General features: G+C 42.2%; 2 protein-coding genes across 6 annotated transcripts; one reads left to right on the top strand and one right to left on the bottom strand.

The window, feature by feature from the left end:
• The first annotated feature begins 32,762 nt into the window (after positions 1 to 32,762).
• On the top strand, positions 32,763 to 53,705 carry PTER (phosphotriesterase related). 5 transcript variants are annotated; one of them, XM_055707441.1, is made up of 8 exons: positions 32,763 to 32,879; positions 38,596 to 38,673; positions 39,408 to 39,469; positions 41,094 to 41,192; positions 42,968 to 43,444; positions 45,656 to 45,921; positions 49,364 to 49,504; positions 52,855 to 53,705. In XM_055707441.1, exons 5-8 carry the CDS (start codon positions 43,013 to 43,015, stop codon positions 53,063 to 53,065), a joined length of 1,050 nt encoding a protein of 349 aa, XP_055563416.1. In that variant the 5' UTR covers positions 32,763 to 32,879; positions 38,596 to 38,673; positions 39,408 to 39,469; positions 41,094 to 41,192; positions 42,968 to 43,012; the 3' UTR covers positions 53,066 to 53,705. The 5 variants fall into 5 exon arrangements, with proteins under 5 accessions (XP_055563416.1, XP_055563414.1, XP_055563417.1 ...); XM_055707439.1 differs by lacking the exon at positions 41,094 to 41,192; XM_055707442.1 differs by lacking the exon at positions 41,094 to 41,192 and having other exon boundaries at positions 39,408 to 39,512.
• Positions 53,706 to 55,948: 2,243 nt separating this feature from the next.
• C1QL3 (complement C1q like 3) lies at positions 55,949 to 63,240 on the bottom strand. Its single transcript, XM_055707444.1, has 2 exons — positions 61,282 to 63,240; positions 55,949 to 56,625 (listed from the first exon to the last, which is right to left on the bottom strand). The coding sequence occupies exons 1-2, from the start codon at positions 61,867 to 61,869 to the stop codon at positions 56,446 to 56,448; spliced, it is 768 nt and encodes a 255-aa protein (XP_055563419.1). The 5' UTR covers positions 61,870 to 63,240; the 3' UTR covers positions 55,949 to 56,445.
• Positions 63,241 to 71,837: the final 8,597 nt, after the last annotated feature.

Below are 71,837 nucleotides of genomic sequence, written 5' to 3'. Positions count from 1 at the left end.
ACATCATTAAATGCCAAATTCTAAAAATCCCAGACCTTCTACCAAGTGCAAAATCTTTATTCCATGGCTGTATTTGCATATGCAGTTTTCTATTACTGTAGGCACAAAATTAGCAGTACAGTTGAGTATATCTTTTGTATCTTATTCCTAAAGATAACTCAGTCTAGCCTGAGGCTAAGGTTTTTGAAACAGTAAAATCACTTCCCATTAAACTAATGTACTTTTCAGCTGTGATTAAGCAGTATAGCAACAAGCAAACAAGAATCTGATGTAAATACAAATATACTTAGTGCAAAATATTAAAAAAAAAACATATGTATAACTTAGGATCTTAAGAATTTATTGGGTTTTTTTATTTGTTTGTTAAGTACTTTAGGTGCCCAAGTCTCTGGAAAATTACATCTAGCTATTGTTTTTTGGGGTTTTTTTTTTGTAATGTTTAAATGTTTAGAAGTGAAGCACAGGGAAATGAGAAGAAAGGGAGGAGTTCAGATAGCCTGGTGGTGAGAGCCTTGTAAACACTTGGGAAGATTTCTTTTACGTTTTGCTGCTAAGCTACCAAATTACTCCTGTCACACCAGGAGTATGGGCAGCACTGTGAGGGTGTAGCGAGTGTATGAGGATTGCACATTAAGGATGGTATTTCTGCCTACATGCACTGTATGTAACCATAACCCTGCTGCTGCTTTCAGTCCCAACCTCTTCATTGTATGAGAGCTGGTGGCCAGGAACCTCAAGCACGGGAGAGAACCTATGTCTCAAAGCTCAGCTCTCATTAGAGCTTCCCTTTCGCCCAGCTGCAACAAGCCTGGAGCCCCTTCTGCTCATCACACAGGGATGCCCTGAGACATCAAGGCCACTGCCAGTGGTTGCTACAGGGCCTGGTCGTACAACACTTTTGCTTGGGACCAGCCTTGTACATTTTTTTATAAATACTTTTATTCCTAGAGGCTAAGCTTCCATCATTTGCCCTGGACTGAATAGTAAAACTGTAGCATATCATAAGATAAGTGTTTCATTCTTCAGCAGATGCAGAAATGGCACAGATTTCTCAGATGAGATTGGAGAAATTCTTTGATACTTTAAAATAATTAAAATGGTCTGGCATGCAAATGTCAAAATGGAAGAAATTTAGCAGAAAATGGAGGAGAAATGGCCAGATCTTCCTATTATCACTTGCTGTACATCTCAAAAGACAGCTGATTCCCGGCTCTGTATGGGTTCCAGCATTCAGTGATTTATTGGGTAATTCAGCATTTGCCAGTATGTCTTGTGCTAATTAAATGCATCGCACTCTATTCAGAAATGTCACAATTGATTTGTCTTCTGCAAGCACTGACTTTATTTCAATCTTCTAAAAAAGATTTTATGAGCCCCAGATAACTTATCCTGGCACATTCATCTCCCAGGGCAGCTTCTGCATCTGAGGGCAGTATGGGAAGAAACCAATGGTGAACATCCAATACAAATGTCTCCTTTGGACAGCTTATTTATCTGATATGTGCTGTATATCCAGGAGCAGGTAGCCTATATGGTGAAATCACAAGCTGCTCCCTTAATGTATAAAAACACTCAAACATGACAGAAGTTAATATACAATATTGGCAGATTTTATTGGTTGACAGACTGAGCCAAAGAGCCATGCAGACTGAGAATGCTGTAATCTGTAAAAAGGTGTTTATTTACAAGTGGGTTTGTGACTGAATCCAGCTATTAACTAAATTGCATCAAGAGGAAATGAGCATAAAATAGCTCACTCTAAATATGAGATGCCAAGCCATGCTTAGTATAATATTCAGAGTCTGAGGACTACTCTGTCATTGTAATTCAGTGGTTTCCCCCACACATTATGCATAACTGAATGCTGAGGGTATTTGCTGTATTTGCTGCTCAGTCATGGAGAATACTGTTACAACGTACAGCAGAAAAATGCTTTGTTCTGAGGAAGTGCAATTCATGACACAAAATTGTGGTTGAAATTCAATCAGAATTGAAAGTCTGTGATGTAGGACAAGAAAGAGTGCTTTTCTTGTGGCACAGGAAGAAAACAACCACCTGTTTTTAATGATTATTCAGAGAGCCAGCAGAAGGGTCAACACCACAAATATTTTGAGTATTTTACTAGAGAACAATAGTTTTCTATTACTATTACCTCTGTCCCAGACCCTTTGTTGCTTAGACTCTTCTGTGACAGGAATTGTTGCAGAGAGGACTTGCTGCCTTGATGAGAAACTTTCTGGAATAGGCTCAAATCAGTTGAGCACAGTTTGAGTTTGTCATTTGTCACATTAGCAACTGAATGTTGCATTTGTAGCAGTTTGGTGTGTATAGCAGAGGGAGGACCCTGTGTCTATTTTTGCTGCACAGGCTTCTGCTGCTGGGCCCCAACCAAGGATACCTACTATAAGTGGCTGTCTGAGATACTGCAGCGATGATGACATTTAACTGGAAGACAGTGATTCACACAGTTTACTCCCTGGTGTCAGACAGTGACTCTTTACATGTTTCCTGAAGAAAAGGCAGTGCAATGGCCATGAACATGATCATTTGGCCACAGCTGTTCATCTTGCCAAAATATGGATTGTGTTGAGTAGAACCGGACTTTTGGTTCAAGGTTCCTGTCCATTTGTAAGCCTTTGTTTTCTCTTCTTCACTGGCTTGTGTGGGAAAGTGAGGGAACATGATGTATGAACTGGAATAGTAAGGGAAGCCTTGGGTCCTTTATTTTGCAACTCCAGACAGTCACACTATACACTTCTCCTAAACTCATCATGCTTAGACTGTTGAAACTATGTGAGGCTTTTCCAGAATTTCACACACAGTTGTAAATGTTTTTCTGCTAATTCCCATCTTAAAATACATATTTGTTTCTTCTGTGCTTGTTTGATTATTTTGCTTAAATAGCTCTTCTACATTCTGGCTACATATGCATTTATAGAGAACAATCCCATGCACTCCCAGTTTCCACCCAGCCAGTCTGCTAAGCTGTACCAATCAAACGTTTTAATCTCCTTTCCTCTGGTCATCCTGACTCCCTGCACTAATTCTAATTTTAATTCATCTTTTTAACACAAAGATAGCCATTTATTTCCAATATTCAATATTGTATGATGACTATGGGGCCAGATGGGATACACCCAAGGGTACTGAGGTTGCTGGCAGAGGAGCTTGCTGGCTAGCTGAGGAGGTCCCAGAAGACTGGAGGTCAGCCAATGTGACGCCCAGCTACAAAAGGGCAGGGAGGACCCAGGGAACTACAGGCCTGGCAGCCTGACCTCGGTGCCGGGGAAGGCTGTGGAGCAGGTCATCCTTAGCACCATCACACAGCATGGGCAGGACAACTGGGGGATCAGGCCCAGCCAGTGTGTGGTTATGAAAGGCAGGTCCTGCTTGACAAACCTGATCTTCTACAACAAGGTGACTCACCTAGTGGGTGAGGGGGAGGCTGTGGATGTTGTCTGCCTGGACCTCAGTAAAGCCTTTGGCACTCTCCCCCACAGCATTCTCCTGGAGAAACTGGCTGCTCAAGGCTTGGATGGGTGTGCTTTTCTCTGGGTTAAAATCTGGCTGGATGGCTGAGCCCAAAGGGTGGTGGTGGTGAATGGTGTTATATCCAGCTGGTGGCTGGTCACAAGTGGTGTCCCGCAGGGCTCAGTATTGGGGCCAGTTCTGTTTAATAACTTTATTGACAATCTGGTTGAGGGGATCGAGTGCCCCCTCAGCCAGTTTGCAGAGGACACCAAGCGGGGGGAGCGTTGATCCGCCTGAGGGCAGGAGGCTCTGCAGGGGAATCTGGGCAGGCCAGGCCCATGGCCGAGGCCAGTTGTAGGAGGTTCAACAGGGAGAAGTGCTGGGTCCTGCACTGGGGGCACAACAGCCCCACGCAGCGCTACGGGCTGGGGAAGGGTGGCTGGGAAGTGCCTGGTGGGAAGTGATCGGGGGGGCGGGCTGGTTGACATGTGCTGGCTGAACATGAGCCAGCAGTGTGCCCAGGTGGCCAGGAAGGCCTATAGGATCTTGGCTTGTATCAGAAAGAGTATGGCCAGCAGGGCTGGGGAAATGACTGTCCCCCTGTACTCAGCACTGGTGAGGCCCCACTTTGAATATTGTGTTCCATTTGGGCCCTTCACTTCAGAGGGGACCTTGAGGTGCTGGAGCGTGTCCAGAGAAGGGCAACGAAGCTGGTGAAGGGTCTGGAGCACAAGGCTTATGAGGAGTGGCTGAGGGAACTGGGGGTGTTTAGTCTGGAGAGGAGGAGACTCGGGGGGGGGGCGCTTACTGCTCTCTACAGCTGCCCGAAAGGAGGCTGTAGGCAGGTGAGGGTCGGTCTCTTCTCCCAGATAACAAGTGACAGGACAAGAGAAGATGGCCCCAAGTTGCGCCAGGGGAGGTTTAGATTGGCTATTAGGAAAATTTTTCTTCACTGGAAAGGCAGTCAAGGATTGGAACAGGCTGCCCAGGAAGGTGGTGGAATCACCATCCCTGGACGTGTTTAAAAAGCACATAGATGTGGTGATTAGCAACATGGACACGTCAGTCCTGGTTTAACAGTTGGACTTGATGATCTCAAAGGTCTTTTGTAACCTAAATGATTCTATGATTCTATGACTTTGATACTTTCCTCCTTGTTACTGAAAATGCTTCGTATGCTACATTAGGAAAAAATCTGAGGTTTTCATAACTGTATGATAATTATTGCTTACAACCACCCTGTCATTGAGTAACACACCCCAGTTTTCTTCTCTGTTTTTATTTCAAGCCAATGAATTCCCCGTTTACCTGAAAAGATTGTGTTACTTTCCCTAAAGTTCAATTACATTTTACTCAATTTCCTAACAGCTATTCTGTTTTAGTCCTCTGGTTGCACAGTTCCTCATGATATTCTGATCTCTTGCTTTACACCGTTTTCTGGTAGAACAATGGTCTCACTTTTTAGGGCAACATCATACATAATGGGAAAAGTTACAAGTTAGGAATATTGCCTACTTACTAACATTAAGCCATTTGTTAGTAGAGAAAGCAAGTTCTACCAAGGGATTCCTTTTTCTCTATTCAGAAAAACCACAAATATGCCTTTTACATGAAAGAGAGGAAAATTACATATACCAGAAGACATCTTTGCTGCAACCATATTTTAGTATTGATTTATTTTTCCATGTTGCTGATAAAGAAGGGTGCCATGTAAGTAAATGTCCATTTACTACTGAAAGGAGCATTTGCTTCTGCAATAAAGGGTAAACATTTGTCTCCAGAAGTATTTTGAGATATCACTACTGCAAAAGGCTGAGACTGCTCACAGAAGGGCAATATTTTCAAAACCACAGTTTTTCATAACTGACTGTTGGAAAGTAAGAATTAGTTTGGCAAAGCCTTAAAAGCTGGTATTTTAGAGCACTGAGATGAAGGAACAAATCTGGCTAATGAAGAGAATCACATCACATATGGAGACTTAGCTGATTAGTAGAGTCATGGAATATGCTTCTATTGCATGAGGAAAACTGTCTGTCAGTTATGGGGTTATGTTGATCCAGAAAGCTCAAATCTAACAGTATCTGGTGTTCTGATAAGTTTTGCTTTCAGCCGCAATTGACAAGCCACTCTTTCAAGTGACCAGTTTTAAGTCATGCAGGGAATCGGTGCTCCAGAGTAAACCCCAGAGCACTTGGTGCTCTTTTGCCAACCCAAGAAATCATGGACTATTTCCACTTACACTACTGTCTCTTTCAACACAAATTTTTACCACCAGGGATCATGCTTTCATAAGGGGCCTCCAAATTTGCAAATTAAGTTTAATGTCCCACCCGTTGTGCTTGGTAAGTCTTCTGCTTTCACAAACTCGTAATGGCAAAGATGTGGTTGAGTGAAATGGCTGAGTTGGTACTCGTCACCTATTGTACATGCAGTAATGAAGGTCATGTGTAAATGTGACCTCACTGCATGTTTAGCTGGAGACACTGACAACAGTGACAGTTCTTGGTCTGCCCATGGCACAGGTCAGCACTTATGAGGGAGGGACTGCTGGCATCTCAGTCTCTGAAGAAAGAATATCCTCATACACCCTGCTGTATCAGATTTCTCTCATTTGATTTGAACTTAACTTCTTGCTTGAGCCTGTTACATTGCATACAGGGGGGAAAAATGGAGCTTAGTCCAATTAAACGTTCTAATCAGAAGTTAGAGTCCAAATGTACAGTTAATGCCTGGAAGATAGAAGCAATGAATCTTGAATTCCCTGAGCACCTTCTAATGGGACGGTTGCTAATGTAGCTGCTTTTTCTTCTATGAATGCAAAGCTGATGCACTTCTTTACAAATATTTCCCATTCTCTTTCCTGCCAATTCATTCCCATTGGTGTCATTGGCAAAACTCCCATTGATCACAGAGGCAGCACGATCAATGCCTCCTGAACCTGGATGTTTTTCTTCCTTTTTAGGAGATATTTGACAGAGTTTCTTCTTATTAGCACACTTCTTCTGCCTACTTGAAGGTCTTCCCTTCATGGTACTGTCACAAATTAGGGTGGCCATTTAACAGAGGTGAGCAAAAGCTAGCCTCTGAATCTTTCCAGGTGGTAAGTCTAAAGAAAGAGGTAGCTAGACAGGTGATAGTGTGCATATCAACTGGTATTCAGACAAAAAACTGTGTAGAAAGATCTTGGTAGGGAGGAAAGCCTAGCTGCTGACTAGCAGGGCACATGCATCAAAGAAAAGCCTTTTCTTAGACCCCTAGGATACACATGCAGCACAGAGGAGCTGTATGTTAGAGCACTCCAGAGGTCCACATACACAGCACTGCTAGCTCAAGTCCTGGGAGAAGTCTGTCCTTCCTTCCTATTTATGGGATTGCTTTCCTCTGGCTTGGAGAGGGTGTAACATGCTGCTGTGGGCAGTCCAGATATGTTTCTCTTCTCTTCCTTCCCAAACCACTTGCCCTTCTTAGCCAGAAAACAAAGGAAATACCCTTTCTGCATTTCTGCATCTTCTTTTTGTACTCCCTCCCTCTTTGGCAGACCCCAGTAGCTCTGGTCCTGAGTGCAGTTCCCCAGGGCAGGCTGCAGTGTGCCATCTCAACTACGTTTCTTTCCAAGAATTTCCAAGTGAATTTTCACTGGGTGAGAGAAAAACACTGAAGGCAGAGGAGGATTCTCTGTAGGACTATGCAGGGCTGCTCTGCCCTTATTTTTATTTGGACGTCTGTCAAATAAAAGCAAGCATTTGCTGTCTGAGCTGGGTCCTCTCACTATGGCAACAAATGCAGAGTTTAGGGAGCTGGAGCACCTGGAAGGGAAAACAGGTTATGGAGGAATCATGTACTCAGGGCAGTGATCCTGAGCCTGCATTTAATGACTCCTTGACACCCCCCAGCTCAGAGGAGCTGTTGCAGGATCCCACGCGGCGCAGTGCTCTCCCAGCCTCCTCTCCAGCCACCCACGCAGCCACGGTGCCTGTGCCAGGGAGCCTCCTGCGCCGGCTGAGTCAGCACGCTCAGCGCCTAATGGAGAAGCCCGTTTGCCCCAGCCACCACCCAGCTCCTCCAGGCTCTGGATCTTCCCCAGGGTTTCTGAGGAGAAAGGCAAAAGACCCTTCTCCTCAGTCACTCTTGGAAGGCAGGCATTTGTCCCACGGAAACAAGAAGACTACGTTTCTTTAATTTGCAATTAAAATACAGTTTTTCAACACCACATTTTAACACAGAAGTAAAATAAACAATACATTAACAAAAACGTTGTTTGTTAGTTGAAAGAAAACTGCTAAATTCTGCCTTTGCTTCTCGCTTTCTGGAATATGACAGAATCCAGTCAGTCCCTGGGTGCCAAGGATTCAAATAAAAAATATATACATAAAAACAGACAGTTACTTCTAGCAGAAAGCCAGGATTTGTGCATGATAGACTCTAGAATAGATATTACTCAGTAGCTGCATCTGCTGAAAGTCTGGATCTTTCCCTGGAATCCATCATCTTACTTTCAAGCCACAAGCTGAACCGAGGGGTTCCTTAGGGACCATGAGCTCCTATCTGCTGTGAGGGTAAAGGTGACCACAGGTGCTCAGGACAACTGAGACAGCCATGTGCATCTAAAACACTGAAAAAATATTAGCCCTATTGCCAGAAAACTGCCAGAAATAGAATAATTTGTGCTTCTGGCGCATGGACGACCTGCTTCACTGAGTTTATTTAAATTGGCTGTACACATCTAAATGCGCTGCACTTGGCTGCATCTGGCTTCCTGATCAGTTTGCAGCATGAGATATTACATACGGAAAACTGCAAGTGGGTGGCTTGTCCTGGTCAAGGGCCTGGGTTGTTGGAAGTGACCTCAAAAGGCATTGAGGAAACTTGCCATTTCCCTGAACCCTACATGTGTTTCCGCCTTCAGTTCTTCCTCTGTCTGTTGTTCCTTTGCTGGTGGAAATGCTCCATACCAAATTTCTGCACCTGTTACTTTCATAAAATGCCAGAAATGCATTCCCTTGGTGTGAGCGTGACTATGCATGGTGACAGGAGTCTGCACAGTCCTAACCCATGTTGAGAAGACACCCACTGTAGTTGATGGATGAGGTGATTACCACCAGAAGCACTACCCCAAGGAAGGGAAAAAAGCAGCTGAGAGCTGACAACATCCTGCAGTCAAGTGGCAGCCAAGTTGCACAGTATCAGTCTCCCTTGTTAATTACTGTGATTTGGTTCTGAGACAGCTGGAGGTCGGCAAGAAAGCAATTGGGTTTGGTGGAAAATAAAAGCACTTCTGGGGTGTTATCCAGAAAATTCTTTTGAGTACTTACCTGGGCAAGGTCAGGGCCTAAACTCCACCGTTGTATTTGGGAAAGAGTTTAAATGGAGGACGGGTGTTATGGTGAGTGCAAAAAAATCCCTCTTTAGTGTTGCCTGTGACTGAAGTTTGAAAGAGAATTCACCCATGCAGCCTGGACAGCAGAAAGTGGAAAACACATTGGCAAGCTAGACATTTGTTTCTCTCTGACTTACTGTGCTGACTCTGGCAGGGAGTATGGTGACAAGCAGGAAGGACAGAAGAGATGATCAGATGTTGCCTAGAAATAAAAACAAAATGCTTTTTTTCAGGAAGCACAGAGAAATGAGTCAAACAGGGAATTAAGAGGAAGATTCAGAAAACAGATCACACACAAACAAAAGGGAAAAAAAACCAGAAGCCATTGATGCTTCAGGAGGAAGAGGGGGGAAACAAACAAGGTGGGGGAAAGGACTTAAATTTTATTGTGGTCCAAAAGAAGAAAATAACTGGCCCTTTGGTAGAAACTGATCACTCAAACCATCCATAGGTAAAAGTGATTGCAAGACGTATCTTGCCACATCCTCAGCTGCCTTCAGGAAATCAGTACATGTCAACTGAAATGACACCAGTGGAGTTTCTGGCTCAAAGATTTCAAATGGTTGTGATTAGCTGGCTGTCAATAGCAGATGTGTAACTGAAGTAAAATCCTTTCTAAAGGGAAGCTGCGAGTGTGTCATCAAAACCAAATCACAATAAAACCCAAAAGGTGGAGGAATCACTCGCATTGACTCAGTGATGTTTGGGAGATCCAACTCAGACCTGAAGACTTGGTTTTTCAAACTGGAAGGAAAAAGATTTAGACCCAGATCCTGGGAAGCCTCATAGTTTTGGGTGTGAGCAACACTTGCATGAAGCTGGACTAGCTGATCACATCCCACTAGAACAGTGGGACTATAGTAACAGTCACATCAGCGAAGTCCCTTGTTTCTGGTATCACACTGCTATCACTACGCATGCTCAAATGCCTTTCAGCAATTAAAATGTAACTTTACATTTGAAATGCCTTGTTAGAAGGAAATGAAGATGGCATGTGGGAGGTCAACCAACATATCCAGCAAAGGAAACCTCCTGCTGTTGTTGGAGAGCAAATGGTGAAATATCACAAAAACCAAAAAAAGCTGCAGCAAGCAAGGTGAGGGTTGATCAAGCACACTGATTTTGGGGACACTTAGAAACAAATCTGGCCACCATGGCAAGCTCCTATAAAGAGTCTGACAAAGCAGAGTCACTAAATGTGACTTCAGCACCATTCCTTGCTGCCTAGAATGGCCCTAGTGAAGATGGCTACTCCAGTTTGGGCTTCCAGAGCACAGCAGCAACAAATTCACTTCACCTTGTACTGCTCAGTCAGTATTTCTCACAGTGTTAGCAATGATTACTTTTCCTCAGTACAGAAAGTCTAACAGAATTCTGCTAATGACAATGACAAGAGACAAACAATTTCTTCTCTCGTTGCTAGTTCACTCCTCTTGGACAGCAGATGGACCTACATGTTGGTGAGAAGAACATGGGCTAGGGGGCTGACCACGTCACATGGGAACTTCATGCAATCAGCTCTGCATGGAGGGATAGTCCCTTACAGGACTCTGAAAAGTCTTAAGAAGAATTTCACTGAACCTAAGCACCAAGCAAATGAAATCAAAAGTGGGAAATAGTTGTTCTTTCCTATTTTGTCATCTTTTTATTTTGCCTTTATGAAGTCCTTCCTACTCTTTTAAATAGTCTTGCTTTAGAGTATTTGCAATAGTTTCAGACCAGATGGAGTCATTCATTGACAAGCAATACTGTATAACAAGTGTCCAATAATTAATAATTAACTTGGCATTTCATAATTTGTTATAAGAATCACCATACACTAATTTACTGCAATTATAAATCCAACAGGCAATTCCAGATGTCTGCTATAGCTTGGCATCAGCTCATGTTCTTAATGTACTTATGGTACAGCATTTTCATTTTAAAAAAGAGCTTTAGCAAAACTTCACAACCAAAAGAAAAGAAAAAATCACCAGTTCTTTTCCCCAAAACCAAATGTATGATAGCTTTTCTGTGTCAGTAGAGAGTGTAGAACTTCTCTTGAGAAATGTGATTGAAGTTTTGTGCCTTTCTGATGGAAACCTTGCCACCACTTCTAGAGCCACAAAAATTTCACTGTGCAACGGCAGTAGGCTCAAGTTTTACTGTCTTAAAGACAAATCGAAATTTCTGGTCCATGGTCCATTTTTTCCATTACAAGAAAAGCCCCCTAAGGATTTTTACTACTCAGGTACAAAGCTTTTGAGCTACGTTGCACAGAACGTACACGTGTGGGCTATTTTCATTGTATTTGGTGAGGTCTTGGAGTCACAGCAGAAGCTCTTTTGAAAGGAGCAATGAGAAATCTGTTCACATAACTACCATGGGGCCCTCATGCTATGTTAGTATGATACCACTTCTTAGGCTATTTTGTAATCAACACATGAACCCACATTTGCACCAGGTTCATGGCCCCTCTTTCAATGGCCCCTCCATGAAGGGGCCCCTCCTAGAAGTAGGACCAGAGTGCATTTGCAAAGGTAATCAACACATATCAGCAAGTAAAGTGGCCAGGGCCTCCTTCCCTTTGCTCTCACAGGAGCATAACTAAGGGAGCTTCTGAGACACAAGGGAGTTTCAAATACTACTGACCACGGTTCACACATTACAGCACAATGCAGTAGTACTGGGTTTAACCCCAGGTGTGAACTATTCCAAATTATTTTGCATCAGGTTAATTCAGAGCTCAGGACAAGTACTCAGAGACACTGAACTTCCTATTCCCCTAGAGATGCATACTGTTTTCACTAACCTATTGGAACTTCATTTTGGCTTATGAACTAACAGTACATATCACTGCAGCAAAGTATCTGAGAATTTTTCAGGCATGAAGGAAAGCAAGATCTAAAATTATGCTTCCAATTTTCTGTGACAGATTTTTGCACATTTCAGATAGGTCTGTGTACACTAATTAGATATAATTAACTATAGTTAATGAAGAAAATGCCTATATGGGCATGTAGATGCAGTGTCTAATTGCACGAGTCTCTGGAAGAGCTCTGATAGCACGTGGCAGGTTAAGTTTAGGCCATCAGGACATGGGCTTTCCCCTTTCTAGAGGGATTCTGCACAAGTGTCTCTGCCATGCCACCACTCCAGGCTCCCCCGCAACAGGAGCTGTGAAGAATGAGTGTCCAGGCCACAGCTAATACACAGATTTGCTGTCGAAATATCAGGAGCTCTTTGCAATATTTGGTGGTGCTTCTTAAAGCTTCATCTCCTCAAGTTAAATAGTTTCAACCAAAAATGTTTGATGTTGGTTTAAAAAACAAAACAGACCAGTACATCTCTCTTTTCCCAACATCTCTGGCCTTAAGGGGAACTGCTGAGAAGACCCCATGAACGTGATCCAAGTGCTCACAAAAACTGAGAAGCTAAATGACAGCTGAAGCTGTATGACTTCTTCTCTCAAAACCCGTGCTCCTGGGAAGGAAGGACCCCTTCTCCACACCACTGGGGGAGTCTTCCCCATGCCACTGGGGAGCAGGCAGCCCTCAGGCTGTGCAGAAAAGCTCCCCTGCTGCAGAGCAAATCCTTCGCTTACCCAGTAACTCTGTGGGCAGGAGCATCCATCCCAGCATCCCAGCATCCCAGCATCCATCCCAGCAACCTGGCTGGTCCCACTCCAGGTCCCTGAGACATAAATGTCTCAGTGTGTGTTTTTTTTATGTCTTGTTTGTAGACCTGGAAGAGCCTTTTTGAATAAAGCCTAGTTTCAGTGTATTCTACCAGTTCAGACAAGCTCTCCAGACTTTGGATTCCAGCATTTTCTTAGTCTACAGGCAAATTAGAAATACATGCACATTTTAGGAGGCTAGAAATCTCAGAGGAACACCTAAAGGGAACTGAAATGCTTTCACAGCTAAGTCACACCAAGGGATGTTACCTTTATTCAAATAACCTTTACATAAGTGATCATTTGTACTGCCTGTGAGATGTCAAAGCAGTCGAGACAATCAGCAAAATGTCAATTCTCCTGCTTTCAACAGACTTTGCTACAGACCCCAACAGAATCCTCTGCCCCTCTGGGGATAGAGTTGTCATGCTGCAGGAGTCAGAAGTGAAGGTGCGGTAGTTAATATCCTGAGCAAGGCACCTACATTGATCTCCAGTCTACTCCTGTTCATATTTCTCTCAGCAGGATTAGATGCAGAAGAGCCTCCCCAAAGACCACTTAGCAGGCAGTCTGTGATTTGAACCACTTCAGGGCTTCTCGATCGGGTTGTTACCGAAGACTAACAACCAACATTTCTCAAGCTGCTCTGCCCTTTTGCTTAAGGTTGCTTCATGCCTGCTAACCAAACTGATATCTCAATCATGGCAGATTAATGTCACTTTGCTATACCCTGAGAAAAAAAAGGGGGGGGGGGGGGGGGGGGAGAGAAATTGTGTTTCTTCTTTCATAAAAGCCACCATGAAAAAAGTAACCAAGATGAAGTTGCACTGTCTGTTTGCCCATCTGCTCTGTACCCTGTCAGTCAGGTGTTGTGTTTAATTCCTCTTTAGCAAGAGAGATTCTATCCTGCATAGTGAAAGATGCTGGGTAATACAGCTATAAACACTGTCAAGCCTATACATGGGGCACTGAGTGATAAATAATTTCATAGAATCATTTAGGTTGGAAAGGACTTTGAGATCACCAAGTCCAACCATTAACCCAGCACTGCCAAGGCCATCACTAAACCATGCCCCTAAGCAAATTTACTTTTGTCAGAACTACTGAATCTTATTACAAGTTCAGCATTTGCATGTCCTTCTAGTCTACAGTCATGCCAGAAGAGGGAAATAATTTCAACCGTCTTATGGTTAGATATGTTGAACTGCTGTACAAGCATTGAACTTAGCACTCTCTGACCTTTTGTCCTTTGAAAGGTGACGAGGCTGCTATTATGGTGGGGCTGCAAAATGCGAAGTGGAAACTATTTCAGTTTGATTTTTGGAGAAGATTTTTTCATCAATGACAAACCGTCCCTGGAGGTTATTTATATCATCACCTGCTTTTCAACCTCCTTACAAGGCTTATTGTATTTTACAGGATCAGAGATACATGAAACTGCTCTGATTGTCTGCCGTTTCCCTCCCCACTATTTGTGTCTGTGTAGATAAAAATACATGTGGTCACAAAGAAAACCAGGTATGGGATGGTAAGGGGACCTCCACTAGTCCTGCAACCTGGTTCAGAAGTGACAGCTGAAAGGCCTGCTGTGACACACTAAACAGAGAAAACGTCTTCTAACACCTCAGGACTGGCAAAAGACCCAGGGAAAGTGGATGCACTCAAACTTCCACTCTGGGTTTTCATAACTAAATGTGACAACAGCAACAAAGAAACCTCTCCCATCTCTTCTTTTCTTCAAAAAGCTGGAAAGGATTTTTTTGCACGTTGATTCTCATCTTGATTCCAGGAAAGAAACAGCTTGAGAAAGCACATGCCTCCCGTGAAATAACCAAAACTCCAAACCGCTCCTCGCTGTCTGTTCTGTTCCTGGCCTTCTGATCTATGCTAATTGCTAAACTTTGAATATGCACTTGAAATTTTCTGTGGGCAATATGACTCTCTTCAAATAAAAATAGATGCCAGAAATTCTTCTCTAACTGAAATACAGAGAATGACATTTAATGTAAGTGTTTAATCATTATTAATTGCTTTGGTATTCACTGAAATCATGATGGGTTCATTTGAATGTACAGCATCATTTCTGAGAATACTCTGAACAAGTACATACACCAGATCAGAGTAAAAAAAGCATAGTGAAGCCTTCTAGGAATGTTATTTAATCCACAGAGGTGTGCATTGGACATGGTTAAAAATTCCAAATTTGCCAGAAGATACCTTTAAGAAACAACACCACCTATTTTACCCTATAGACAGTTTTGTTGAAAAGCTGAAGCGTAAAATATCATCAAAGCATAATTATTAAAATCATTCATTTAAAAAATCCATGTTTTAAAATATTGTTCACAACAATATTTTTTCTTTAAAAATTGTTCACAACAAGTTTTGTGATAAAGCTAAGTTTTGAATTTTGTTTTAAAAGTCAACCCAAAAAAGAAAGCACTAGCTCTAGCCCAGGTCGACAGGCACCAAGTTATCAGGCAAATTACACATGACCTGTCGGGGAATATGGCATCCCATAGCCTTGCCAAAAAGGCCACAGGGATCTCTTTTGCGAGTGCAGTGAAAACTGGTAGCAATCCTGCCAGCTGAGGGGCACAGAGACCCCAGAATATGGTAAGACAGTTTTCAGTTGTGACCCTTTCTCTGTTAAAATTTCTCAATGCAACCAGTCAGGACTCTCTCTAACCTCTTAACGCAGAGGTCTGGTGCAAATTTCTCCATTTCTCTCTTCTCTGAAAAACCCCGTTAAGATTTCCAAGTTCTTTACAACATCAGAAATACAGTGACATAAGCTGGCAGATCTAGCGAATCGGGCAGGTATAGCCACACAGGGCAACACACAGCCATTTGTTTACAAGTACATGCACACATATGCCATAAATTTAGTTTCAGAATAAAACAAGTTTAAAATTTTACTATTTCTTCTTCTTGTAACTAACACTTCTTTCCACTTTCCTGCTTATTACGTATACCATTTTCTACTTTTCAACCATGAATCCCTTAGCTGAACGGGATCAAACTTTTCAATACCGAAGTTTGCTACCAAGCCAGTCGATGGCATTGCAATTTTACTCAGTTTTCATTGCTGAGAATGGCATGGTCTGGTAATGGGCACCAAACAGAAAAAAGAAAAAGAGCCTGGGCAAAGGGAAGGAAAACAGTTGTTCTATTGGAAAATTCTATCTTGATGATTGGGAAGAGCAAATAATTTTCTTTTTAAAGTTACGTTTCTAAGCAGAGCAGGCTTTTATAAACTGCATAACTATGGCTGCAGGAATCTAGAACAATGGACACTAAGAAATCATGAGTTAAAAATAAATGTTTCTGGGAGACAATAAATCACTTTACATGACAGTTCCTATTCCCCCATTTCAGAAGGTGAGTGCACAGCTGAAGACACGTAGTGGTGAACTTTTGGGTATCTATCCCTATGTTGTACCTTTGCTACCCATCCTGTCACCCTTCCTGCACACTGAATACAATACCACAGTAATGCATTCCTCTGTCATATTAATAATTGTACCTTAGCTTCCATGTTCTACATTTACGTTTGGGAAAGCATAGACGGAGTCATCTGGCCTTTTACATATAAAAGTTGTTATTTTATCTTAATGCAACAGAAGAATAGTTATGATACTTAACCATATACAAAAGTTATTTTGAACCAAGTAGAAAGATTTAAATAGCAAAGTTTATATATTCTTTTACAAAATATAGAGATGTTTTGCTCTGCTGACTTAGAGCAGCTGAAGGAGCAAGCATAATGACATTTTCAAGTAAGAAGAAATCTGGCTTATTTGTAGAAGCAAGGCAAAAGGTGATGGGAGATGTGAATTCTCTTTTTCAAATTAGAGAAAACATTTGAAAATATATGCCTTAAACTCTCTACTTTTACATTTGCTGATAGAATTCTTGATAGAATTGGAGTCATGCTACTACTGTCCAAAAGATCAATATTGGAGTTGGTAGGAATTTTTCTGGTAAAATAGCTTTCTGTCACAAATATGTCAACTGCTCAAAACCAAAAGTCTGTGCAAAAAATAGATGTGCTTCAATAAAGATGACTATGCTGGGGGTGGGGGGGGTGGACGGGGGTGGACATTCAGAACTAATATTTGCATCCTAGCCTTTTTCCCTCAGATGAGTGTCCAAAATACTATGTTTTCAGTCATTCTGAGGTAAGCAAGACCAGAAACAGAATTTGCAAGGGGAGGTTAGGATGTGCCCACCTTATTTTGTATGGCATGACTTTTGCTTTTAAATGTGAGACAGGGAATAAGCGTCCCCTTTCATTCCCCCATGCACATCTGTCCTGAACACAACATTTACATCTGTCCTGAATGAGAACCTGTCTGATTTTCTCATTTCTCCAGCTTGAAAACAGGTAAACATACTTGGGCCCCAAGTGGAACAGGTAATCAAGAAAACTTTTCCAAGGAGGCTGAAAAATATTTCCTATTTGGACATATTTAATATTACCAGTGGCTGAAGAGCACTTTCAGAGTCTTAAAAAGGTGTTCCAAAAAATGTTCTTTCACAGATAAGTGAAAAAAAAAAAAGCTTGACAGCAAGATAGCTGTCTTCACAATTAAAAACACCAGCAAAACTGTAGCTAAGTGTTTCAAATTCAGTTCAATCAAATGATAAACTGCAACCTGTATGAATCCATCATCAATAGCCAATGGCTTGCTACCTAACTGCATACCCTCTGGCACATAGATGCAGTCTCATAGTGAAAATAAGGCATTTAAAGGTATTTCGTGCAATTTTTTCAAGTCAGCAATGAAATTTAATTCTTTTTTACAACTGGAACTTCCCACAATGGTAATACCCCCAGTAATATGGTCTTCACAGCCATTAAGAATGTGAATAATTATTACTGAAAGAACTGTTGAAAATGCAACTGTAAACCAACAAATATGTCTGAAGCCTTCTAATGCAGTTACACGTGACACGGAGAAACAGATTTCTAGTTGTTAGAGGTGGAGGTAGAAGTTGGGTGATTTAGGCACTAAAGGATATTAAATTGTGGCTCTGTTTGAAAGTTGGTGTTCATTACACAGAAAAATGAGCTGTGATGTGTACCATCATATTAAACATAGAAGAGGCAGAAAAAATTCCCTAAATTCTTACCAAGTTTCATCATTTTAAAATTAGCCCTTTTAAGGCTACATGCTTTTTAAAGAAAATATCCCCTGCCCAGCAATAGGATTTGTAATTGTTCATCAATTCATCAAAACCAAAGCATGTCAGAGGCTCTGGGTTCTCACAGAAAAACAAGAGTGAAAGAAACTGGGTAGATATTTAAGAGGACAGAATAAAGAGAAAAAAGTAGGAGACTGTGTTTACATAAATGTAGATATATATAAATAAATAACAAACAGGGTTAAACTCAATATTTAGGACTGCAAAATCTTTACAGACTTCAGTTGATATAAAAGGTGTGTGGAAATGTAAATATTTTGGGTTTGATTGTCAGAAACATGAACATCCGCAGGTCATTTTTTAGTGTCTAAACATGAACCTCTAATGCTAGGGAAACAAAAAAAATAAGGTTGGAAATATCTGTAATGATTTTGTTTGTGCTTTACTGTATTCTTGTCATCAAAGCTAAAGTAAGTATCTAACCAAGAAGGATGGAAAGGAGGTGAGAGGAGAAGGGAAGGTATGAAAAGATGAAATAACTATCTCACTGTACACATGGACCCTGGTTTCCAGAGTCCTGGGGTAGTATCTAGCACTAGATGCATTGCCATCTTGTAGAGATCCACTTTCACTGATATATTTAGAAGCCATTAGTAGAAAGTACTAGAGAAGTGCAGAGTGTTGTCACTGAAGCAGAGCAACCAAAAGCAATTAATGGACTCCAAGAGCATGAGCCTTATGGAGCAGAGAATTTTGTCTCAGCATTTCAACACCACAATCATAAGTTTGGGTCAAATGACTAGATCACATGTAAATGCCTCCTTTGATTTAAAACCAAGATGTGGATACTTTGCTTTCTCCCTCAGTAAATTGTTAGTTATTGGTTAAAAAACAGAGCATTGTTTCTAATCTGAGTTTGTCTAGCTATTTGCCAGATAATTATTTTCCCATTTATAATTATTCTGTAAGACTTACTAAGAGGCCAAGTTGTAAGTAACACAGGTAACACCAATCTCATGTTCTGCAGTTTAATTTTCAAGTTTAAAATTGCATCTCAAGAAATTGTTACGAGAAGTAGACATTTGTAAATGTTGACATTTTCATGTCTTGTGTGAAAACCTCATGAATTTCAACAAGGCCAAGTGCAAGGTCCTGCACCTGGGCAGCCCCCAGTATCAATATAGCTGGGCAGAGAATGGATTGAGAGCAGCCCTGAGGAGAAGGACTTGGGGGTACTAGTGGATGAAAAGCTGGACATGAGCCAGCAATGTGCTCGCAGCCCAGGAAGCCAACCATAGCCAGGGCTGCATCAAGAGAAGCGTGACAGCAGGTTGAGGGAGGGGATTCTGCCCCTCTGCTCTGCGCTGGTGAGACCCCACCTGGAGTGCTGCATCCAGCTGTGGAGCCCTCAGCACAGGAAAGACATGGACCTGCTGGAGCAGGTGCAGAGGAGGGCCACAAAGATGATCAGAGGGATGGAGCACCTCTCTTACGAAGACAGGCTGGGAGAGCTGGGGTTGCTCAGCCTGGAGCAGAGGTGGCTTTGGGGAGACCTTACAGCTGCCTTCCAGTACCTAAAGGGGGCTTGTAAGAAAGATGGGGACAAACATTTTAGAGCAAAGCTTGTTATGATAGGACAAGGGGTAATGTTTTTGAACTAAAAGAGGGTAGATTTAGAATAGATATTAGGAAGGAGTTCTTTAATGTGAGGGTGGTGAGGCACTGGAACAGGTTGCCCAGAGAAGATGCAGATGCTCCATCCCTGGAAGTGCTCAAGGCCAGGCTGGACGGGGCTTTGGTCTAGTAGAAGGTGTCCCTGCTCATTGCAGGGGGGTTGGAACTAGATGACCTTTAAGGTCTATTCCAACCCAAACTATTTTATGATTCTATGTAAAACAGTTTTCTTTTTTTAAAAAAAAATCAACATTTTATGAAGAAAAAATGTTGCTCTAAAAAACTCATGAATCTCTGAAAACCATTTTCTGTGATGAATCTAGCAAATTCAGGGGCACTCCCCTTTTAAAAAATGTAACTTTAGAATATTCCTCTTGTTTTGGAAATGTTCAGGCTATTCAAGGACTGAACAATATCTTAATATCTGCAAACCAGTATCATCCATAACTTTGACTGTAACTTTGTTCAGACAGCAATTATATAGTCTGTGTCTCTGTGGCCTAAACAGACTCATATGTGTATATAGCATTATTTCAGCATGCAATTACCACTAATTATTTAATATGTCCTCATTACAAGCTGCACTTGGAAGCATGATGACTATACGCTTCAGAAATATAAACTGGGTTTTTATATTGTTTATTGCATAAAAGATTATTTTCTGGAGCTTTCTTGCTTCATAAAATCTTTTGTGATAGTATTTTTTTTTTTTTCTGCTTAAGTACCTTTAAGAGGAGAGATTACGTGAAGGAAAAAATGATAAACATATTCAAGGACAAGAGATTTAGAAAAGGTAAAAATTCTTTGTGGTCAGTCTATTAAAAGGGTGGGAACTAAAACTTTGGTCTAAGATATCTAGGAAATCCTCTTTGTCAGCATCCACTGATTCTCAGACATCTGAAATGCAGATATTTTATACAAAGATGTATAAAATGAGAGTATTCTGAGAGGATAAGGAAACAGACTTGTCATGAAAAACCACATCAGAATGACCTGAATCATACCCAAAATGCAATTTGTTTTCAGGAGAGGAATTTTCTTGAGATATTTCATATTTTAGCTGTTACTCAATTGTGTCTACATTTTTATATCACAAATGAAACCGTTTGCATGTATTTGCTCTCCCAGTTACAGAAAACATCCCTGTTTAGATAATTTGCCTTGGAAAGATGCTAGGGGCATAGGTTTAACCAAAATTAAGCACCTTTCCTACAGTGAGATGCCAAGTTAATTTACACGCTCTTGCATCACATGCCTAATGGCAAAATACACACAAGCTCTAATCTGAAACCCAAGAACTATATAACAGTGCACATCAATATTAAACCATGCTTCAAGCCTTGAAGATGAGAAATCCAAATCCATTACCAGGCATTTTTGGGCAGCAGAAGATATACCTACCACATTTTATAGCACATGCTTACATCCTTAGAACTGTAGGACTACAAGCAGCCTAGACCTAAGACCTTGTCTTGAAGTTATCTACACCAGAGCAAGCTCCCATGAACATATTAAACTGCACCAATTACTTTATGCTGCTTTAATGTAGATCTGATATATTCTGTTGGTTTGCATTGGTCCAGTTTCCTATTGAGGGAAGACACATTCCCTGGTGCTTCAGTACACCAAGACTCAATGCTAACGGATTGATGGCCTAAGAAAAAATGATGTCTCTCCTACTGCAACACTTATATACTGAAAGATTAAATAGCAGACTGCTGAGCCTGGCTCTCCCCCTCTTCTTGACCCATGTGTTCACTGACTCACAATTCAGCTGGTAGAGGATTTAGCAGTGCTTTCACTAACACTTCGGTACCAAAAAAAAATCTCTGTAAGCCTCATCTAGCTCTGATGAGGTCAACTAAGTATAGGAACAAGTTGTATCACTAGACTGGGAATCTAACTCTTAAATCCTGAGAAAAACCTATTGTGACTCTACTGATAATATTATAATGTCATAGCTCCTTCTTGGGTATTTCACTGAAATTGTAGTTTTAAAAATGCTTCTGCTGATCTTTAAAGAAAAGCAAGAAAAATCCTCCTGCTGCCCCTCTTCCAGCCCCTACTGTATATGTAAAAAAAAAAAAAAACAAAACACCAAAGCTTTAATTAAGAAACTAAATCTGGGGGCTTTGATTTCAGTTACGGCACTGAAAACCAGTTTTCCTTCTGTGTCTGCAAAATCGAACACAGATGCATTTGGGAGTATTTGTACTGCTGACTGTTTGACTGGCATCTTCAAATAAATTGTTCATGGTCCAGGTACTCAGGTATAAAGTTTACACAATTGAATTTGAAGTGGAAGAAGCAAGCAAAGCTTGACACCTGCTATATCATGGTTTTAAAAATATATCTCTTTGTACCTGAAGTCCTGTTTGCACTAGGAACGACATTTGCTCATCAGTCAGGACGTTAGCTCCTAAGTCACTCAAACAACACATGAAAATATCCTGTACCCTCAGATGTCTGCATGTTTTCATACACAAAACAGGAGCTGTGCCCTGGACTTATATTACTTTATAAAGTGTTATGGGACGACTTGATCACCACCCAACTTTTAATATTAAGCAAAAGTGATTATCAGCAGAGACCTTTTAGTAAAATAAGTATAATGGACATTGATCATGTGAGATCAATAGAGTGCCTTAGAGCAAGTAGTTAAATTAAGATAGGTAGCCTATTGTCTTCTTCAAGACCCTGTTTAACTGCCTTTTTGAACTCAGGCCTCCATAGCCATCGATATACAGCACTTCTAAGCAAACCATGCAAACACTTTCCCATAGCAAGCAACAGACCTGGAAAAATTGTGTAAGGAAACAGTGACTTGTGATGAAGGAAGACACAGCAGACAGGAGAAAATCTATGATTCCAGCTCTGAATTCCACACAGCACTGCAGTGCCTTCTGTTGAGGCAGTGTGAGCAGGACAGACAAAGACCCAGCCTGCAGGAGTCTGAACTACCTTCTCCTTTGACTGGGGTGGTCAGCTAAACCTCACGTGGCTGGGCAGCATAGCAAACGCTGGACTCTCACTGCTGATACTCTGAATGTCCTCTAGAGAAACAAAAGAAAGTCTCTAGGGCTGTTAATTTGGCACCTTTCTTGAGCATTAAATTCACACAAAAAAATTAAGAGGGGAAAAGTCCCCAACCTAGTTTAGCAGAATGACACTAGTGGTACCGAGTTGCAATAAAATGCTAAAAGTGTGAAGTGACTCTGTTCTCAAAGCAGTCGAAAAGGTACTGTTCAAATGCAGCACTAAGCATAACTAATTTATTCTGGTAGTGTCTTCAGGCTGCCAAATACATTTTCAAAAGAACCCCATTTAAAATGCATCCTTAGAGCAAAACGTACCAGTGTTATCTAATTGGACAGTGAAAGGAGCAGATCGCTGTCTCCCTTTCAAGCAAGAACGCTGCAAGAAAATATTTCTGTTGCAGCACAATAACAAAGCTGTAGGTGACAACTGCATTTTCCTATCAGTTTCAGCCCTAATAGGTCAGTACAATCACTATCACGCTAGGCTTCAGCTTGCTGTGTCAAAAAAATTAGAACAGACAGGCAGCACTTTAAGGCAGTTGATACAATTTACCTTGACTTAATAGGGTCTTTCTGTGGGAGGATGGCTAGGAGTATCAACAGTCCTACAGATATGTTCACACCTTTCTTTGGTGCTTCGTAGTATTGGCTGCTTCATGATATTGGTCACAGAGATATTTAGCTTGCTCAGAAGACTTGTGTAGTCTTTTTTGAATGTAATATCCCAGTCTTCATTCTATAAATATTAGCAGGTTATTTTTTTTTTTTTTAATGTTCGTCAGATACAGTTTTTTCCAGGTTTTTCATGGCTGCTTGCTTTCTACACTATTTAATCTGCAGGCATACTTTGGAGCTGACCTACTGTGTACTGCTTCTGCCATGCTCCCAACAGAAAGACTGACAGAGCTCTACTGGCCATGCAGGAGACAGTCTCCGAGTTCCTTCTTTTCTAGATGAAGCAGCTATTTAAGGCAACTTAGACAAATTAGCAGCAAATGTCCTGTTGTTTTACAGAACATCGTATTTTCCAGAAAGTTAAGAGATGCTTTAATATCAGTGTAAAGGTGTCTTTGTTAAAAGAAGCAACCACTTCTCAGGTTCCCTGAGGTAGGTGGTATGACTTAGAGAAAGCTGTGACCAGGATCCCCACCACTGGCTGGAAAGTTGCTAGACATCAAGGGCTGAGCATTGGGTCTCGCTGAGTCCAAAATATTGGCATGTAACATTGTTTCTGAATTGTAAGTATTCTCTCTAATTTAACAGAGGAAGCCACAATTTGATAGAACACAAGTAGCTGGATCTGGCTCTGCATATTCCTGGCAAACTGGCACCCATATGACAGATAATTACATGAAATATTCATACCAAGTTAACATTTCTGAATTGATAGCTTTTCAAATGGGAAACAGAAATATACCCAAATTTGTGAAACGTGCTTATTAATTCTGATTAATTTGTCCCATCTGTTTTGCTCAGAAAATGATCTCTCTGTAAACATGGGCTTCCATGTATGATTGTTGTCACTGGTACAAACAAGAGGAGGATTTCAGTAAGTATAATTTTCACACCCCTTTGCACAGAAGTAACTGATTATACAATCTGTATGACAGTATAGGAACTCAGGCTTACAGCTTCTGCAAGGCAATTAAATAGGCAAGTACAGTGTCCCAAGTGCAGTGTCTGAGATAATTAATATAATATTTGGAAACTGTAGCTTTTTCTCCTAAAATGCAAGCTCTTCTGATTTATCTATCACTGAGAGAGGAGAAAAAAACACTCCTGTTCATAATAGGAATATTGTGACATGAGACTTGGTATGTTGTCCAACATAAGCAAGGCAATAAATCAAAGAACACGGCAGCCAGATTTTTAAAGAAAGAATGCTTTCAGCTGAAAGAGAACTGTCCTTGACTTTCTTCATCTGAATGTAAAACTAAGATTCAACAGCAAATACGAATAGAAATAAAAACGTACATACAAAATAACTGTAGCTCTATCCTCAGAAATCAAAACATGGGAAAAATGAGAAATTTCTCCCTGTGAGATTTTGCAATTGATGAATGCTGTTTCAGGATACAAGGGGATACTGTCATCTCATAATTTAGACTGCACAAAAATTAACCAGAATAGCTCCTTTTGATGCCTGCTCCTGTTTTTGTGCATGTGTACTTCTGCGTGCATGTGTATGAGGATGCATGTGTGGCTTTCAGTTCTTTGCTACCTTTTATCTTCCTTTTTTTTTGCCTGGAAGATCAACACAAAGAAGGGAAAACTGACTAACGCACCTCATGCTGAAAGTTTCTCTCCAGGGAGAAATGCCTTTGCCCACACAGCACACCATTAGAACCGGTGAGGCTCCACATGGGAGCACAGGGCTTCCCACGTGCAACAGCCTGCAAGATCAGGGGAATTAATGATGCAAAATATTGTCTAATGCAAGCACTTGACTAAAGAGCAAAATAACATAGATCTAAAAACTCAAGGAGCTCCTTACAATGACAGAATAGAAAACATATTTTTTTCTTTGTCCTGTCCTTCTCCCACAAACATTCAATACGAGAAAATCCCTTTTATTGGTTTGCCTGATCTACAGTTGGTTATTCTTGAAGAGCTGTCAGTTTTCCCCTTTCCCCATGGCTGCATCAATTCCTGCACGGTGTGCACAAGGCAGAAGGGAAACATTTTTACTTTCAGAGCTGGATTCTTGTCACTGTTAGAAATTTTGCAACTGAGGAATTATGCAGAGAAAAGGTAAATCCAGGTCACCCTCACTCCAGCAATCCCCAGCTGCTGCAATAGCCCCTGGAAGTGACAGTAGTTAGCCTTGAAATTTCTAGAGCTATGTAATATGGCTGGAAGCAATACCATCTAGTATACAGTTGGTATCATACAAATTAATACAGTGTAAATTCTCCTACTTTGTTGCTCACCCCAGTAGCTCGCTCTTTCCCTTTCAGAAAAGTAGCTGTGCTGATCAATAACTAGAAAATCTGTTAGAACCAGAGAAAATTGTTTGCCTTGTGAAAACTGGTTCTTTCCTGTAAACATTTGCTTTTAAATAGCATGGACTGCCACTGCATCCTAGATTGAGCAAGCCAGCAGAAATTGCTCACCCTGGTTTGACTTGAAAGGGGCAGTCATTTCTGCTTCTATCAATCAGCCTCAAACTTGACCCTCCTCCCACCCAACTTATGGTCAACGCCAAGGGACTGCAGGATCAGGATCATTAAGCAGTGCTGAATGGACAAGTCCTAAAGTGAAGCAGAGGGACAGTCAATTGTAGGCAGAATGCAGCAGATTTATATCCACTAGGTGAAAGAAAAATGACTCCTAAATGGGCTGGAGCAGCTGTGAAACTAGTCTGCCACAAGCAAGGATGAAGCATGGCAATCTCAGAGAAGAGCCTCTTTGCTATCCAGCTCTAAAAGCAATTACCATAGATAAAAGCAAGTTCCTGGCAGGGCAGGCAAATTGACAGGGCTCAGTTCTTAAATAGCAATCTGATCCCAGGGGAGCTTCCAGGTCACTTGCAGACCTACCATCACAGCAGCGTTACTGACTGAAAATATGACAACAGAGTAGGAGTGGGAGAGACTGTCCCTTCAAACACACTGATGGTGTCCAGAAAGAGAGGCATTAAAGAGAGGATTCCACGTGGAGATCACTGTTCTCCATGCAGGTGTTAGGGGAAGGCAATATAGTCAGAGCTGGTAAGAGTGGCCTTCAGCTTTAAAAATCAGAAGTAAAACTCTCAGGCATTTAAATTTTTAATTGAATCCCCTTTTAGTGTGCTAAATCTGATCAAGATTAGTGTTTGGTAGTTAATTTCACGGATCAGAACAATTGTTGCATAATCTCCCAAACACAATTCTGTAAGGCCTAAAGCTGAATTACATTTTGGCTGTGAGTACAAACTCATATTATTTTTTTAATAAAAGAGGAATTAATAATCTATTACATTGTATGGGGAAGCATCTATTTGGTCTAGTGTTATGCATTAGTTTATATCAAAATTAAAAAATTAGATAAAAGATCAAGGTTAAAGTGAAGAGTTAGAGGAAGACTGGAGAAAATGCAGTATCTTTCATTTCTCTGAAAGAAAGTTTTGAACTGTGTGTCTCATGAGCCATGACAGAGAGCAAAAACTGAGAAGACAGAGCAGAGCAAGGAGCTGGACACCGAAGCATGGAGAGATGTATGCTTAGTATTACTTAGAGAGACAGGTGAAAACAACGGGTAAGTGAACAAGTGAGAATAAAAGATCAAGAAGATGCAGTCAAAGCTGAAGTGGTAGCAGATGGCCATACTGCAAGAAGGGAAAATAAAGAAACTCTACGTGTGAAAAAATATAGAGCAATAATATAAGTTTTAAAAAAGAACCCATCACAAATAAAACTTTTAGGACATAGATGGCTGGAGACAGAACTATCAAAGTTTTACTCAACAGGGAGATGGTTAAAGACATCATGTGTGTAACTTTTTCGCTGTCCACGTAGGTTTTTGGACCAGGGTAGCTTAGTGCAAAGTACAGGCAAGCTAAGGCATGCATGGGTGCATCATGATCACTAGGGGTAACCTAGATAGCATTAATAAGTACAAATACTGGAACTGAACTTCCCTTGATCTAGCGCTAACCAGTTTCAGATCCATCTGTTCCATTTTGGATAGCAGCCTGGATGTTTCGTGTTAACTTCATATGCTTCTAAATTGCCATCGGTTGTATATTCTATTAAATAATGTTCACAATTCAACAAATGTCTGGACTGAATAAGGGCAATATTCTCCTCACTAATTTCAAAAAGACTGCTCAGAGAATGAGGCATAGAAGACCTGATCTCATGCTCCTAAATTCACTCCTAGGTTTAAAGAACACTACTTACAGCATCTTTCTGTGCCCAAATTAGCAGAGAAACACATTTAAACAAAATTGAAATGTGGTTTAAGCAAACAAGCCAAAGGCTTGTAAGCCAAATTTTATCTTTTCTTAAACATAAGCAATCTCATGACCTTCAGAGGCCTTTTCCTAAGCAATGGAAATTTGAGGCTATAAAGGACAAATCTTGTTTGCAATAAAGAAAAGGGAGGTAAGGAACTGATTTAAGGAGATAGGATTTGATCCAGTGAGTTAGTGAGAAAACAAAAGTCTAGCATCTCTTTATGGTTTAGTTTGAAACTGTAGAGACATCTCCATTTCAATTCCTCTCATTAAGGAGTCTTCTCATTCTCAGTTTCTCTCATTACAGACAAAGTTTAAAAGGTGGCAACTAACTGGAACAAATTGTGTTTGTACAGTGAATTGAAATCTAGTGGCCCGAAGTTTTCCCCTCAATTACATCCACATGAAAATATTGGTAACTTTGGTATTAATTGCAAGTACAGATGGTACAAAAGTAATTTATCTGCAGCTCTTGGGATTTATCAGAAGAATGAAGGTAAAGTGGCAGGTTGAAGTGACCACTCTTGGTTTACTCATGTGTGTTATCACTGATCACCAGCAGAAACAGGCTTGAATTTTGTGCTACTGAATGAAGTCATCCTAGCACTGAGCTAGAAACAAAGCAGTAGTTGTTTCCAAAATTCCTCCCCATAGTACTAGAAAATGATGTTGAAGTCCACAGTAGTGAGTGAAACAGTAAAAGTCATTCTAACATTTTTTTGTCATGTCTGTAAAAAAATACTTATTTCTTGAAAAGAGATGGAAATGTTTATTTGGGAATCTTTCACTTTCCACCAGCAGCCTGTTATAAATTATGCAGATTGCCCCATCGTCCCATCTTTTACTCTGGCAGTGCAACCAGAGATCTTGTTCCTCTCTTTCTTCTGTTCCTCTACTGTGTAATCACCAACAGTAAGACACCTGCAGTTTGAGATTATATGTTACTGGTAAACCTGTCATTTTCTAAAAAAAGTCTGTGTAGTCATTTGTCATCTAGATTGAGTAGATTTATGTACATGTCTTTGAAAAAATTCCTCTTAACTCAGAGGCGAACATGTGCTTTTTGCTGAAAATACCTCAGAAGCTTACAGACTCCCAGGAATACTTGTCTGCATATTCTTCTCTGGGAAAAAAAAAACCCAACAAAAAAAACCAAAACAACAACCAACAAAAACCACAAAACAAAACAGATCAAACAAAAGCTTGAAAATACTTATCCCACCTTAAACATTAATCAACAAGATAACATGAGAGTTACTGTCACATAACCTGCTTACATATTCTAGACTAGTAAGACAAAGAAAAAACAGATGAAGATGCTGAGGCAATTGTATTCAACGGCTGTAAAGCTATTGCTTATTCTCCGACTTGGTCCTCCAATCTCTCTCAGTTATAAGAAGTAATTTATTCTGCATTATTTCCTTGTATTTTAAGCAGACATTAATTTCAAATATAAAGAGAGAAATGGCATTCTGAAATAATATCAAAAGCTGAATTCTGCGGACTTTCTTAATGATCAGCCTAGCTTGGCTATTTCTAAATACCCTCCGCTAACTCAAATAATAACTGAGAATGTAAGATTAAGTAAGTCTTTAGTCACAGACATTATTGTTCAGCCTTTTGCCTCCAGAAAACCGTAACACAATATTTTTCAGAGACATATTTACTTTTGCGGTTAATGAATAACTTTGTGTCATTTCCAGTTAAGTATTATGTATTGCCTACTTCTTCCAATTTTTATTTGCTTCTTGGAGCACCTGCAATTCAACACTCAGACTGGTACCTACATCTGCAGCATATCAGAATTTTTCAAGAACAGCCATTGTCATCTTTGAATAACACTGCTAAGCAAAAAAACCCCACCAACCCTCCTAAACAACAAAGACACACCTGAAGCCCCTTCCAAACAGTCACGGTTGATTTTAAAACCCTACTTACCATACAATTCATCTCCCACATAAACTGAGTGACTCCTGTCTGTTGTTCTGTCATCTAAGAGCAACAGGCATATGCCAGACTGACAAGCAAATTATTCTTTCTAACCCTCTCAATTTATGGAATCTGTTTGAAAGGCGAAGGGGGGAGCCTTTTTATCATGATCAATAAAGGGTTTCCCTGAAGGATTTTGCATATTTTACCCTTGCCAGCTGAATTTTCTCTGCAGTGTTTTGTATGTTCTGGGGTTTCTATTTATTCATGCTACCAACTTGTAAATTGTGCATTATATTGCATATATGCACAAGTGATGCTTCCCATTTCTCAATGGTATGTGCAAATGCTTATGTTTGCAATGGCCCTTGCGCAAATACTGCCTGAAATCACATTTTGCCTCTTTTTCCTTTCCTTGCTTATTATCTTTCTGAAGAAAGAATAATAGTAATCTGTGGTCTTCAGTCACTAATTTTTATTAAAGCAATCTGGAATTCTCTTTTCTTCAAGTCATACTAGAGGAAAAAATCATACACAGCATCATATTGAAGAAATGCTTGTTTTTGCCTGGAAGTTTGTTTTTCCAGTTAAGTTATTTGGCCTAGTGAATGCTATAATATTTCACTGTTACCACAGCCCCCCAAAAGGAGCTCATTTCAAAGAAGAAAAATATTGCGTTTAAGCTAGTGTAAACATTATCAATTGCTGAGTAAACCAAAACATGGAATGTTTTTTATATCTGCTGTAACACCTGAGTAATTGAGCCCTGAGCAGAAGATTTTGGGCTGGAGATCACTTGGTCCCCAGGGTCCCAGTGAAGCGGCTCAGCTATTTCCATAGTAGCTGGGTGGCAGTGGCTGTCGCAGCTTCATGTCCTGGGAAATCCCACGCAGGTTTGGGACCTCTGTGCACCCTCTGGGTACAGCCCCTTTATGGCACTTCCCTCCAAGTCACCCTGAAGAGCATTCCCTTGCACCAGGTCTGGTGTTGCACCTACTGACCTGTTCTCCTTCCTCTGCCCTTGGAAAAAGAAGAGATGCTACTGAAGGTCATACACTGCAAGTGTTTGGTCTTTATTTTGTGTCTACTGTTAAATACTGGACAGGGTTTACAACAGTGTCCCAAATGGGAAAAAGATTGGTCATTGACTTCAGTGTCCCTTTTGGTCACTGCATGGTGGAGGTGGACAAAAGCACAGGCATTTAGCCCTGAGCGGACTGTAACTTCTCCAAAAGCTACTGGCACAAGGCTTTTCTTTAGTGCAGACCTGGCAAAACAAGTAACATCTCTCCTTTTTGATAGTAAAATGCTTCTCCTTGTTTCTGAACCATGCAATACAGATATTTTAGTTTTTGATGTTACTGACAGTTGCCACTGCTATTTCTATGGCAACATAGCTAAGGGGTTTTGGGGGGGTTTTTTCCCCCCCAATTTCACGAGCCATTTAATGTGGTAACCAATTCAATATTTCTAGGAAGCCCACAGCCCGGTTTTCAGACTTGAGAAAGAGGATACAAATGCCAGATACATTACACAAGGTTGTATATCACCTAAATTGTGAATACAGTGTCATATGTATAGACTCTGCCAGCTGCTGACTTGTTTTCACTGTTCACTACACATTTGGTCTGAACGAGACAGTCTCATTACTTTATGTTTACAAGCCTCTGCTTTGTAGCAGGTTGAAGTCAAGGACATAAAAAATAAATATATAGTTCCTTACTTTGATTTGGACATACTGAAGATTGCTTTAAAGAGAAGCTCATTCTATGTGTGTAAAAATGCAGATTGAATATGGTTTTACTTTGTACCTACCCAAGTTTTAATGCTGCTTTTATATTTTAAAACACAAAAGAGATGTAGAAGTGCAGGCCTTATGTAAAATTCATCGCAAATCTTCAAAACAGGTTTGATATGGCCAGTGACAAATGATGTCCCATAAAGCACTGCATGACTATTTTTCACATAGCTCTCATACATAATTTCTCCTGCATTGATTGCACAGCAATATGAACATGTTGAAATACAAGGCATTATAAATGACAGGCTTTCATATCTCCACTTAATCTTTGCAGGACCCATACTCACTTGACTTCACATCGGAAGCAAATAAAAACAGGTGACACCAACAACTGGAACCATCCCAGTAGCTTAGGTCTCGCCATCTATCCGTACTAATCACTGTTGCATATATCTGTGGTGACTGGCTGCTAATTTGAAAGATCCTAAGTGGTTTGCTTGCTTCATCTTCCTTCATCCTTACTGGGCAGTAACTTCCCTTCCAGTTGAGATCCTAAAGTTCCAGCCTTTCCACACCAATATCACCAGTCATTGTGGACTCTGCCCCTCAGGTCTAGTATTCTCACGATGCTTTCCTTTTTTTAAAAAACAAAAATTCCATTTCTCCATCACTTTCACAAAAGCACAACTTTGCCTTACCTCCTACCTCTCTGAAGTTGTTTACTTCTGCACCCTCCTCATTTTTCATCCACTACCTCCACTTTTGTCTTTCACTGTAAGATAGATGATAGAAGGCCTGAGCTGTGTTGGCTTTCATTCACAGTTTTGCCCACTCACTTCCTGCAGCACAGGATTATCTGGGATCTGAATAAAAGCTAGGATCAGCTCCCGCAGGCAATGAACAGCTGTATTAAAGACAGGCACACCAGAATCCATTCTCGGGCACCGTGCTGCAGCGGTGAGCGCAGCTGAGGCTCTGCACAGCGGGATGTAGGGCCATTGCTGGCCCCAGCCTGGTATGAATGGGGACGGGGAAGGAGTCAAAGCAGAACCAGTTAGCAGTGAGAACAGCAAGTACTTCTCCCAGACAAGCTTTTAGTCCCCTTCCCAGATTCAGGTAACATGTCTGCACAGTGCATAGGGTGGCTTTGCTGCAGCTTTGGCTGTGTGAGGGCTGGAGGAGCTCACCATCCTTTGGGCCTTTGCTACTCATGCTGCCAGCATCTCCTGTTTATCCTTCTATAAAATGGAATGGTACCACGCAGGGTGCTGTCAGCCTTAGGGAAATGAGACAGTTTTGAGATCCTGGGTGGGAAGTGTAAGAACTTGGTGTCAGCTCTGGTTTGACTTCATACTTTGCACTTGTGTTTTTACCCAGTATCACTGTCATCGTTATCCTGTTTGTGGATACTGGGAAGCACCTCTTCACCTTTCCCAGTTATTTGCACTGCAAGGGCAAATTAGAAAAGATCACCTCCTGCAAGCCCAAGCAATTCAGCGCAATTTCCCGAACCCCCAAAGTGACTCAGTGGCTCCCGGCCCCCTCCCTGCTGGGTACACCGGGGCACAGGCAGGGCCACGCGGCATGCTCAGCGCACCGACTCCCGCTTGCCCTCGGAGCCTGCGCGGGCACAAACCGCCGCTGCACCGCACCCTCACCTCGCTCCGAGGGGCAGCGGGCTGCTGGGCAGCGCCAGCCGCGGGCGCGGCCAACGAGCGGGGCGGGCCCCGCCGGGAGGCAGCAGGGCCCCGCCGCCGCCCCCGCCCGCGGGCCGCTCGGCGCCTCCAGCCCCCGGGGCCGGGCCGCGGCGGGGAAGTCCCGCCCCGAGCGGGGCGGGAGCGGCGGGCTGGCAGCCGGGGCCCTGCCGGCGCGGCGGGGTGGCGTACTGCCGGAGGGGTCCTGCCCGCGGGGTGAGCGAGCGGGCGGGCGTGACGGAGCCGGTGCGTCTCCTCAGGCCGCTGAGCCTCTCCGCGTCCTCCCGCGGCCCCGGCCGGGCTCGCCACTAATGCCGGCGCCCGACAAGCGCGCAGGCCGGCAAACTTCGTCGGAGTCTGGCGGCGAGAGCTGCTTGCGCCCCCTCCGCTGCCGGCCCGGGAGGGCGGGAAGCGGCGTCCGCGGCGGGCGGCTGGGGCGGGCGGGCCAGCGCCTGGTGGCGGGGAGCGCGGGTCTGGTGCCGGCGCGCGGGCGGCCGCCGCGCCGTGCGGGCGGAGACGCTGGGCCCGCCCCGGCGGAGGGGGCTGCCGGCGTCAGGCGAGGAGCGGTGGCGGGACGGGGGAGGAGATGGCGGCTGGGGCAGGCAGGGCTCCTGCCGGGCCGCCCGCGGCGGGTGAGGGACACCTCCCCCGTGTGGAAGAGCGCTGCCCGGGGATGGTTGGTGGTTAACCCCCGAGGTCAGGCGGGCCTCAGTGTGTGAGCGCAGCGACGCTGCCGCTGCCGGTGCTGGTATTAAACATTTGTACAGCCATAACGAGTTAACTACTGGAACTAGTACTGCTGTCTTGTCAGGCCCTGAGGGCCGCTCCGTGAAAGAACGAATGCCTGAATCCAAAACCGGGACCTTCAAAGGCTGCCTCTCCATCTGGAAGCACCCGCAGCCCTCGGCAAGATGCTTCCAGAGGTGCTTAAGCTTGACAGGGCTCAGCAGTGAAGCTGCAGGCATGCCTGCGAGCCGGTTGGGATCTGTGCACTATGCGTTTTCTCCATGGCCTTGGGTGTGCTGCCCTTTACAAGACACAGTTGTGGCAGACGCTCTGCTTTCTCCTGCCCTAGCACCAGAGCGGTGAGCTGCCGACAGGAGCGGGTCTGAGGGAGGGAGGTTTAGGTCCCCTCGGCCAAGTGTGCTCCAGCGGTGTAGCCCAACAGTGGCCTTGGGTGTTTGGCGACCCCTCTGCAGCAGGTCTTGTGGTGAACATGGTCCCAAGGCATAGAAGCCCTGTTGGTGAGCAACATGGATGAGCATCTTTTGGCCTGACAAGTGCATGAATGCATATATGATCTCTAAGACACTTGTAGGTATAATCCTTTCTTTGAGGTGTGTCAGATGTTAAGAATGGTGTCTTCTGTATACTAGATGCTTGTAATAACTCTTGACTGAAATGAATTTTTAGCTAGAGGTCACTTGCTTGTGGAAAATTTTGTTTTGCTTGTCTGGAATTCCCCTGTGCTTTATGCTGGATACATTATTTGACATCCCCTGTCGGGATGTGTTCTGTGGTGTTTAAAGGTTGTTGCCTTCTTTCTGCTGGGGGCTCTGTTTCAGTGATGGGTGAAGCAATGCTTCTAATAGGTACTTTTGTATCATTTTGTCAGGTGCTTTGGGATTCTTACATGAAAGACTACATAAATGTCATTTCTAACTATTAATACCTCTCATGTTTTGGAATTTAACAGACATAATATTTGCCATTATCATATTCATTTTTGTGGTTATAATCAAAGGTGGCAACTATGGCGTACAGATGCTTAATTATGCTTCATATAGGTGACCAGTTACTTGCTTTAGACTGGGTAGTAAGTATTTTTTTGAAAAAAAACCAGCTGATTAATAGTTTTCAAGACAAAGATACTGAGTTTGTGTCCTCTCTCAGAAATAATGTGATGGCACGTTTTGTGATACTAAAAGACAAAACAGTGGCAGGGTTCTGTGTCTGGTTCTTGTTAAGATTTGGCAATACCTGGAAAGAAAGTAGGAGGATATGCAGGTGACCTGACAGTCTTGTCAGCTTGTGTGCGTTGCTTGTTCTTGCTGTTCTGCTCTTGCAGTCAACCAAGGGTAAGAACTTAACAGGCATGGTAGAAACAAGAGGTACTGCCTTTGGCCACTGACAAGTGGTATCAAAAAATACTCCCTAAGTTACACCTATGAACTTTAAGCTTTTTGGTAGATGACATTAACTTCTCTTGTGTGGGCTAGTTTCTTATTAGAGCGAAGTGGGCCTTGAGAAGGACGTAGGGCTTCCATTTCCTGACACAGCCATAGAGAACAGTCACAGTGGAAACCGTGAAGGCTTTTTTCAGGGTATTTTTTTTTCCAGTGGGTCTTCAGATTGGTTGCAAGTTTTGGGCTACGGTTGTTTGCAGTAATAGGAAACTGAATTTAGTTCTCTGCGTCTAACCCCATCACTCACTCGTAAAGAAAGTGGTTTTCTGAAAGTGCCTGCTTGTCCCAGTTGCTGCAGTCTGCAATCTTGAATGAGGTACTAAACCCCATCTTCATGCCATTTTCCATTGTGCATGACTTCACAGGTCTCATACGTTCTGCCACAAAGCTGATCTTGGGGTTCATTCATATGAATTTTTCTAGAAGATAATGTCCAGTCATGATCAGGAGGTGGCAATGAACGTGACTTTTGCATTGCTTAGATATGTGTGGTAAGATGGATGATGTCTGTTCTTCAATATCTTAGACCTCCATTCCTTTTTCTTTATTTCTGCAGGTAAAGATCCATAGAGTGCTTTGATGTGGCTCTTGGTGATCACTCCACAAATGAGTGAGAATGCTCTAACATGCTTACTGAAATGTTTAAGCTCCTGTGAAAATATTTAAGTGTATGTGACCTTAAGTAGAGAGAAAACCAAATAAAGTCAATGAGAATAACAGTAAGAGTAGAGTTAGATATATGCTTGTTTCAAATTTGAAATCTTGAGGGAATGAAGACTGGACATGCATTCCTGTAAAGCACAGACTTTTTTCCTATTTCTTGTCCTAGCAAGAAAGAGAGTATGTGCTTGTAGCCCAGCATCCATGAGAACCACGTATGATTCTGTTTAGGCTTAAGAATACAAATGTATGTATCTACATGTAGGACTCAGCCCATATTTGCATATAGCATAATGTGACTTCAGATCTGATTTTTGGCCTAAAACCACTATGTGTGCATGTAAGATATAATTAATTTAATGTTGGACCCTAGGGGAGAGATTTTGTCTGACCTTTTATCAAGAGTAATATTGGAAGCTGCCCAAAATGTGAAATTCCCTGAAGTTTTTCTCAAGGAGATGTTGATGAAAAAACACTTACGGGGATGTTGAGCTCAGATCTCTCTCAGGAGGAGAAACTTCAATATGGCTTTGCTCAGAGAAGCTTAGATTTGAGACTTCTCTGCACAGAAATAAGGTAAAATAAAAGTCTGACTATTCTGTTCACAACAGCTGAACTTTAACCAAATTGGAAAAAAACCCATACGTGTGAAGTATTACATACTAAGTGGCTTAGACTTTGCCTCTGGGGCAAATCACTGTACACGTGCATACCCAGTCACATGCAGATCACATATGCTTGCTTTGATCCCAAAGGTATGGCCATACAGTGAAATCGATAGGAGAGGCTGCACTTTGTTCTGGTGTGGCTGTTCAACTGTAAGGAAGAAATCTGTTCTATATATGTCTGGCTCAAAGCCTAGCTAGAGTGAGAATGTGACCCTCAAAACATGTGAAGCTGGAAGGTCTATCTGTCTGCCACTAGCCGAGCAATGGAATGAATAGGCAGAATTTTCACTCACCCTTTCAGGTGAACGTTTAAAAGCTGTGCTTCTCGCTCCCCAGTTCCTCCCCCCTCAGTGTGCTTTTCAGAGGTTCTGAGTGCAGGGAATCAATGTATTGGCTTTTCACGTATATGTAATATTGTTTAAAATTATCTTAAAATTTAAGTGACTTCGCTTTTGGGTTGTAGAACATTGCCAGTGCCATAACTGCTGTGATGTGTGTACATGTATATTTTGCTGGGACTTCTCCTTATCATTGTGGGATCATATAAGGCTTGGCTAAAGCTCTCCTAATTTTTTTCAGAGTACATATTGTAACTTTATATAATGTCTTACTTTAAGTATCCAATCTCACTTCTATGGTTTACAGGTTTTTTTGGTTGCTCAAAGCATATATAGAAAATGTAGTGAAAACCAATATTTAGCATTTATTTTAGCTTGGCTTCTTAAGGAAATACATGTTTCTGAACGGTCTGGGGACCAGAAGTAGGCCACAGCACTAACTCAGTATTCTGTCTCCAAAACAGTGTGTTTTGGGGAAAAGTGTGGTAAGGTAGGGATAGGTGATGCTTTTTAAATAGAGTTCTCTAGGTTTTGAATCTGTTGGTCAATTTCTACCCAGTTGAGAGATTACACATATCCGAAATGGTGAGGTTCTTACTTGCTGTATGAAAATACAGCCACCCAAAGATAGGGAACTGCAGGTGCCCCATTAAGGAAAGAGCTGCAACATCAGCTCATGTGGAGTTAGACAGGAGTTCTTGTAGGAGAAAGGCGCTGTAAGTGTTCCCCTCCTCTCTGAGAAGAGCTTTAGTCAAGGCATGAAAAATTTTCTGTGTGACATTGATCACACAAAGCTGTGTCTCAGTGTTGATGCTCATGGAAGTACTAATGTGTGCTGGTTCCCTTAGTACACTTCTGCAGTAGGCAAGGGCCCATACTTTGAAAAGCTGTCGTACTTTTTACCTGATAAAGAGTATGAAGGTAATGAAAAAAAAAATCCACTGCCTCTGAATAGATAAGATTATTTTCCTTGACTCATTTTTCTGAGTTAGCTTGAAGTTCAGCAAATCATGATAATCCATAGCTCCAGCCTGGAAGAGGAAAAAGACCAATATCACTTCTGACCCATGTCAGTTCTGAAGACAGGGAAGAACAATTATGACTTCAATGGGAATAACCTGTGTCACCTTCAGAGAAGCTATCTGCCATTTCTGCAGAAGAGACAGGAATTTGCCTGTGTCTGCATTTTTTCATAGTATTTTTACCCCATTTCCGAATTGTTTCTTGGGCAAAATAACCCAAAAGCAGTATGAGATGTGCTGTGTAACACAGCACGGATACTTGCGTGACGCAGAGACAGCTAGCAGAGCTGTGAGAGTGCCCCTGTAGTAATATGGCATCACGGGCTGTTGGACACCTTTGCAGCCGTTGACACAGAGGGAATTGCTGGGCTAAATGGCAGGTAAGCCTGCATCTGTCCTGGAGCAGATGCACGTTCAGTCCTATTGCTGCTCTCACCCAGGCAGCTGTGGTGAGCTCTGCTCCACAGCCCTTGTAGCTGCACTTCCCTGATGCTGTGCAGGAGCAAAAAAGCCACGCTTATTGAAACCAGTGTGTGAGACAGCTGGGTTTCAGGCATGTTTGTCCTGTAATTAGTGCTCCTGAATAAATTTTTGGAGAAGATAAAAGTAGATCTGGCACCCATCTGTCAGAGAAGTTAGAAAACTTGCTTGTCTGGTGGGGAAGAGATAGAACCGTGCTAGCAGTATTGATTTCCTTCCACCCTGTAAACCTCTACAGAGTTGGCAGAAGCATAAGGTAAGAGGGAAAGAAGTTCATTTTTAAAATTCTTCCTGACATAGTCTACACATGTTCTCTTACTCTCTGCCTCTCCTCTTCCTTTGTCTTGCTAACTTCTTTCTTCATCCCAAAATGTTTACATGTGGAGAATGGTGGGATAACACTGCATAGACTAGCTAATGGTAATTTACTACAGATGTGCATATATTTCTAATGTGGGGCTTTTCCATGCTTTGTAGAGGTTGCTCAAAGTAGAATTGAATGCTGAAGGCTTTTTCTCCATCTTTAAATATATAGCGAACCTATATATATATCTACACAACTGTGTTTTATTTCCTAGGACTGCATAGTTATAAAGGAAAGACCCTCTTACAGTGCTTTTGATGCAGCCAGGGCAGCCTTTGTTTCTGAATGACAGGTGTGTTTAACTTTTTCTGAATATCATAAGCACCTATTGAGCCATTCTTTTGCCTTTTTTGTAAATTTTATGTCACAGCAACCTGGATTTAGCATCCCTGTAATCTTATATTGTAATGTAATGGCAATAAAATTATTCCCATACAAGTCTAGAGAGAATCTGTACTAATACCGTTAAAATGTGCTTATCCAATCAAAACAAATGCGGTGTTAGCATGTGGAAACTGTGTTTATGTGATTATAGTGTTTCAGCAATATGAGATTACGGTGGGAAACAACTAATCCAAACCTAGGGAGAATTCCCATTACAAGACCATTAAAATGACACAATGACTGAAGCGCAAGTTTCAGATGGGAAAAGCAGAAACACAAATCTTGTCATCAGTATTCAGGCAAAACATCTTCTGAACTCAGTGGAGTTTTTACCGGAGTCAGAAATGCAGTACTATAACCTTTTTAGCAGCAAGTCTCTTTACTCTTAACAGTACCTCTAGGAAAAATACTTACTTCACCTGTATTTAATAGTTGGCTAATAGCGAGAGTCATATTTTATGCACCATACAATTGGTGGTTGTAAAGATTTGTCCAGAGTTTGTTACAGAAATGTTAAGGTATTGTTTCAAGGCTGTAGTGAAATAATGCAAGTTCTGGTTATATTTTAAAAATTAGCTTTTTTTTTTTTTAATCTGAATATCTAATTTTTAGGAAAAACCATTTATTTCTCTGTTTATACAGCATCTGGAGCAGAGGAGCCTTGATCTGTGCAGGAGCACCGTGGTGATACCAAGCTTAAACTGGTGATTTCCAAAACCAAAATGCCTGTCATTGTCAGATGAGATCGTACCTGTTTATCTTTTGTCATAGGAATTGGCACCTTTCCCCCTCCCCTCAGACTGGGTTAAGATTCAGGAAATACAATTCACATGTCTTATGTAGGACCATCTAAAATATATTTGTGTTGTCCAGGACTCTTTCTTGGCTTCCTCTGTAGTCCGTGGAATGAGGCTGATATTACAGAAAGTAACTTGCCCTGTCCTATTACGAACATGCAAAATGGGCTGGATGAGTTGCCTATGGATATGTCTTTCAATCTCCGCTATGAAAATGGTCTAGACAATTATTCTGTGGAAGACATACATCATTTTAGATAGCTAAATGAGGTGATATGAATTCAGTCTTTGGTGTATGAAAAAAGAAACTTTCTCAGAATAAATTTCTGTGTAAAGCATGGCATGCATGTTATTAGTAAAGCACATGAACATTGATTTCTGTAGTAACATACATGGTTAAATTAAGCAGCAGTGCTTATTCCATTTAAAATCTGTTTTCACCTAAAATCTGTTTTAAAGACACTAATTAAATTCTGGTTCCATCAGGTGAATCTTGTTAGGAATAATGTATCATTATAGCATAATCAGGGAATGCTGTCTATGTAAATGACAGTAGGGAAGATATCAGGACAGTGCTTTTAAAAATTCCAGTCACAGGTTGTTGGCTGTCTTTATTTTTCATAATTTTTTTATTAAAAGCAGTGGGTTTCTAAAACTGTGTTAGTAAGCAGGCGCAAACATTAATATTAATCATATTTTTCATGCAGATAAAATTAGGCCTACTTTAAATGCTGTTTGTGTCAGTTTCCGTTTTTGTGATGCTGAAAATCCCTGGCCTCAATCAAAAGGTTCAATAATAGGCACTGGTTCTGTAAACTCTCTCTGTGTGCTATAATCTGAAAACTAGCGTTTAAAAATCAACAGATTGGTATCTGCTACAAGAGGAACCAGGCCCTAGAACTGGTCATTTTAGAGGTTTCCTGTAGTTACAAATCAGGAGACAGCAGCCCCAGGCTGTAAGATCTCATGAAGGCAACCATAGGTCTTTGCAGTGGGCAGGCCAGATGAGGGTAATCTAAATTAACTGTGTCAGAAAGGAATTAGTGGGAACCAATGTTGAAAGTCAACTTTTCATCAGAGTAGTAATCTGAAAGTGAACAAAAATTCACATTCAATGGCAGTGGCCTTTTTGACTAACTGCACTATTAAATAACTAAAAAACTGAAGTGGAAACTTGTTAAGGAAACAGACTTGTAATCGATTTTTGTCAAGTTTTAGCAAAAGAACTTCAATACTTACACATTTAATTATATAACAAAATATTTATATAGGTTTGTTCTCCTAACTTAATAAATGGATTTGAAAATTGTCAGTTAACATGGGGAAAGGGAAGTGTGTCTCCAATGCAGAGAGTAGTTATCACTCTTCATGCTGTCAGGGTTTTACTGAATACCAGAGTGTAGACATTTAATATTGGGAAAAAGGAAAAAAAAAAAAAAAAGCAAAGGTAATGCAATTATCTTAGAATTATGTTAGTCTCTTTGCTGCGCATATAAAAATGACTCAGATCATTGAACTTTCTCCAAAATAGTGGGCTGCTCTATAGAGCACCAGCTTCGTTCAAGGATGGAATTAATGACTGGGTTGGACAACTTAATTGAATTGCAGCTAGCAGCAGTTTCTGACTAAGGCAGGTATTTTGCTTTTAATTATTTGCTCAAGAATAATATTTTCTGAAATAATGCACTTCTCAATTTATTTGGCAAAAAATAAATCATTATATTAATCAGCCAGCAGTCTGTTCTATGAGAGTAATTATTTTTCTGCCTTCTCAAACAAGTCAACACTAGTCAAGAAATGAAATTGATAAGAGAACAGTTCTTCCTAAGTCTGCTTTCACACAAGGCAAGAAGGGAGTCAGTCAGTCCTTACTCTTTCGTATGGATGGCCAAGTTTTCTTATTAAAGTAACTGCCAGCACTACAGACTTCACTAAGGCAGGTGATACCTGCCTTTTGCAGGGGGCTGGGTCACTTTCATACATTGGTACTCTGACAACGGCTGATTCTTGTGAGATGAAAGTATCCCCAAATTTCTTGTGCCCTTTGATATGTAGAGTTCACTGCCCTTCAGATTTCAGTTTTTCTGACATCCTGGTAGATTAACTTTAGCAGTTAAAAGGAAAATGTCCTCAGAGGGCTTCACCAGTAACAAACCCATGTTTATGACATTATTCACTAAAAAGGGAGACAGAAATGGGAAGGACCTCTCTCTTTAATCAATAATGCATGCTCTAGTTAGTCCTGTCCTCTGGACATGATTAAACATGTATTTTGTTTCATAACTGATGATTTTGGTTGACTAGGGATTATAACTGTATATCCTCAAGCCTTTGCAACTAGCATCAGGAAGATCTAACATGAACTGGGTAGCCAGCTATGTTTAATTTTAATAGAGCACATAAACAAAAAAGACTACCCCCACTCCCAAAAGAAAGAAATACCCCAAAATCCCAATGGGGAGAACTGCAGCTAATTCTGCCCTGCAGTGAGTCAGACCAAACTGGCACAGGGCAGATGCCTTTGACGTGAACCAGCTGCAGACAGTAGCCACAGTGTATGTCTTTGTCACATTCATTTGAAGTTTTGGGAAATAACGTCGTATCATTCATGCTAAAGATGAAGAAAAAGTCTCTTAGAAGCTGAGTCATAAATTGTTAGGTTAAGGCCTGTTCTTAACTGGTAAAATATTTGGCCAATGAAGTTGATGGGAAGAGCACCTTGGCTTCTACCCCACTGGCTGAGGGCCACGCTGTATCTTCAGTAACTGTTGTCAGCCTTGGAAAAGTTGTCCAGGGCTGTTCCGGACCTCCACAGCACAGCTGCCTGCTGAAGTTGAAGGAGCAGGTGATCACCCCCATCCCCGAGCTCCTCATGCAGAGGGGCAGACAAGGTGCCTGAACACAGACTAGCTTCCTCAGCATGTGAGAAGGACAGTGAATCTTGGAGGACACAGATAAATAAACTGAATGTACCAGTAAGGCATATTCAAGCCTTGGTGCCAAGTGTGTTCGTCTGGTGGCTCAAGCTGACAAAATTTGACAGCTGCTGAAGAGCAGAGAATCCTAAATGAACATACAGTGGTTGTTATTAAATAGGAAATATTTATCTTAATGTGATATTGACTGTAGCACAATAAATGATGATGATTTCCTTGTACTGCAATGTGATTTAGATGTGTTTACATTGCTAAAGTACTGATACAAGCACAGTTGCATTAAAAAAAAAAAAAAAAAAAAGCTTTGTTTTTCATATTGACCACTCTACTGGAAACTCTTTCAGAACATTCCAGCAAACACACACAGTATGTAGGTATGTTTGTGAGAGGGAGGAGGAAATTCAGAAATTGTGTAAGAAAGGTTTGCTCATTCTGAAATGTTTTTGTTTCCTTTCTTCTTCCTCCCTAGACACTTTTAAGATCTGATTATTTTTTTCACTTCTGTTGAAGAAAAATGCCTTCCTTGAGCGGGAAAGTGCAGACTGTCTTGGGCCTTGTGGAGCCAGACCACCTTGGCTATACGTTGACTCACGAACACTTGACTATGAACTACAGCAGCTGTTTTTGCCCACCTTCTCCAGGCCAAGAACCTCTGTGTGATGGGCCTATTGAGATGAAGAACTTGTTTTGGATTAAGCAAAATCCCTACAGCCATAAAGAAAACCTTCTTTTGTATCAGGAAACAGATGCTGTGAAGGAGGAGCTGTTGCATTTTAAAGCAGCAGGTGGTGGGACGATTGTGGAAAACACAACTACAGGAATTGGTCGGGATATGAATACTTTGAAGAAACTTGCTGAAGAAACTGGAGTCCATATTGTTGCTGGGGCTGGGTTTTATGTGGATTCCACTCATTCTTCTCAAACACGGGCCATGACAGTGGAGCAAGTAAGTCTTAGCCATTGCTTCAGTGTCTCAGTCATATGAATTATCCCTGGGTGGGTCAAAGTTGGAGTGGAGTTCCAGCAAATAGATGAAATCTAGAAATTTTCAGTGTTAACTTTGGAACAGCATTACTGTTTGTGTCTTATAGCTGGACCTGCACTATTTGGGTGTGCTGGGATTATCTGTCAGCATTTCCAGTTCTTAAGCTCCATTTTCTCTCAGGGACTTGTTATAATGCAACAGTAAAAGGAAAATAAAATACTTCATGTGTGGGCATCTGGTACAGCACCAGTTATCCTGTTCTTTTTACAGTTTTTAAGGAAGGAGTATATTCCTTCTGCCTCTTTTGTCTCTTTTTCTGGCTAATTGCTTCCCAATGACATCACCCAGAATTCTTGTAGAAAGCATAAATAATTGCAATATTTATAGGACAGTTGTAAATCATTGCTTTGCTCAGGTTGTGTGTTATATGTGTGTTCTTTACCACTTGTCCAGACTTCTCAGGGCAGAGTCTACATAAGATTGTTTGTACGGTGCCTAAGACAATGTGTTAATGACTGAGGTCCCCTGATATTCCTATAAAAATAAACATTCATCTTTTATTAAGCAAATGTGATGATAGGGAGAAGAGGGAAGGGAACTCTCTAAGGCAGGAAGCTGTGGATATGGATGAACAGAACTGAGAATTTTTTTAAAAAATCTGTCGCAGTTTACAAATGAGTCAAATTAATTTTAAAAATCAATGATCAAAACTTGAGCAGTGCTGCCAACCACACTGGACACAATCTGGCCCAAGCTGTATGGAACAGTACTACTTTTCCTAAATATTCATCCATTGCTTGAAGTTCGATACAAATAGATTTCTAGGGGCAAAGGTTTCCTTTCTGTATTTGGTGGACTGTTGGAGACCCACAGATGTCCTGTACTCGGCAGGTAATCAATACTTAATCCAGTCCAGAAGACAGTTACTTAGAAAGGGTTGTGCAGTGACTGATCCATGATAACTGGTGGTTCCTCATTTACCAGTGAATTTGACATGATGGTATGTTTTCTGATTAGACAAAGATAATCTGAGTATTTTGAGAAACGTTCTTCAGGAGAGGAGTAAATTCTGTGTCTGGTTGTCTACAGAAATGGTTGCTAGACTGGTTATACATGAAGCAGAAGGCGTATGAGCATAGGATAAAGTGTTGGACAGAAGCCTGCTGCAAATTGTAATAGCTTGGACTGACTTGTGTGTAGACTATTTACTAAGATATTGTGTGAAGCTGTTGAGGAGACAAGGTGTGGAGTAGAGATAAGTTACAGATTTATTTTAAAATGTATTTGAAAATAACCAAATTAGTATTTGCTTTGGGGTTTTTTGGTTTCCTGGATTTGCTTGCAAACCTTTCTTCTTCCTTTGCTCACTTTATTTTTCCTTAAAATCATTATTTCCTCAACATTCAGGGCCAGAATTAGAAGGTCATCATCAACGCCATTTTGTGCTGATTTCTGAATGTATACTTTAAGATATATGGCCTATTCTGAAAGCAAAACCTAAAGCTTTTATAACAAACTGCTTTTACTAGGAGATTCTGATGTATTTTTTTGTCTATGAATATTTTAAAAGCAAGCTAATTTTCACCCTGTGAATTTGTCAGCTGAGCTTTGTTCTTGTAGTTCTGAAGTCAGCAGAGCACCGGTTGTTTTATGTTGGCATTCCCACAAGCAGGATTTGCCTTAAACTTGTCTCTTCAGGATCTTTGCCAGCGTTTCTCCCTTCCCTGTCTGAATGACAAGGTTTCCTTATTATCTGATGCCTTGTTTCACAAGAAATCACATTGAACTCTTTCTGGAGCCAATTCAGGAGTGCAAGGCACAGGTTTCATGATAAACGTAACTTTTTAAAAAAAAATAAAAATTAGTCTCAGCCTAAATCAGTGTTCAAATTATATGTAAACCAGTTTTCTTGGCAAACCTGGATGACTGTGTGAGTGGATACTGTTAAATTGATTTGCCTCTGTGTTTATTTTGGCCTTAGCGAATGGCTAGCATAACAGTAGTTGACAGAAACCAGATTTTACCTGCAGTGTTTTCACACACACAACTGTTAATTAAATAAGTTCAGAAAGACATCAGGACTATAACTAGCATGTTGTCCATAGGCCAATTTTGATGCTATTTAACACAAATAGTATTAATAATAAAAAATCTCATTTTCCTGTTCTCTAGCTTACAGGCATTATTGTTGATGAGATACTCAACGGAGCGGATGGAACTAACACCAAGTGTGGTGTGGTGGGAGAAATAGGTTGCTCTTGGCCTTTAACTCAGAGTGAACACAGAGTGCTTCAGGCAACAGCACAGGCTCAGTCACAGCTTGGGTGCCCCGTTATCATCCATCCTGGCAGGAACAGCGATGCACCTTTCCAGATTATCCGCATTCTGCAGGAAGCTGGGGCTGATGTTTCGAAGACAGTCATGTCTCACCTCGACAGGTAAGCAAACTATTCTGCTGTCTTTCTGGCAGTGTTGCCACAACATGCTGGGGTTTTGGGGAACTATGCTGCAGATATCTTGGTTTCTGTTGTGCCCTGGGATCACGACATGAAGAATTATCTTCAAGTTTACTGACTTCAGAATAACTGCTTTTATAGAGCTTCCAGCCCTTCAGTCAGGATCAGCTTTTAGATTCACATTGATAAAGAGATTTTGGTATTTTAAATGCTCTGTTTGAAGCCCTGGGGGCGAGATTAGGAATAACTGCAGCCACTTTTTTTTTTTTTTTTTTTAAACGGGAATTCCATTAATTTGTATCCCTGCACAAATACCTGTGTATTTGCAAAGCACTGGACATTGAGCAGCTCTCACCAAATTGGGTGGGAAGCTGCTGGACTTCCAGCCTTTTTGAAAACTGGGCCACTCTTACAGGCCTTACCAAAATCTCACAGAAGCCAATGGAGAACTCCTTAATTTGGCTGGATTCTGGATCAAAGCAGAAGGCAGATCTTTGCTACCAGACAGAAGAAATATTGCTTAAAATGAAAATAGCTGGGGTTTTGATAGTTCTTAGCATAGACCAGAGAGCTAACTTAGTTTTCCTTGAGAGCAAAAAGCAGGAGCCCCATATCAGATATGGAGGGGAATTGGGGTGCTTTTCTCTCTATAGTTTAGAAACACAGCCTCCATACCAAATCAGTTTTGTGTGACCTTGTGTTGCTCATGGTGAGCTGGAAAATGACCAAGCATTGATTAGTTTGGCCAGCTGCTGAAAAATGGAGACGATTTGTGGTCATATGATTCTCAGCAATTGGATTGTTTGCCCTCAATGTGTGTGCAATACAGGCAAGAGCACTGTGCTCCAAATTTCTAGCAGTTACAGGCTGTAAAAGCTTGCAAATCGAGCTACAGGTGTTTTGTATTCACACAGAGCTCAATGTTTTACTTGGGGATTTTAGGAACATAAAATTCAGTGCTGTGAAATTGTATTTATATATGAAGATATATAAATGGTATGAGCTTTCTGTATGTATTTACCTGCATTTCATTGTATCTATAGCTATATTTTTCTCTCCTTTTTAAAGAAAGACTAATTATTTAAATCTTTTTATCAGAGAACTAAGCAAACTGCAGGTGTTTTTGATACAACAATGCCATTTTGATATAACATAAACATCCAGTTGTGGGGGTTTTTGCCTTTATATGCAGTTGTAAATCATTGAATTCAGTGATTTATTGGTGGAAAATAAGCAATGTAAGTAGGAAAACAGTTAAGACAGAGGTGCGGTTTCACTAACAGCTGCTGATGAACAATATGACATTTCCTTGTACTCCTCCTATCATTACTTTCACACATTCAGGTTGGCACTTGCTATAACATAGTCTCTAAACTACTGTGAAGTTTGGCTTAGCAATGTGCATTTAACATTTTAAGTCTCCTCCAGTGAGAAGAATCCATGTGGGAGCACCCCAGTCCCTTAAATGTGAGATAAATTTGTACATAGCTCCATATTTCATGTCTGCTTTTAAAATAGACAGAATGGTAGTTTTCAGGTGGATTTACAATCAAATGATAAAACTAAAATGCTGGCTACCATGTTTTACAATTTAGCACCTTAGAACAAAAGGTATCAAATGTCTGTAGTGAAGCTATGGTATAGATAAAGGCTTGGAAGCAAAAGCTATTGAGTCTTGGCTTTGGCCATTTGTTCGGTATTAAAGTTATAAAGGTGTCTTGGTAGAGATCAGCATTTACTCACTTGAGTAGCTTTTGTTAGAAGACTTGACAGCAACTGTTACAAATGCCTGTGTGCTAATGGTTTCGTGGGTATCCCTGAGGTGATTTATGGATGAAGTCCAAACTACAGGATGCTTCCCTCTGTACCATCTTCTTTTCCGTGTGTACGTGGCTGTGCAGGGACAGTGTTGTACCTGATTCCAGCATGGAGATCAGCAGTTAAAGCTGGGAACTCCTGCTGCTGTGTGCTTTACAAAGGGATCTGATGGCTGATGAAATGAAGCTCTCCTGCTCTTCGTTGGGACGGAACAACCAGAAGCACACCACTAACTATAGTTTTAAAAGAAATTATTCTGGCTGGGATTTTGAAATACATTGTTGGGTGGGTTTTGCCACCTGCGCAGGAATGAATACTCTTGGCTACCATCTCCCTGTGAACTGAGCAGGGCTGGATCTAAAATAAACCGTTGTCTTGCTCTGCACTTTTAAAACTCGCTTGGTGATAAATGTTCAATCTATAAACTGTAGCATTTATTTTAAAATACCATTTTTTATTAATTACAGTTTGCAAGTCTTAGATTCCTGCTGATGGCAGGCTTGCTTGAACAAGGGTTTTCTTTCTATCAACCCATCTGTTCCTCCTACTTGGTCCCGTTGTTAAGCCACAGTATTGAAACTGTGACATCAGTCATTTCTGTAGCAACAGACTGTGATGTAATTGTATAGGGTAAAATTACTTTGTGACATCAATATCTGCCATAATAAAAAAAAAAAATAAACTATTGCCCTTATAGTTAACTGTGCTGTTCTTGTGGAAACTGTTTTTTTTCCTTAGAAGAAAAAAATTGTGTTATGGTTATGAAGATAAAATTATAATATATCATTTGAGTGTTTTTGTTTTCCTTTGGATATGTTATACTCTTGGTAAAATTGTTTCAAAGACAAAAAATATTCCAGAGACCTCTTACTGCAGTTGCCATTCTTTTCCAAATGAGTGGTAGGTTTTAGTAGCTTTGTTCCTTCACTTTCCAAATCTGCTGCAAAGCTCATATCCTAGGTACTCACAGTGCCATTGTATATTTTAGTGAGAGCGTTTTTTTAAGGTGTTCTGGCCAGATCCCAGTGCAAACAATGATGTATTGCTGTTCTAATGACAATCTGGAAACATCACTGTACAGAACAGGAACTAAAGACAAAGTTGTGTATTACCGGGTGTGTGATAGATGGAAACAAGCCCTGGATGTAGCTGTCTCCTGTAACTCTTTTGGGAAAGTAAATCTGTCTTGTGTAAGTAATCCATTGTCTTTTTTTAAAATGTCACTATGAATTAACCTCCTCCTTAAATGTCCTTCCTTGTTAGGTTGTCTGTTGAGAGGGTTAGTGATATCAAAAGTAAGTAGCTTTCCTGTTTCCATTTAAAGATTATCATAAATATTTTCATTATTTCATGGGGGAAGAGTTGGGTTTGTTATGGGTGTTTTTTAATGCATGAGGTCCCAAACGAATGTGAGAAAGACAATGCTGTGTATCAGCTTAAGTTGCATGTGTCAGACTGGAGTCCTGTTTTTCAAAACGGTGAGTTAAATCTTAGATTATTGGGTTTGCTCCTTGCAAGTAGGAAGTTGCAAAATACCTATCCTCATACCATGAGATTTTTTTTCTTCCTGTTTCAATGCTGACTTTGTCTTATATATGTTCTGCAGGACCATATTTGATATAAAGAAACTTCTGGAATTTGCTAAACTTGGATGCTATTTAGAGTATGACCTATTTGGTACAGAATTTCTTCATTACCAGTTCCATCCTGATATTGACATGCCGAGTGACAATGAAAGAATTGCAAGGTATCTGCTTTCATGCCGTTTAAGCTATAGCGTTGCCATTGACAAATTGGTATTATTGGTACTCGTTTTAAGGCTATCACAGAGTGATTCTGCTTGCTGTTCAAAATTGTCTTTTTTTCATCCTAAAATAACAACTTTTTTTTTCTGCTGTCACCATATCTTTAGAGCAGCAAGTGTAATTTCTTTGATCTGCAAAGGAAGATGTAGAATCCTAGTGTTACTTGAGAAGAAGATGAAGAGATTTTTTCTAACTTCATTCTCCATCCTAATTCCGTGCTGATCTGGTTGAATTTTATCATTTACTGCATTTATACAGACTGTAAAAAAGAAAAGGCTGGAGATACTGGATTTATGTTAGGGTTTGGCTTTGGTTTGAAACATAGTATTGGAATCCTAGTGATGCTACTAAGCATCATCTGAGTCTGTTACATCGCTTCAAGAATGTGCTAACTTAGCAAAACTTGTTGGTTGTCATGAGTGGATCTGATCCTGTGCTTCCATCATGAAAACCAGACATTTTTTCTTCCAAGGACTTTACCACCCCTCCCCCCCTTCTCCTTTTGCCCTCTCCCTCTTTTGAAGGATGAGATTCCTGTCTCCCAAGCTCCTCACACTCACAACGTGAAGTTACTTGCCCCACTGGCAGGATACCTCTTCCCTGCTTCTCATCAGCACATGCAGTATCAGCTTAGCTGCACAGCAGATCTGTTGTGCTGTGCTAACACGAGGTATTGCCAAGGAGATGTGTTCCTTGCAGAAACTGAGAGAAGGTAGGATCAGCTGGGAATGGGCATCTCGCTCCGACTCTGTCTGGAGGTGTGATCCTCCTGTGTTTTTTGTGCACAGTGTTTGCGTGCAGTGAAGTGGCAGGTTTCTGAGGGGTGGGGTGCCATCCTGCCTGTGTCTTTTTTTCCTTCCAGAGTCGCAAACAGTTCTTTCATTCTGCTTGATGAGAAAGATTTTATGATCCCTGATCACTAATGAAGTAACTTTCTAGCTTTTGTTTACATTTCAGACATAGCTTCCCTCCCCCTCATTGTCAGATTAACCTCAAAAATAACCTTCTCTGTTTTCAGACTGTTCTCTTTTTAAGAAGGTGCCGTGGTTACGATTCCACTTACTGCCAAGCGTTTGCTGCTGCTTTTCATGATAGAAATTGGTTCTCTGCCGTAACATGGCTCTCAGTCTTGCAGTCCGTATTTTAAGCTGTTGCAATGAACCCAGTTTTCACACTCAGAATGAGTAGAGTTGCTCCCCTCCCCTGTGCTTCCTCCCCTGCCCTGTGCCACAGGAGGTCAGCGGGTACAGAAGCACTGTGAGGAGTATGTGTGGATGAATGGACCGTGCCTTGGTTAGCAAGTGCTTGTTCAGCCGTGGCAGTTTTCATCCCATCCACGATACTTGCTCAGCCACCAGTGCCTCTTCTTGAGCTCTCTGGTACCTGAGTATTTCTTGTAGCAGGCTGTTCACAGAAAGAAAATACGAAGTTTGTCTTCTCATTGTATGGTATGAATACATGCACTGAGTTAGCAGTCCCCTTAAATGGATTTTGTTGGGCTTTTGATGAATCCACACTGGGCATAGGATGGCAGTGGCGATTGCCTTAGGGTTTGGGGGTATTTTTGTCAAACAGCACCAGAGAGGTAGAAATCAAATTGACCTTTAAATGTGTTGATGAAAATACTGGATGGAAAATATACGTTCAGGTCTTGTCTATTCAAAACGTAAACTTTGTAGTCATGCAGTACCTACTCAAACACTGTTCAACCGTGTGTGTACCTATGCATTTTTGTTGCAGTCTACTGCCAATGCAAGTAAAAAGCTGATTTTGTTAAGGACATTTTTTCTATAAGTCAGAAGCAAGCACTGACTAAACTTACAGGAACGAGCAAAAAGCAGCAATGAATATGGAATGTAAAGGACTATATGCCTCCCCAACCCATGAAATTAGTCCAAATATGAAAGGATTCTAAGATGTTCAATCAGGCAGGAACTTAGTCCCTCCAGTGTCATTGCTCTTTTTCTTTGGTTGGCTTGTGGCATCTCTGTATTGCAGGCTGGAGAAGTTACTTCTGATGTAATACTATGGTGTACATAGTGTTGTGCACTATATGGCACTTTTTTTTTGGAAGATGCTTATATTTTACCAAGTTCTATCTTACTTGCCTTCTTCCTGCTGCCCATATTAATTTGATCCTGCTACGTGTATCTCCCTCATAACTAATTGTAATGAAAACTGATAGTAAGGGCTTTCAGATATAGTATGGTTACTTATAAGACTATTATTTGCTTTCTTGTTGACCAAAGCACAGTCAGGAAGGTAAGAATTAGAATTTCACAGCGCTGGCAAATGATGGAATTGGGTGCCTTCATGAGAAACAAGCACTTCCAGGTCAGGTCTATCCGTCTCTGCCACTTTGGTGCTACAATTTATCACCAAACTAAACTGAAGCTTAGCAGGAAACTTAAGAGTCATGCAATACAGCAGTTTAGACACCCACCAAATAAATTCTAAAAAATGAGCTGAGCAAGGGGTTAAGGCTACCAGAGTGAAGTGTTGAACAGAAGGACTTGTTGTAGCAGACTTGCTACAAGGAAGTGACCAGGAGGATTACTTCTTTTTCCAAGCGGACTTGTTGCTGTTTTGCCAAGTCTGTTTAGCTGAGCTACTATATTAACATCTCGTACTTCTTGGCATGTGCTAGCACTGTGCAGTGCCTCTTATTTATCTTCTTCTTTAATGAACATCTTTGAAACATGTTTGGATGATAACTGTCTGTATGGAATATGATACTGACAGCTGCAAATTTTTATTAGCCTGGTTTGCTAAATGGGAATTAACTAAACGTGTGGAAGTGTGTGTAATTGAACCAGGCTTCTTAAAGGACCTGTCCCTCAGAGAGTGGTCTTTAACAAACATAATGAGGCTAGCTTTGTGACAGCAGCAAGAACTAACCTGCTGAAAAAGAGTTTTTGTAGAAGTATTACTTACTTATGTATATAAAACCTGTCCCACACTTGGTGATGCTGAAGCTCTTGAATTCCTCCATGAACTTAATAGGACTGGGAATGCAAAGTCACCTGCCAGCTGGATAGTTTTCCTTCTCTGCTTTGAGATGTGGGTGGTATATTTTCAGAGGTGTTTTTTTGGTTTTTTTTATTCAATAAAATAATGTGGTTTAATTTCAATTAAATATATGAAACCTGTCTTCTGAGTACTTAAAAATAAGTGTTTTCAGTTATAGTACAGACTAGCAGTACATTAATGTAAAAATTGTAAATTGTGCTCAGTTCTGTGCTGTTGCAGAGTGAGAACCTTTCACTGATGGGTATGCTTTTTACTTTTGCAGGATTCGTATGCTGATCGATGAAGGCTATGAAGACAGAATTCTGATGGCTCATGATGTGCACACTAAGAATAGGCTGATGAAATACGGAGGTCATGGATATTCACATATCCTTAAATATATAGTTCCTAAAATGCTAATTAGAGGCATATCCCAAGATAAAATCGATAAAATACTCCTAGCAAATCCAAAGAAGTGGTTGACTTTCAAGTAGGAATAATGAATAAATATTCCTATTTTATAGGGAAGCTTGATAAAATTCAAATTTGTTTCAGGAGAGCAGTTATTTTAAAACTTGGCTCTTTTCAGAGAATCTGGAAGTTATTAATTAGATGTGAACAAACTGATTATGAATTTTTCTCTTTAATTAGAACAATAAAATTATGTATTCTCTCTGTATTTTCTCCCTTCTAGAAGTCTGTTCATGAATGATTTACTGGATATGAGCTTACCTGCAAAATCTTTTCAATTGAAATTTTAAAACAATTGTTTCTAGAGAATAATCTAGTCCTATTATTAAATGTTATGCAAAAATATGTTTGAAGATGCATCATCTGGACTTTGAAGGAAATTACCGTTTTCAATTAATTTCCCTTCTCCAGGGGGTACTTTTATTCCTTATAATATTGACAATCTTCTAATTATCCTTACAGTCTTCAAATAATGCTTGATAAAATGTCTGGGAATTTTAAATAGCTTCCAAAGACAACAGAAGGCAAAAGAAATCTCAAGTAATTCTAAAAATACATTGTTTCTTTCTAGTTTAATATTTTACTTATTTTTAACTGTAAGTGTAAAAACCACGTGGAAAAACAGATTTTTGAATAAAGCAATTTGATGACCTCTTAAACTTATGCGCAGTATTATTACAGATGTCTTTTTTTAATCGCATTAATTTTTTGGCCTGAACTTTGGGCATTTCACAGCAATCATGTGAAACTTCATGTAGACCATCTTCTTTTTGTAAGGATGCAACGCCAAAAGTCAAAATATATTACATAATACAGTTTTAATGAGTTGTAATAATTATAACAAAGATTGTGATATAAGTCTTTACAAATCAGTATCTCAAGATATGATGAAAAAGGAAGAAATGTTTGCCTTATATGTGTCTTTCACATCAAGTGTGTTCTTTGCTCTTGTCTAATTTTTACCAGGGCAGGTGATTTACCCAAAAAATGGTCTTATCCAGTGGCAGTGGTAGCCCGATTTCAAAAGCTTCTTCAAATTTAACCATATACATCTTGCAGTATTGATCTTTTCCAATAAATACCTTAGTAAATATGCATCGCTAGTTGTAAATGATCTCTAGCCTGGTGCATTACTGTTTGATACTACGTAGAGAATGTCTAGCTACACTGCTGTTGTGAGTGCGCTAACCAATAAAAGCAACAATGGAACAAACAGACATGAAGTCACACTTCTGTTATTAAAATACATTACCTCATAGGAAAAAAACCAGGAGCAATCACTACAATGTATGGATATAGGCTGGCACTTCGTCATAAAGTAAAAGTGTTATTAACCGTTCTGGTGAGATAATACACAAGCAACTGGCAGGACAATGTCCCTTTATAAATCTTAGATGAGTTAGACTGGGGATCCTCTCAGTCAGCCTAGACTAACAGCATTTATTTTGAACGTTTTGACTCAAAACGGAAACAGATAGAGTAACATGTTCTGTTTAAGAAAAACTTCACTCATTCAAATGAGATTTCTAGAGAGATACATCAGACTTTTACTGAGCAGCCAGCACTGAGGAGCTTTTTTGTCACAGTGGCAGACACTTTTGACGTTTTAGTGGAGATAAATCTGAGTTTGTACCCTTAGCACATTAGACAAGGTTGTGTGTGGCAAAGTACATGAAACAGAAATACTGGGGGTAGCCTCTATTACTCTTTTAACAATTTACAGAAATGTTACCCTGATTTTGCCAAAATGTTAAAAATAAATAGCATAACCAGCTGTGCTAAGGAGCTAATTATCTTGCTAAAATTTAGGTTTAGAATGAAATCTGGAAGTTTTAACCTGAGAGAAATAGACAGCCTCCCCTCCCAGAAACAAAACAAATAATAAATCCTTTTTCTGAATAAAATTACTCTGTAGACATTACTGGTATAAGTGATTTTAAAGCAATTTTATAACTCTGTAACTCATAGTACCTGTGTTTAGTTTAATTCTCCAAGCTATTAATCCTTTATATGGATTAAACTTCTTTGAGACTTTATATATATATATATATATATATATGAATGAGAAAAATAGGTTTTAATACACACTCTTTTTTGCATGTAAATATCTGCTTCTTTCTTTGCATATGTGTTATCATTTTTGGTAATACGCTTATCTGTGTCCATTTCATAGGCACGCCTTACTACAAACTGGTAACTAGCTACCACGGAAAAGGTCTGTGTGACAACATTTTCTCATGTGTCAGATCTCCCATTCTTTTGTGGGAATAATCCCACTAACTTCAGTGAGACAAGACACCCAAGACAAATAAGGTTTTGACCCATTATATTCTTACAAAATTCTAGTTGAACATCTGCAGTATGTTAAGTTGTAACTACTTTATTAAAAATAGTACCCAAGTACAGACTAAGTGCTAAAAGACTAATGAAGACTAATCGCTGCAAAGAAAACACTCTAACTTAGTCTGAGGATGTGGATGCCAGGCTTACTAAATATTTACATAATTAACCATCAAGAATGGGTCTGTAATAATTGTCTAAATATGTATTTACACATTTACAAATTAAAAGCCAAATCCTTTTTCCACTAATATCAATGGGAGTTTTGCCATTGGCTTTGGTGGAATCAGGGATTTGGTCCAATAGAATAATTTGTCAACTGTTACATTTTTCAGAAAAAAGGAGAGAAAAAAAAAAAAAGTGTTTCTTCTATCGTTTTTCTTTTAGAACACAGCTAAGGGGAAGACAAAATTTGAACAACTCCACTGGACTGATTTTAAGATACAAGTCTAATGTAAACCTACAAAGCAGGAACATTGAGTTAAGGCTTGAAGCTGATTGGTTTCTAGTTTTAAGTGGAAGGATAAGAGAAGTACAAGGCAAACAATTCCTTTGGAGAGACCGAGTATATTTTGATTACCTCTTTCTTTTATTGTAAAATCATTCCTCACCACACTATGAGTGGACTCCAAGCATCATTGTTAGCAAGTCACAAGAACCAAAGCTGAAGTATGGATAAAGCAGCAAGATCATAACACATCGAAGTATCATATACACTGAAGAAGTAACTCAGCGTCCTTAGGTGGGGCTTTTTCCTATAAAAATTTGACCTATGTAGGACTTCATTCACATGGACACTAACAATGAGGAAGTATTTGCTTTGGCGGTAGTGGATCACACATCTGTTTAACTTGCTTTATAATTTTTTAACATAAGGTTTCTCTGTGTTGTACAGATGTGAATCAGGTAGCATTTGACTTTTTTTTTTTCCCCCCGCTACTGAGGTGTTCAGTGGTTGCTCTCTGCTGGGGTGCTTGTTTCATTGACTTTTGCCACGCAAATCCATTGCTTAGAAGAGCAAGCTTCATTTTTGGACTGGTTTGGTGGGTCTTTTTACTCATTATCAGTCGGCATAAATAATAAATCCAGAAAATGTGCTGTATTTGTTGTTGTTTCCTCCATGTGCTTTTCCTCCATCTAATTTAATGTAAACTTCGTCTCCTGGCTCCAAATGAAGAACCACGCTGTTACTGGCATAGTCGTAGTTCTGATCGGCATCCTGAGCAATCGCACTAGCTCGAACCTACATAAAATACATAATGAGTGGTTAAAAAAAACTCAGATAACTTTTTTCTGCATGGTGAAATAAAAGCATATCCTCAACATTTTATTCAGCATGCATGAGTGGCCACTTCAAATAATGTCTGGCAACATCTATTGCAGTTTTTTCCTATGGTTATTTCTTGGGTTTTGCTATGGTTGTTGCTTATTTTCTCCTATGATACAACACTGAAATAAAGTAATAATGTGCTCCTTTCTCAGTCACCTGATTAATACAACCACTTGCACTCCTGTAGATGTCTGGAGCCTTTTAAAATATATGTGTAATAATAGCTGGAGTTCAGAGAACTGAACCCGGTGGTGTGCGAGTTTTACCTTAGTGTAACTTTTATTTCAGCAGGACAAATGATTGACATAAGTGAAAATCCACAGTGAGGCCCTACTCATACCAGGCTGGACTTCTTCTAGAGGCAATTTATTGTCATGCTACTAATAGGATCGTGCTGCAAAAAGAATACAAGAAGTACATCACACACACACACACACACATGCACACTCCCATACACACAAGCAGGTAAGGATCCTAGTTGGGGTTTGGAAAAACTGTTATCACCACATTTCAGTAAGCAAACATTAAATTTCTATGTGTTTTAAGAGATGCACATTGGAAAAAATCACAGGTGAGTGATTTGCTTTAAGAGGTTTTGGAATGTACAAGTTATTGTGGACTTTTCATTTGCAACTTTCACTTAAGCATACTTTTTGTTTCCCCATTTATCTCTTGCTTATTCCACTACTGATTAAATTTGACATTACTAGCAAACTGGGAAGTAATCTGTAATTTCAAGATGTATGTTGGTTTCCAGCAGTGAATAGCCTGTGCCATTGTAAGCCTCCAAATCATTTGTATATAATTTGACCCTGTTTGGTAAAATATTTAAACTTACTTGTATGTGATTTATTTCAGCATCACACATCATCTGTTTGTTGCTTGTCTTTGTTCTAGCATAGTTACAGAGCACTAAGTGATTTAGTGGTATTGCAAGCTTGAACTAAGTAATAATGCATGACCTGGTGTACTATATGTGGGATTTTATCTGTTCTGAATTGAAAAAATAGGCTATAATTCACAATTTTCCGTGGATTCCTTTCAAAGTTTAACTGATAAATTTCCGAATTAAATTTTCATGTGATACGATTTCACATAAATATTGAAATGTTAAAAAGGAAGGGCTTCTTCTACCGTGCAGGATCTTATGGCATTATGCAGCTTAAAAACCACAGTACATGGCAATTCTTTATACATCCTGTAAGAAGAGTGAGAAAGACTTAAAAGGCTTGCAGTGCTGTGACAGTCTGCAAATTTAAACTGATACATGGCATGACGATAAACCCCAACTATTTCAGGACTTTGTGATTCCAAATTACCTGCTATTGTTTACAGAGGTATCTATTTTGCTAGTGTTTAAGCAATAATTATTTTAAACACTGGCTATTTCCTATGGATTAATGACTGGCAAGGTGGAGTTGAAGGCTCTGGGCTATTAAACCTGAAAATACGCTTCAAAGAAAATAACCAGCTGGGACTGTTGCTGGTAGTGTAAATGGAAAGGGCAAATGGGAAAGAGTGAAAGGCTATAGATGAGGCAGAAAAACTTCTGCAGAGAACTAGTATCTTGCATACCGGCAAACAAAATGGTTTAAATCACTTTCCAAATTCCCATTTACATCATAATGAAATGCTACTCAGTGTATTTGTCTAAAATGTGTTTCTATGGATAGTAAAGGAGAATTTGAGTTGTGTTAGTGACTATCCTAAGGGAGTCAGCCCATGGACACTGACTACAGCTGCAATGGATATTTTATTTTTAAGATTCTACATAGTACATACTGCCTGAAGAAAAAAAGATTCTGGGTATTAAAAGTCTAGAAACCAAAGTGTAGATCTTGCTGCCCTATGTATAGCAACAAATGTCCTATAAACTCCAGCGTGCTGTTCTTAGAGGTTTTACCTCCTTGTTTGGTTAGCCAGAGCAATTTCTTTGTAAAGCTTAGGAGAACAGTCTCAAATGAATTCTGAGTCAATTGCTGCAAGAGGGTGAATGTATCTCAAAATTAAACCATTAACAGTATACATTTCATAAGTTGCATGCAAGTTCTTTCTTCAAGCTATGTTCTCAGGTTGCTAAGCTCTGTGATCTCAGCAGTTCCCTCAAGCTTTGTAACTGTTAAAGAAGACAATGTATTAACACTGAAGACTTTGAGGTTCCACTTACGTATTGCTTAGGAATGTAAGTCAGTCATTCACTTTCCAGTGGTTTGGGTTTTTTCATTGCTAGAAAACACTGGATTTGTAGCGTAACCTGTGTCCAACTCCACTTAATGACATCAAAAATTTCTGAGCTTTCTTATAATAGACAAAGTTAATCACTGTCACACCAGTGTATAGTGTTTCAAGTATAAATCATAATCAAAAGGAGGCACTGCTGCATTGAAACTGTGCATCAATTTTAAATAGTTTGTATGCAGGTATTTACCTAAACACTTACCTTTGCACAGATATATACAAATATACACATGGAACCCTTGCCTTTTTTTTCTTTGAATTACTGCGAGTTTCATTTGTCTGATGTCTGGTATGGCAAATAGTTATAGTTGGGAACAGCTAGACTTCGGGCTCAATTTAATATTTATAATTGGGTACTTTTTAAAAAGTACCGGTATGTATTTATTTTTCTGGGTTTGGGAAAATAAACACTTTAAAACATTATAAATAAGGGTCAAAAATAGATTAATGCTTTAATCGCAAACAAAACGGCATTCTCGCGGTGGGCAGTGTTTCCTTTGTATGAAGAAATCAAAGTGAATATATTACGATTTTTACTAGCCCTGGTTTACCTGCTGAGACAATATTTATGGTGGACATTTTCTAATGTAATTAATTGCTGCTGATGTCCTCATTATTCTCTTTTCACAGTACTTCTGAGGAGCCATAAACAAAAGGTTAAGTGGCAGATCAGGTTAATTTGCCGCGCGCCGGTGCTGCCGCCCGCGCCGAGCCGAGCCGAGGCGCCCCGCGGGGGAGGGGGCCGCAAACGAAGGCGCCCCTCTGCGACCTGCGCGGGCGGCGGGGACACCGCTCCTCGGTCCTACGGACCCCGCGTTGAGCCCATCAACCCCGCCAGCCCGCCCCGCCGGAGGGTGAACGGCCCGGGGAGAGCGGCAGCGCCGGGCTCCGCGCTCCCCGCGTAGCCCGCTGCGCACCGGGACAGCTCGGGCCGCCGGTGACCTGTTGAGCGGCTGCTGCGCGGCCGGTTCCCTCGCTCCCCGCCGCACGGGGTGCCCCGAAAGCGGTGGGAGCACGGCGGAGCTCCCGAAGGCACGGGAAAGCCCGGGCACCCCGCACTCCCCCCCCGGGCACCCGCAGCAGGAGGGATGCCGGTACCGCTAAGCGCTGTAATAATTACACCCAACCTATCCGGTACGGAGGAAGCGCAGATTTGCGATGAGCGGCTCCCCGGGGGCAATGTTACAGGCACAGCCCCTGCGAGCGCGGTGGGAACGTTTATCCTAATTAAAATGGATGATTCCTCTGTCTTTCAGACGGTAGCATCGCAAGATCTTTAATATTTCGAATGTTTCCACCCCGCCGCGGAGGGTGCCGGCATACCTCGGGTCGTGCCTCGCTGCAGGGCCCGCCAGCCCGCCCTGGGCCGCCCAGCTCCGGCCGCTACCGGCCCTCCGCGGCCGAGGGAAGCCTCGCTCCCCGCCGGGGCTGAGCGGGTCAGAATCCGCGCCCGGCTGCGCGGGAGCCCGCTCCCGTGACGTGGCTGCTTTCCTCCCTCACACCTCGCCCTTGCCCCACGCAGGACCAGCCGCTCCCGAGCTCACCCGCAGCCCACGGCCCCCCCTTCCTTCCCTGGGAGTTCCCCTGCCCCGGGGGAGCGCCCGGCCCCGGCCCGGGCTTTGCTGGCCCCCGCGAGGGCAGCGCTGCCTGCGCGACCTCCCCGACCGGCCCCCGCTCCCGTCCCGGCCGGGCAGCGGACGGCGCTCCGCGGCTGCGGGGCGGCCGGCGCGGGCTGGGAGCGGGCGCCAGCGGCGCGAGTCCCGGGAACAGAGCGCGTGGAGCCCGCGTTCACCCGGGGCGGCCTCGGCTCCGCGCGGAACGCCCGGCCCCTCAGGGCTCATCAGGAACCTGAGCCGGAGCGGGGCGGCGCCGGGGTCTCCGCCGGCTGCGGAGGCGGGCACCGGCTCCCTCAGCGCCCCCGCGGGCCGCCCCGCCTGCGCCCCGCCAGGCTCGGGCCCCACTCCCCCGCCCCGCGCCCGCGCCGCCTCCAGCGGCCGCCCGGCTCCCCCCGCCCGCCGCCCGCCTCACGCCCTTCCCGCGCCGCCGCGCTCCGCCCGCTCCCCTCACGGCGCCTGCTCCCCCGAGGGAGCCCGGCTCCGCGCGGGTGCCCGCTGTCCTCACGGCACCCGCTCCCTCAGGGAGCCCGGCTGCCCCCGGCGCCCGCTCTCCTCGGGAAGCTCGGCCCCCGCCGGGCGCCCGCTCCCCTCACGGCGGCTGGGTGCCCCCGGGCGCCTGCTGCCCTCAGGGAGCCCGGCTCCCCCCGGGCGCCCGCTTCCCCCGCGGTACCGGCTCCCCCCGGGCGCCCGCTGCGCTCACGTCCCCGGCTCCCACCTGGTTGTTCTTGCAGAGGTCGGCCCACATGCTGGTGCCGTCGCCGCCCCGCATGAGCACATGGTAGGTGAAGAAGTAGATGCCGGGGATGGAGCAGGTGAACTTGCCGGTGGTGGGGTCGTAGTGGTTGCCCAGGTTGGTGACCACGTCGTCGAATTTGAGCACCTCGTAGCCCTCGTGCTGCCGCTTGAGGCCGGCGTAGAAGGCGATCTTGGGGACGGTGCTGTAGGTGGCGGCGCTGATGGCCCCCGCCGCGTTCAGCCCCGGCGCCCCGGGGGGGCCCGGCAGGCCCTGCCGCCCCGGCTCGCCCTTCTCACCCGGCGGCCCCACCGGGCCGGGCGGCCCCGGCTCCCCCGGGGGGCCGCGGGGCCCCGCTTTGCCCGGCCGGCCGGCCTCCCCCTTGGGCCCCTGGATGAAGGTGGGCAGGGACTGCATGAGGCCGCGGTCGGGCGTGGCCGCCGTGCTGGGCGCCTTGGTGCCGCCGTAGGGGTCGCAGACCATGCGGCAGGTGCCCAGCATCTCGTAGTGCGCCGACGTGCCGGCCGAGCTGACCAGCACCGGGATGAGGATGACCAGCAGCAGCACCATCACCACCCCCAGCGCGCCGGCCGCGATCAGCCGCCGCCTGCTGCCCACCAGCCGGCTCAGCGCAGGGCGATCCTCTTGCCTGCTTTTGGACAAAATCTTGATGGTTGGTCGGGAACCTCCTCAGAGCCGAAAAACCGCCGAGCCCGCGCGAGCTCGGCTCCCCCGGGGCTTGGCCGCCCTCCCGCTGCCGGTGGCGGCGGGGGCTCCGGCGGGTCGCGGCGCTCCGCTGCGGCCGCTGCAGCCGCCGGGCGGGCGGGAGGGAGAGGGAGAGCTGCCGCCGCGCCCCGGCCGCCCGCACTTTTATGCTCCCGCTGGCGATCGACTTTTTTTTTTTGCAGGCTGTGCCAGTCCGAGTCAACTTTTCCAGGAACTTGCCTTTCCTCTCGCGATCGCCCCGCTCGCCGCCTCGCTCGCTCGCTCGCTCCCTTTTGTTGGGTTGTTTTTTTCGCAGAGACGACTGTCCTCAGCGGGGACGCGCCTCCCGGCCGCCCCGCGACTGCCCCGGTGCCCGCCGCCGAGAACCCGCGCCGCCGCGCCGGAGCCTGAGCCGGAGCCGGAGGGAGAGCGGGATCCTGCCCGGGTGCCACCTGCCAGGAGAGGAGGAGGCTGACGAGCGTGCTGGAGCAATTTATAGGCACCCAAAAGCGCAGGGGAAAGGGGAGCTGCTTTGGCATCTCATTCCAGCATCTGCTCTGCTCTTCCCACTCACAGAGAGTTTGGCATTACTCTGGCAGTGTGGGAAATATATTTTTTTTTTCCTCTCTCCCTCCCCCACCCCTCCCGCAAACGGATGAACAGCGAAATCGTGAGCCTCACTCACTAGCTGCATCTTGCGATGACAGCTCTTTCTGGAGCAGACCAAAAGGAAGAGATGTGCTTAGCAGCCTCTGGGTACCCTTCAGGTCACCGATCGAGAATTAAAAGGTCAATCCACCTCCTGCTTAATGCTTCCCCGAGGCCACCCTGCCATATTAGTGTTTTCTGGGAAATACCGCTTTAAATGTAGGGATGTTTTACAGTTACCCATTGTCCAAGTGGAAGTTATTTGAAAATATACCTCCCACCGTACACAGTAATAGAGATTAGCATCTCTCACAATTTCAGATCTTACTCTTCCCCTCTCCCCGATTACACCCATAAGGCAGAGAAGGAAACAGTTCTTTCTCTGAATTAAAACTGACATACTCATCACCGGCTGCAGTGTTTCCCGGTGTTAGAGCCAGACACCGCTTTGCTAGCGAACTGACACTGAGGGAAAGAGTTCCCTTTTGTTTAGAAGCCTAAGGAAAGTGTGGGGTATATGCAGATCAGCAGACGCCTGGACCTGAGAAAAAAAGTCTCTGGCTTATCTCGGGGGCAGAAAATTGTTTTGTTAAGTCTTGGGGGTTTCTTCCTTTTTTTTCCTTCCTTTTTTTTTTCCCTTCCCCCCCCCCCCCTTCTGTGTGAAAGGTTTCTCCTCCCCCAAGGGCTGGTGGGCACCTCTGTGACTGAGTGGGAAGGTGAATGTGCAATATTAGTGGCATTTCTCCCGAGAAAATATTAAGGGACTTGTCCTGTTTACAGATACACAAGGTACACAAAGAACTGTTTAAATAAACAAACAGAATTGATTCCTAAATCATACTTCTGTATTCAGGAGCAATGGACGTCAATCAAACGTGGGTGACATTTGCCTGTCAATACGGGGATGATGGCTGGAAAGAGTGTGACTTATTACAGCAAGGCAAGAATCGGAAATGAGCAACAGCAGCAAATAGGACAACAACCAAATAATAGCATCTCCAGCGATGATCAGAGGGCTGTGATCTTGTCTTGGATTTTATTAGCACGAATCCCCTCTCCCCTCACCCGTTCTCTTTTCTTTCTTTTCTATTCCACAACACAATAAGGTCAAACAAGCAGGCAGTGGGAAACAAAGATTCATTGATTCTTCCTTTTAAGCAGAAATGTCAGCAGCTCCTTTTGCTCTTTCCTGAGAGACTCAAAGGCAGTGAGTGTGTCCACGCCACATAGAGATGGGCCAGCCCAGCTCCTTATCTCCCCAGAAAACTCCTGATAAAGCTTCCATTTCCTGCACTTGTAAATATCCCTCCCTGCCCCCCTTTTTTTTTCTTTCTTTCTTTTTTATTTCGTCTAATGTTCTGTCTTCAAAAAAATTCTTTATCTGGCACTGACAAAAGCTAGCCAGTTCCCTCAGCTGAGGGCTTCCCCTCAAGACCCAGGAAGGCAGCTGAACACACTTTGAGAATTATGTTCGTATCTCATCGCTCTCTTCACCCCATAGGAAAGGGCTTTCAGCGCTGCTCTTTCATCTGGGCAGGAAAAATGAAAAAGTTCTGCCGAGAGTGATGAGTCCATCTCAGCCTGTAGCTAGACCCTTGAGGCATTGTATTTAGTCATCCCTAACCCAGGAGGTTTTCGTGACATCAGGGTGTGCGTAAACCTCCATTGCCACGGACGTGTTGCAGATTGGGAAAATAGCAAGTCTCTTACCTTCAAATAAACACAAGCCTATCGTGGTCTGTCAAGCCGTAGTGATGCTGGGTGACTTACTGGCATCAAGCACGCTTTCAGTTCTGTACTGCAGCTATGGTAAGCCTGATTTTTGAAGCGAGGTCCTACCATACCAACTACGTTCATGTTCTTCATAGACAGTTTCATCCTCACACATATTAACAAGAATGTTCATTCGCTCTAATCTCTTGCACACTTTCTCCCAAAGATGACAGCCACAAAAATCACAGCCTAAGTAAGCAGAATAGAGAGAATGGGGCAAGTACTGGTGCTGGGTTGTCAGTGGAGCTTATGTGTTAGCTGGGAACATAACCTGGGAACAAAGTTAGAGGAAATGTAGAAACCTCTTTTTACCATGGGACCTTTGTTTTCCTGAAGTGGTATGTCAAAGCATCGATTCGCTGTAATTAAGGCTTGGGTAGCATTTATGTTATAACATAACCTCCTCTCCTCTAGCAGTCGAGACTGACAGTCCATTGTTAATATAACCATTGTACCTATGTGAGCTGCTGCCAGCCTTAATGTGTTAAATTTTCTTTGTATTTTCGAAGCCCTCTTGCAGGCTTGCTCCAGTCTTTCAGCCTGTTTGCTTCCCTTCCTGTTCTCTGGGCCTTTACGCATTCAGATCCGCAGCTGGTGTTTGAGCTGTATCCCCTGCAGCTTCAGCCATTTGAAACAGCCTTCTCACAGCTCTTTTCCTTGCTGACTAATTAGTTAATGTTCATACAGAGCCTTAAAGACGTACAGCATAACATGCACGTCCATTTTACGTGCGTGCCGTTGCCTCAGCACTAAGATAGGGAAAAACGGAGAAAACCATGTAAGAACGTGTCCACTGGCACACAGGGGAACACATTCTGCAGTTGCCAGGCACAAAATGGCTCCTTATGCCTGCAGTGCTAAATTCAAAGGGTTAGCCCAAGAAAAAATACTTGGAGAAAGGGCAACCCTTTACCAGCTACAGTGAGCAGGAGTAATGTGGAAAAAGGCATATGCCGAACAAAGGAGTGCTCAAATGCTGTGCCAAGCTCCATACTGCTTCTTCTCACTCCTATCTGCATCTGTTTTGCTCTTGCTTGTATTTTAACTTTTTTAATACTATTTTAGAGAAGCATTTTGAATTTCAGTCAACTTGAAAATTAAGGCTTTGCTACACTGTACCTTTATAAGCACTGGTTTAACTGTGTATGTAAGGTTAGCGTTTCGACCTGGAGGCCAGCAGCATGGCCAAGGAACAACATGCACTCGCTCCAACAGGTAACTGGATTCAGTGCTACAAAATAAAATATATCATAAAAGGGGGAAAAAATATTCATATCAGTATATATGGCTCAAAGATACCATGGTGACATGGTGGTGACATCTTTGCTGCTATCCTAAACCATTGCTGGTATCCTGCTTCAGTTCTGTTCACCCAGTTCGCTAAAATCTCAGGGCTGGCACATGTGTCATGTAGCAGGTCCCAGAAGGGACCACGTCCTGCACCAGTTTTGGTAGAAGCAGGTACAGCCAGCATTAACAGTCCTCCCAGAAACTCGTTTTGGTCACTATGACTGACGACCATCTGTGTTTATAGCGGTGCAAGTTGCTCACTGGATTCTTTCCTAAAACTAAGATTTTCATGCTCATGTAAGGAAAATCAGCCTCAGTGTACAAGAGAAAAAAAGTTGTTTTGCTGATTTTTTTGGAAGCTTTTACCTGTCTTTTGGAATGTAGGAAGTCCTTCTGCAGGCTATTCTCTGTTATTCAGGGATTTAAACCATCTTTGTGTGTGTGTGTGATTGGAAATATTATAGATTATGTTTTATCTCAATTAATAATGCTTTTGAAGGTCAGCCTCTGAACATGAAGGCAAACAGGAAAAATGATCCAAAGAAACTGTGTCAAGCCTTGAAAGGGTTACAACCACTTTTCAAACCCAAATGAGGGGGGAATTCAGGGAGGGCTGTCACCAAAGTGACAGGGCTCAACAAGGAGAATTTGCAAATAAATTCCACATATCTTTTCCTTTTTAGTTTTTAATCTGAAAAGATCAGTCAAACATGACTGGTTACTTGGCGGGGGGGAGAAATTAAAATGGAAAGATCAGTATCCAAGTCATGTATATCATGTTTTGACTGGTGAATTACCGCAGATATAAAACCATAACTGTTTATGTAAAAATAAGTCTAAAACACATATGGAGCTAATGATTACACATTCAACTGACCAAGTTTAATGATGTAAAATAATCATATATGACACTTGATGATTGCCAACTTAAATAGCAGTAATTAACCATAAAAGACACTCATAACTGCAAGTGCCCTTGTTTATTCCAAAGATTAAACCACTAGTTGCAAGCATAAAAGATTGTTCCTGCAGATATCTCCTCTCCTTTCCCACGTGCCTGCAAGCCCGCTTCTCTCTTTGACTTCTCTCTCCTCCTTGCCTCCCTGTGACCCCGGGTGCCGAATACAAAGCTGTAGTGATGGATGGTACAGTGCACAGTCAACCTTTGGAGTATTTTTCGATAGTGATGCTAGTACTTCTCCAGACCCAATGATGCCTGACCAGTTGATTGCTCTTGCACTGGTGATGGTATAGAATTTCAAGAGCTGTACCTAGTATCAGCTTCACGGTCTCTGGGTGACGCTGCACCCACTGAGATCCTTTTTCTGATCTGTCACCCCTTCCAAGTGGCAAGCCCACGCTTTCCATTGCAGGAGGAGCTGTGAGTCAAAAAGTTTCTAGCAAGGTCACTAAGGGCAATGGTACTGTGGAGGTGCAATTGAGCAATGCTTGCACCAACCAGTAAATGTCTCCTCCACAGACAGCCTCAACTTGGCAACAAGGGCACTGCATTTCGGGAACTGGGTTTCAGAGAATGAGGTTTGTTACACAGCTTCTACCAGCTTTGTTCATAGGAGCCTGGACATCCAGTGCCCCTTGAGACAACGAGACTATCTGCAGCAGGGTTCAGCTCACAGTCTAGGTCAGCTGTATTTGCTGAAAACACCCTTTTTTTCAACATACCCCACCTCTCCCTTCCTGTAGGATGAGCGTGTAAACTCGTCTGCCTCTTTTGATGTGGAAGTCTTGGTTCCTGCAACTGCCCATGCAAGCACATCAGTGGTTGCAATGTTTTTCATACAGGTTTTCTGCCTGACCCCCTGCTTAACTCCCATCTTCCCCAAATCCATAGCAGGTAACTTGTCATAAGCAGGCACACAGAAGAACTCATGATGTTCATTAATAAACCCCAAAATATAGAGATATTCATAAGTGCTATTAAATCAAGGAGTATTGCTGATAGTGAAGGCTACAGTGTCAGCATTCTTATGAAGATGTAAATAGTAAATACAAAGGAGTGGAAGATAAATGCCTCTAACATGGGAGTAAGATTAAACAACCACTTTGCCCCTGCTTAAAACTATACCAACAAGCAAACGCATAAATCATGTTGCACTTGTATTAAAAATTATGTCAGTTGTTAGAGTCAATCAGGAGGAGACTTCCAGGTGATTTGCCCAAGAGTACGATTTTTGTTACCTTTGAAATGGTTATTAGACTGCCAATGCTATTAAAAAGAGATGTTAGGGGAAAAAAGCAAGAGCAGACAAGCTTTTCTGAACTGTCATCTGCAATTTACCCTTCCTCCTCCAATCCTGAAAGACTCCCTTTCCATTGTTCTACCAACCCAGCAATCTTCTGGCGTGGCATACCAAAGTCCTTTATATTCATCAGGAGGTTGATGGATAGGCAACAAGAATGGATAGCTGGGAGTGGAAAACTCAAAATTAAAATCCCCAGAGTGGCAAGATGCCCAAGAGATTTATTTTTTCTTCTGTCATCCCCTCAACTGAATTTCTTTTTGTGCCCGATTATTGATTTCTGAAGTAGTTAATGGTGTAATTTACTTTGCAAATTGCAATTACTTCTGATCATTCATTTTTCTTCCTGTTTCATTAGTTAAAGCAGGAGACTCTTTGATCCCAAACAATCTTCTTTACAACAAAATGGCACGCAGTAGACTTTGGTGTGATCCTGCAAGATGCCAAACCTTCAATTAGTATGGTAGGCAACTGTGCTCAAAATTAGTGGAATTTGGCCTCGTGTTAAAAAAAGCATGTTGCGATGTTGATCTGTAGGTTTGATCCACCACAAATTAGGAATAGCTCCACGGAAAGAAGTTGAAAACCAAGAAGTTAGCTAACACATGTGAGATCATGGCTCCGCTTTTGCCTTATATTCAGGGAGTTGCAGAGCACAGGGAGATACAGTGAGTCCCCAAAAGGGGCTGGTGATGCCTGCATAATGAGGAAGGGACCAGGACGCTTCCACGTGGCATTATAGAGGTATAACCCATGCAGAGGAACCATTGTGTATGTTTCCCAGCACAATGTATTGCCAATGCCATTATTAACAGGCTTTACTGTACTGCATGTAACTTTGGGTTTGGTTTTTCAAATTTAACTTACATTTGTGCATTTAGCAATAACAACCAAAAAAGGATCCAGATTGGAGAGAAAAATCGAAGTATTTACCACCTTCTGAGATATGCCTGTGTTGTTATGCAATACATATGATTTCAGCTGGACTGTTCTTTCTATACAGCAATAAAACTCTAGTACGCACAATTACTGCACAAATCCAAAAAGCATCAGGTGAGAAAAGGAACATGACTGGCTAGAGAGCGTTTCTACCATCTGGGAACTGAGGTTTTCTGCTCTCCAGGAAGATAAAATCTCCGCTGGAATTTTCCTCTCATGTATTGAGACGTTGTATATGCATATAATATGCAGAGACACACACATGGCCATGCACATGTATGTACACTAATGTAAAATAGAAATGTGTACGTTTTTTCTGGAATCAGAACAGAACATTAAAAGCTGTGGTTATCACAATTTGGCAAACTGCTGCTTTCTATTTTATTGTTTAATTGTAATCCCAAAGAGCAGGATAACATACACAATATCCCATGAAAATATTCTCAATCACTGGCGCGTACATGTATTTATACTGAGCTCATTGGTAGAGTGCCAAATGCTGTTTGCACTTAACACGTGTGACTCTGTTAGTCTGGAAGGAGCCCTTGCTCCTGTGTCACTATGCGGCGAAGCTCATTGAGCTGACTTTGGAGTTTCACTACTATTTCTGAGAATAGAATTTAGCCTGGAATCTTCTGTTTAATTAACTTTAAATCACTAATGTCAGTCTTGAAATATCTAAAAGAGGCAAGAATCTTTTATCAAGTGTAATGCCTGGGAGAGAGAATGAAATGGGAAGAATTTGCACCGAGTATCCTGATAAATGCCACTTCTCCCTGCAGTGCTGGGAGGAATCAGGAAAGGGTATGGGAGGAGAGGGCAGTGCCTCTGAGCAGCGTAATACAGCCTGACCAGGAGACTGTTGTGGGCCTGGGTTACAAAGGGAATGTCATTTCTGGAGGGCAGCATTTCTAGCCATAATGTTGCAGCGATAGTCTGTTGAGATAAACATATTCAGGCGTCATTTTGAGAATTCATTTTGAACCAGGCACAACACAGCACAGGGAGTGCGTCTGCAGGAGGAATCTGTACTTCGATGAACGGAGCAGTGCTGCAGAGAAGGTGAATGATGGCAACTTCAAGGCAGCTTTGACCAAATTCTTCCTCCAGACAACTTGTCTGGTAACTGCTCCTCCAACATTTGTCTCCCACCAGGTAGGGATATTAACAGCTTTAAGCACAAACGGAATTGCTGCCAGATTTGTCACTCAGGTTCCTTTATTCAGGAAGTATGGCAAGCAGAAAGCAATATGCTGTTGTTCTGCCAGGCTTGGATGCCATGGGATCCAGTCATCAGAGAGCCCGAGGCTAAAGAATTTGAGTCAGAGTTCCCTCTATGCATTGCATCATGTCCTTAGGGATTGCAGATCAGATTAGATTTTTTTTTTTTACACTGGGCAGGTATCTATTCAGCATTTAACATACGTCTTTTAACAGGTTTGTGTTCTTAATTATGTCATTAACACACCTCCTCATTCAATCTAATACAGTTTTCTTAATTTTAAAGTGGTAATAAGTAGCTAGTCTGAAGCCAGTGTAGTAGGTTTCTCAGTGATAACAACACATCTGGGCTTCCCTTCCTCTTACAACGCTTAGCAGACAGGTAAACATACAAGGTTTTTAAAATTTTCTGATGAAAATAAACTGGTTCACCACTATGACTTCAGTATGTTATGTTAGAATAGTGTCCTTCACCTGCCCAGCTTTTGTCATCCTCACAACTTCAGGGGAGTGGCACGAAGGACAGAGTGAGCTGCCCTTGCTATTTCCTTTGCAGGGTTCTCTTTCATCTGCCCTGAGATCTCAGTGCAGAGGATGCTGCTGCCAGAGAACTGCCAGGGGATGGCAAATCCGAAACCATCCCCAGCACTCTCTTTTGCCTCTGCTCTGGATGGCCATACCTTCCGTGTTCCCGTTTACACAGGTGTTTGTACCAGTTTCCAGTCACCTCACAAGAATACTTTGAATGCCTGCGGGCCCACAGACGCTACCCTTTATTCACTACGCATTTATTCTCCTTGCGCTGGTCTATCTTCCACTGTATAAAAATGTAAATGAACTAATTTCTACTTGCTTCAGGTCAGACAAGCTATAGAACATTGAAAAATATAGGCAAAAGCTGATTTTTGTCACCCTGCAGATGGGTGTGCTGGTTGCCCCCACGACCTCTCCCACCAGACACCTGCTCAGGGCAGAGGGTGCAGCACTTGCTCGCCCAGGTGCTACGCAGGGGCATCCGCAGCACCAGCAGAGAGCAACAGGGAAAGAAGGAAAAGTATTTGCCATGCAGAGGACACTCTCCACCAGGTGATGGCAAGTTCAGGTAAGCTAGATGCTGCAGTTGAGGTACTTGATTCTGCAAAAGGCGTGTGTTTGCCTAGCTCCGCATGAGAACTGTGGGAAGTGGAAGAGAGAGCAAAAGTCTGTGGCTGATCTTGCTGAATGGGACAGATGGAAACCCTCGCCAAAAATAGCTTTGCTAGAAGTAGAACACATGGTAAATTGCATTAATTTTAATAATTGCTTTTTATGCTTTGATAAAAACTGGCAAAGACCTAAAGGATCCTCTACCCAAGATAATTAGCATAGCTCTCCTTGACTGCTCCCCTTTAAAGAGAACGTTGTTTTGAAGCTCTTACAGCTCACAAAATTGAGAAGGATGAGGCTGCCCACTTGTGCCAGGAAAGCAGAGTGCTCGGCTGTACACGGGACCCACAAAGAGAACAGCTTAGCTGCTGATGTATCAAGTAGCTTAAGGCCACTAAAGCAATGCTGAGTTTGGTCTACAAGGGGCATGCTTCTCTGCAGCCTGGCAGCATCCAGCGGCTGTCTGGCCAAAGGATCTTGCAAAGTCACACTCTGAAGGTGAGCAGATCCAAAGTCTTTGAAAAAAAAATTCAGCAAGAGCTTTTTTTACAAATG

The sequence above is a fragment of the Falco cherrug genome, chromosome 4 (assembly GCF_023634085.1).
Source record: "Falco cherrug isolate bFalChe1 chromosome 4, bFalChe1.pri, whole genome shotgun sequence".
Taxonomy (NCBI): domain Eukaryota; kingdom Metazoa; phylum Chordata; class Aves; order Falconiformes; family Falconidae; genus Falco; species Falco cherrug.
The sequence above is the reverse complement of the archived record's forward strand: the minus strand, read 5'-3'. Positions and strand labels throughout refer to the sequence as shown.

Coding starts and splice junctions, on each gene's coding strand:
- PTER (XM_055707439.1), top strand. CDS start 43,013: ATGCCTTCCTTGAGCGGGAAAGTGCAGACTGTCTTGGGCCTTGTGGAG. Junction 43,445..45,655: donor GGGCCATGACAGTGGAGCAA/GTAAGTCTTAGC, acceptor CCTGTTCTCTAG/CTTACAGGCATTATTGTTGA. Junction 49,505..52,854: donor GACAATGAAAGAATTGCAAG/GTATCTGCTTTC, acceptor TTACTTTTGCAG/GATTCGTATGCTGATCGATG.
- C1QL3 (XM_055707444.1), bottom strand. CDS start 61,869: ATGGTGCTGCTGCTGGTCATCCTCATCCCGGTGCTGGTCAGCTCGGCC. Junction 56,626..61,281: donor ACCTCTGCAAGAACAACCAG/GTGGGAGCCGGG, acceptor TATTTTATGTAG/GTTCGAGCTAGTGCGATTGC.